The sequence below is a fragment of the Pseudonaja textilis genome, chromosome 4, assembly GCF_049901715.1.
Source record: "Pseudonaja textilis isolate UNSWEBS1 chromosome 4, rPseTex1.2, whole genome shotgun sequence".
NCBI lineage: Eukaryota > Metazoa > Chordata > Lepidosauria > Squamata > Elapidae > Pseudonaja > Pseudonaja textilis.
The window spans coordinates 56,178,070-56,250,158 of record NC_141993.1 but is presented as its reverse complement, the minus strand read 5'-3'; the positions used below and the strand labels follow the sequence as shown (position 1 = coordinate 56,250,158).

The following is a 72,089-nucleotide window of genomic DNA, read 5'->3' as shown; positions in this document are numbered from 1 at the left end:
TCTGTTTAGACATCAAAATCCCTCTTGTTTAGTTTCACTTGATTGAAATTATCACATGGGAAAAATGTGATAGTATTTTTTCTTTTTTCCTTGAAAGAAGCTCATGTCTAAATCTAGGCATTTCTTGGCAAAATGTCATGGCCAAATAAGCATACTTATAATTCCAGATAACTTGCCTGAAGCAATTCAGCACATATTTAATGCATTCATAAGAGTTGCCTTCCTAGCTATATTCATCATGGGAAGACTGCAATACGTTATTCAATATAATCTACTTTTTATTGGTATAAAATAAATCACACTTCTTTATATCTCCCTTGAAAATCAAAAGGTACACTTAATGGTGGGTTACTTTAATGAGATGGTGATGATTAACTTTTAATAGTGAAAAATGTTTTTGGAAGGCAGTGTACCCCACAGTTTTCAAGTACATGTTGCAGATATTTTACTCGGGTTAGCCAGTCAGACTTGCTTCTTCCAAGATATTAAGCTGCATTCTTGCTTTCTCAATGACCCATCATCATCTTTACATTAAGTAGTTGGTATTTAAAACCATGCAACTGGCTCACGTCTTTATGATTGTGCTTCTTACATCGTTTTTCAGTGAAAAGTCTTGGGATTCCCCACAAGCTTGGTGATACCTGCATCCCTTTTTATGCTTGAATGTACCATGTTGGCAAATATAATATACATAACCTGATCATGAATTTAATATAGGACGTGTCAACTTCTTTAAAATAGTTATACACAACCCTTTTGTTGTGATCTTAATGCTGGAGCAGTTTTCACAAATATAAACAATTAAAAAATATTCATAAAACTTAATGCTAGGAAAAAAGGTATTAATGGTTTAAAATTTCTCAGCATGGTATGTCACATGCCAGTTATAATGCAAATGACCATTTGAGGAATTTCTTAATCCAAGTCCCACCAACAGATCTCAAGACACAATCAGTAACCTTCCCTGCAAATCTTAAAGAAAAGGCAGGCAAAGAAACATCCTTTTAGACATATCCATCATGCCAGGGAATGTTGCTAAACATATCTCCCAGTAGCCAGTCATATTGACTGCACTGGATGAGGAAAATATTTAAATAAATTGTTGTGAAATAAAAAATATTTTATAAAATACAAAAATATTTAGCAATATTTAAGTGAGGCTAGTTGTATCCCTGTTTATCTTCCAGAAGTCCCTCAATCTCAGGCTGTGTCATCAGGTCTGGGGTATTCAAAAGAATAACAACATTGTAAGAATAACAACATTATTGTGGCTGACATTCTCTTTCTCTCCTGTGCTTTGCATATTTTTGTTATTTTAATGTTTTAATAATGAGTATTTATATTAATAATATGACATTTTGTATATTTATTGTTTTACTTAATTGTTGTGCACCACTAGGGTATTTTTGTGAGATGGATAGCAAATAAAATTTATAAATAATAAATAAAATACATGGAGAGTGCTAGCCTTAATTAAGAATTTTAAAGGAGTAATCACTACTTGCAACTTCGTTTACTGATATATCCATCTCTAACTGCAATGATACCAAAATGTACACAGCAGGATAGAAGTTCTGTCCTTTTTTATTTGCACTGCAACATGTATGCAAGCAGCTGTCAGCTCTGTCAGGTAAATCAGAAAGGAAACACAAGGAGAAAAACTTGACTTTATTGTAAGGGTACATTAATGGACTGTTTCAAGTCTCAAAGTACAAAATTCCTGCCATTAGATTTAACTGCTTGATTCATTAGGGCAAGTCCTCCCTGAAGTTCTTTCTCTGACTGTTAAGCCACTGGAGGCTCCCAACTCTCTTGTCTGATTGTTTAATCGGCCCCCTTCCCCACCCGCATCTTAGCCATGGATATCCTTGTACTGGAAGCCAATTCTAGCTATAAAGAGGTCTTACATGCTTTCCAGCATGAGGTTACTAACCAAATCCCCTTGTTGACACACCAGCTATTAACAGGTTCACCCAAGATTAACTAAAGCCCAGTTTACTCAAACAAAATGTTTCTGACTGTACATCTTATTAAATGCTGGATCAAAAATAAGGGCTGAGCTTCACACAATACCCTAGGCTAAAACATGATTAGCTGCTGTACTAACACAGTTATTCTAGATTAGTTTTCATAGATTTGACAAATGAAACTAAAAAGTATGTTGTGGTAATTCAATCTGGGTGTACTAACTTGTCTAGTTTTGGCCTTCCTAAAGATGGCTTGTTTAAAATACCAGCTAAAAGAAGTAAACAACCAAAACAAACAAAAGTAAAACAACCAACTGGGCATCAAAGAACAAAGTCTCAGTCCAATGGGTGATCTTTGCAGCGATTGTGCTGAGACACATTCTACAATATGAATTATTAACCAAACCAGCACAGAAAAATGTATATAAAGATGTAAAAGATGTACATTTATAATATAACAATCAAGTTCAAGACATGTCCCTATACCACTAGGTGTCAGTGTTTTCAAAGGTCCTGACTTAATAAAAATGACTTGAGAAAAGAATCCTGAATACAAATTGGGGGGGGGAAGGGGGGAGATTTTTGTGGCATTTTAATGACAAGCACATTTATTATTGCATAAGTTTTTCTTAATCATAGCCTGCTTCATCAGCGCATGGAGATTTTCAAGCAAATTCTCCATCTGTGCAGTCATCAACTGTTACATATTTCTCCCATTGGCAAGATTTTTGTTTTCAGAGGAAAGCTTCAGATATTTCCTTAGAAATAATTTTAAAAACTTATTCTTTCTTTAATTAACAAAATTCCTTTAATTAACAAACAGGCAATTTAACTTGTCTTTGAAAGAAGCTGCGGCAAGTAATATAAAGAAGCCATTTAAAAAGAAAATAAAAAAATTAATAATGTCATGCAGTTAAATGGTACCCTATTGATTCATTAACATTCAGATAATCTCATTTTAAAAGAATATAGTAGAATGGGAATAGGACAATTAATTTCTTCCATATGAATGAAAAGCCAATACTCATCTAGTTCTCCCATGTAGTCATAATTTTGTCCAGTGAATGCACATGGCTTCTCTATTGCCTCACGTGATTGGCATACCTCCATTTAAGATGAAAATGCTCTATTTTAAAAACTATGGCAATCCAATAAGTTTTCTTGTTGAAGTCCATTTATGATTAACATTATCATATGCATATGCTATTTTTTCCCCACATTTATGCTTTTCCTGTATACAGCTTTTGCATGGAAATACATACCCAGACATGTGTTTGTATAATCAACATGATAAACAACTGTGCAGATTCCTGATCAGTGATACAGTGAGATATCTGAACAACAAGAACACTCCACCATCATGCATTGAGAAAGTGCACAATGGATAAAATGTGCAAATGGCATCTTAATGTATTCATGTGGAAAAATAAATAAACTAGGGGAAAATATATGTATGGAGATATTAAATAATGAATGCTATGGTAAATTAATGATTTACATACAGTGGCCTTCTAGCATCCAAGTTTAAAAGGATAACCAATATCAGTAAGCGATTGATCTTTCTGGCTTGAATGTTATTGCTATCATTGGAGTTATTTTTCATTTGGTGTTTAATTAATGTACTAGTTGTATTGTTGCTGCAAACGAGCTAATATCCACTTCCACATGTGAATTCTATGCCAGTTTGAAAACAGCTCCAGATTTCTCTGTTCCCATGATGTCAGAAGAACGGAGAGCTGAGGTGATTTATTCCTGGCTCAGATGCAGTATAATTGAAACTGCTATGAAGCTAGTGTTTTGCTTAGTTTTTGAGATGTTATGTTTCCATTTCTTCATTGGAATTCTCCCCTTAATTTCTATTTTTTTTTTTAATTCTGCACTTATCAGGAAAACAAGTTCCAGTGGCTTAGCCAAGGGTTTTCTTTTCTGTACTGTCGAGTACAGGTTAATGAGCGTTTTATTGCTACATATCAGGTATGGCCGTGATGGTGATTTTCAGTCATAGCTTCCCTTCAAACAGCATCTGAGAATTTGGGTAATGAAAATCTTGGCAGTGAGAGATGTGTCATCTTTTGAGTAAGGTTAAAAAGAAGTAAATGGCAGTTATTTTTTCACACAATTTATACTGACAAGATACATACATTTCAGTAGGATAATTAGGGTCAAAGATGCACTAGCCAAATTCAAGGAAGATAAAACTCTTCATTAATTACTAAATGTAGCGAAGGTTTCATCCAGCTCCTAGTAAATCAATACATGACCTTTGATTAGGGATGGTCTAGTGGGAGGAGAGCTGTGGCAATATATCAAAGGAGTCTGGTAGCACCTTAAACATTTCATTAAAAACATCATGAAAGTCTACGCTTGTTAATAAATTGTGTTAATTGGAAAAGTAGCTACTCTACTCCTAAATGTACAATTGTTTTGTCCAAGGAGTTCAGTTGGTTTTGAAGTGTTAATGTTACCATATTTAATATTTATTTAATAATTTCCTCTTCTGTCACATTCAAAATTGCATTTAGCATTAGTTTTTGGAGAGGCTCTGGGGATTTCCCACAGTTTTCAGAAAATGCATACAACCCTGAAACTTGTTCACCTTAACAGGCTTCAGAACTGTTACATTGCAAATTAAAACTTGAACATTAATTAATCACAGTGTGGAGGGGGTTTTGTAGGATTTTAAAAACAATCTATGTCACATTATCTCTTCATCTTATATGGAAAATCAGTTTGGTTCAACTTTGCTTGTTTCATTTTTTGCGTATCTGTTCAACAATTCTTCTCTTTCCTAAACTCCCTCTGGCTGTTTAGTAGTTTGATTTGCTGATCCACGGGGTTCGCCCCCCCCCCCCGATATATTTGATCCTGGAAACAGGGAAAATTCCAGAATTCAGATAAAATGCCCTCAAGGCCTGGAACATAGGCAGAGCAGGGGGTGGAGAGAGCGGGAACAGTGCATTTTTGAAGGCAAGAATTCCAGCCGTTCTTTTTCTGTTTACATGTTGTAAATTCCCAATACTTTTCAGAGATTTCGGTTTAAAAACAACCACAATAATTAATTTCCAGCAGGATTCTACTGGGATCCTTCACCCCAACATAAACAGTACTCCTACATTTTCTCCAAAGGGAATCATAGCATTTCTGGGAGCAATATCATGCAGGAATGTGGCTTCTGGCATCAGGCTAAGTGCTGACATTCCAATCCCATGTCCAAGAATGTGGACAGAATGTTCATTCCCAAATCATGGCATATGAGGTCATCCATCTTCTATGCACAGTGATAGCAGATGTAAAGTGAGGTGATGATGGTTGCTGGAGAGAATTGGGGACAGGAAAATATGTGGGGGAGATGTTTGGTTTTCTTCACCTATGAATAAGCCCCAGTTTTCTGCTTTCTGCTATTATTCAAATTACTCTTCTGTAATTCGGGCTGTGAAATATTTTCCTAATCAAGTTGCATATTAATCGAGAAACATTGTCGCCTCGTATTTACACTTGTATGAAATATTGTGACAGGAGAAATCACAATGTGTTGGAACAAAAAGAGCACTGGAATTTCTTTAATATGGACATTTGGAGTGTATAAGCATGTCCCTACAAACTGTCTATTAGATATTCTGAAGAATTTTGATAGCCAATTGCAGATTTGATTCAATATGATTTTTAGATATTGTGTATCCTAATCAGGATTTCATTCAGTAATACAATCTAGGTCATTTGGAATGAAGGTCTTGAAAAGTTGGCATTGCCAACTTTCAACCTTGCATTAAATCCACCTTTTCCTGTCAATTACAAATCCCAACTCTCTAGCCTTTGTGTATCTCATAAGTAGTAGTTAATCATAATTATAGAGTCAAGTAATTATCCACCCATCAGACACACCCCTTGAAAAGTCAGGCACATTACTATTTATTTTTAAGTATTGTCATGCATAACATGGTTCGAACAGGATATTCCTGTTGACTTTTGTTGCAATTTTGTCTGACATTCCTGGATGCACACTTGTATTCTTGTTGCCTGTTCCTTCCTACATACTGCCCATTTTCCATTTGTGAAATCAATCCATAAGAATTACTTTGCTGAAGGAGACTAAGAGTCTATGTTCCAGTTTCTAGGAACCACCAGCTTTTGATACTCCGAAGCGCCATGCTATCCATCTAGTTGATGCAGCAAATGATCACTTGTTGCTCATCCTCCCCACACATATTTGAGGACTAAAAACAGCAGTGCCGATCTTCTAGCCTGCAGACTAGATAAAGCCTGTCAGATGTTGCTATGCAGCTCACTAAAGGCCCTCCCCTTCATTGAAGTCTCATCCAACATCTGATCAAATGCCAGTAAGATGTCTGAAGTATTTCTGACAGCAGCAAGATGCATGGTCCAGGTGGGGACATAAACACTACATGCTTTTAATTTTCTATGTAGCTTCATTGTGAACTTCTCAGAGACTGTATGGATAAATGGGTGGTGGCAGAGGTAACATAAATGGGACCATAAGCAACACAAAAAAGGATATGTAATTTTAAAAAAGCTGAAATACTACAAGCTCATTAAATCTTGTGATGTTTACATTTTCTCATCTGAGATCTCTTACAATATTCTGCTTAAGAGTACAATCTTATTTATTTAATTGTACTTCATGACGATCAGATGAAATTTTTTATGTAACTACATTGTGAACTTCATATAAAACACTGTTTCTTTTTGGGGCTCAAATTGCATGATTATATCCTGGCTCACTGTCTGAAAAGGCTGCTGAACCCCAGCCTGAAAGTATACACTTTGACTTGTTCTCTAGTTCATACCAAAAGGGGGAAGGGGGAAATTGTTGCCTATAGTATGCCGACTAGAAAGTTACTATAAGCTATATTAATTTGTGATGCATTGCATCAGAAACAATTTTCCATATGTACATATCTTTCCCAGGGTAACCCGCAGGAAGTTTAACTCAGTGTTTTTCAACCTTGGCAACTTTAAAATGTGTGGATTTCAACTCTCAGAATTCCCCAGCCAACATTCTTGGAGTTGAAGTCCACACATCTTAAAGCTGTCAGAGTTGAAAAAATACTGGCTTAATTGTTTGGGATAGAAAGCTTTGATCCCTCATCACTGTATATAAAATGAACATCATTAGCTTGGGATTTTAGTGTCTTTAACAGAATGATTAATATTAACACAAATGTTTCCTTTGCATGAATATGTTTTCCCACTTTGCAGTTCCAGCTGTTGGATTTTTTTTACTATGAATCACTATTTTAATGGCAAATGAAAAGAGATTTAATACATACATGTCAGGCTGAAACTACTTTTAATTCCAGTAAAAAGAAAGAGCCTCCACATTTAGTGCAATCAAGCTTTTCCCTGAAAATAGGCAGATTTTTGTCTTTCCCTGGCTCAGTTCCAGATGCAGATAACACACCTCATGCTTTTCACAGGTTCCTCATTCTTCTCATCTGATTTGATTTATGAGGCAAAGGTTAATATTTGATTAAGCTCCATAGTTATTTTTATTCTTTCTAACCCAATGGAATGTTGGATAGGTATTATGTAAAGCAGCTTGGACTCTGTTTATTTGCTATCTGTTTGCCAGCAGAACAATTCTGCAACAGCCAGAACACAGTGGGAGAAAATTTGACAAGGGACAGATTAAAGATTGAATTTTTAAAAATGGCCTGAATCTAGTTATAGACTGTGGGATGTTTAAAACTGAATCCACCCTACCCCCATTTGGAAATTCATAAACATGTTTATCTATTCTAAATCTTTTAGGAATTATTTTTCCCAACCCATATGTTCCCCAATTCTTATCAGTTTTTCACCTTTAAAACCTAGAGGTTTCCTTCCTTCCTTCCTTCCTTCCTTCCTCCCTCCCTCCCTCCCTCCCTCCCTTCCTTCCTTCCTTCCTTCCTCCCTCCCTCCCTCCCTCCCTCCCTTCCTCCCTTCCTTCCTTCCTTCCTTCCTTCCTCTTCTTTAAGGGTGGGAATAGAGAGCTGAAATCAAATGCCTTTCCCATTTATTTTATTTTCTCAGAATTTCCTCTCTTGGTTTCATTCCCCCCGCCCCCCGCCCCCCTTAGATTCAATATTTCTGACAACTGGAAAAAATAATGTTTTCATTTCCATGGTAATACAATTCTAAACTTTGGATAGTTTCTAAGAAATGTATCTGGGCCATTAAGTAATCAGTTGAGAAGCTATTGCAGTTTCAAAATTAATTAGTTTTGGTATCCATGCTAGTAATTTTTGCAATAGATTTTGCATAGTGAATACTGATATGGCTTCAAAACCATACCATATAATTTCAAAACATTGTGTTCAAGAACATGGTATCATTTCATATTTTGTGATATAAAAAAAAGGAGAGAGAAAAGGTTGCATGATACAGCAGTTATAATATGGGTGGATATATTTTTCAGTTATTCCACATTTTTACATAAGACAGTTTGTATTCACATTTCTGGTATCTAACCAATCTTACAGAATTTAAATATACCTTAATACATAGAGTTGAATCCTTCACAAAGAATAGTAATACAAGTTATAGCGATTCCATATGAATATGGTTGGAACAAATGACATATGGCTTCTATAGATTTTAAATATCTAAACAACCATACTGCTTCAAAAGTCTTTAAAAATCCAGGATCAAGCTCTCTTAAGGAGTAATTGCATAGTTCCTAAAATTCCAATCTTCAGTTGTCTTCATTTTCTTTCCTCCTATCTACTAAATATGTAACACAGTTGTTTTTGTTGTTGTTGATTGCACTTGGTCTCCCCACTTTTTGAATTTTAATGTGCACTCACAATATTTTTAATTGTTGTTCCATAGGCTTTTCTTTCTTCTTTTTTACAATTATCCTGTTGTTTCATGTTGTTTTACTAGTATGTTAGTACTTTGCTTTTATACTGTAATGTATTTATTTATCCAGTGTATTTTGGGACAGAAAAGGAAAAGATAGACATCTTAGCTTTATAATTTGAGGCCTACTTATGGAACACAACTGAGTACAGTCATCATCCAAATTAAGATGATAGAAATAGGACTTCCTTGCTGTGGTGTTCCATATGTGGAATTCTATCTTTAAGGAAGCCTGCTGATTTTGTTCCACTGGAAACTGTAGGAAATTAGTCAACACTGATCACATTTGCCAATTTCCTTGAAAGTTAGGAACTATTACATCTGGTTCTTATTGCTTTAATCTCATTCTCTTAACTTTTTAAAAGAAATGTTTTAATTTTATATGAGTTATAAAAATAGTGGTATGTGTTTGGAAAGAATATCATTGACTGATTGGGAAGTGTACACTTCCTTCCTTAATTTCCAGGATAAATTACAAATATAACCTTATTTTAATTTAAAAGCAAAATAGTAGAGATCCAAAAAATTTTGATGTGTTTTTTACATTTATATGATTACCTTAAGCGAGTACATTGATTAAATGAACAGAAATGTGTACAGCCTACAAAATCATGGTTTAAATGTCAATTTATAAAACAATTCTCTAATAAAAGCCTATTTTCTATTGTATAAAAAATGGTAGAGTATAACGTTCTTTTCTCTGTTACCATAATGAATCATAGGCCTGCATAATGAACTACTTAAGATCTTTTAAAGAAAACAAAATGTGATTCTATGGATTGTTTAGTAATTTTTTTTAAAAAAATCTTCCTCTAAAAATAAAAATATATTTGGTTTTTAGTTTTTATTTTAGATTTTAGTTTGTCATCTTTTAGCATATATTGAATGCTACTGAGCTGTCTATTATGATAAAAATTTAAAACTTGTTCATTCTGGCTTCAATTTTTCAGGTTAGAAAATATACCCTTTTGAATCTATCTATCATCTATCTATCTATCTATCTATCTATCTATCTATCTATCTATCTATCTATCTATCTATCTATCTATCTATCTATCTACACAATATTTTCTCTGGTTAATATTTTCTTCTTTCCATTTATTGATTCAGCTACATTAAATTTTATTTTATTGTTATTTAAAAATTTCTATTTTGCTTTTGTTGTACTTGTATATTCTTCTTCTGAATGGTAATAAATAAAATAAAAACTATTATTAAAAAGAAAATTTTTGCTGCTACACTTCATAATAATAGCTTATGTATAGTTTTTAGAATGAAGACATTCCTTGAAAGTAGTTCCAAAGTCTGTCTTCCATATGAAATCTTGTAAACCTTCCCACAATCAGTAATCAGTATTACTCTACTTTTCAGTTTGCAGTGTATGTTTAATTTGTTAAATCAGAGGTATTGGGTGTAGGTCTGGAAATCAGACCTCCTGCTGTGTGGCTATGTGAGAGATTTGACTACTTTTATGATTACTCAATTTTAAGGTCTTCTATGTCCTCAGTAGTATATTATAGCCGAGCCCTGGGATTTTAAAATATGCTGATCTCTGCTTCAGTTTAAACTCTTTGTGAAGTATTTCCTATACACAAAGCTCCTGTGTAGTTTCACCACCCAAGGGGAATAGCAGAGTACTGAGCTGCAGAATGTCTAATATATCATAGTTTGAATTATGATAGGAATAATTTTATAATGCTGATTATGCCACATTATGAGCCCTGCAATGTTAAAGTCAGTAGCTTGTTACTGAGCATTAGAAAACCAAGCTCAGTGAGCAATAATTCACTTTGTAATACTGAAAGAAGACTCAGCTCTCACATTCAGCATATTAAGATGTGAGTCCAGGCAACATTGTGGTTGTGTGAAATATTAATGATAGAGTCAAAAGCTGAATAGTAATATTGGAGAACAATATTCGTATAAGACACCTGTAGAGATATTTGCAGAGATATAAGGTCCATTGGATCTCCATCAACAGAGAAAAATGTGGGGTTATGCAAAGCCATACTGAACAATGACACATTACTGACATGTTTCCCTTATTAATGTACTTGAATTCTATTGGGCTTTGTTGATGTTACCAACTATGATTTATGGGATATATAGAATATGCCAATTGGGAAAAGCTGAAACCATTTTTTTTTCTTGAATAGACAAGTCCAGCTCATTTTGAACACTCATTTTTGTAAAAAATGTCTACAACATTCACTCAAATGCCAAAGGCAACCAGTTGCTGTTGTATTATCTGTCAATCAGCCTTGGCTTGGCACTTTTCCTTTGTCCCTTTTTGGCTACCCAACCTCTCCCCAATTTTTACTATATTTGGGAGGGAAGGAGTTTATGTCAACCTTCTCATCCATATACTATATGATTTTTCTTATGTTTTAACAGGAAATTAGTAAGAGATTTGTTCATAATGCAGGCATCCTAAGGAAACATACCAATCAACATATAGTTTACCTATTTGTGCTTGGTTAATACATGGTCTTTGTACAAACAGTTCCATCCAGTTGCCCTGGCTCTACCCCAAATGGGATTATAAGATCGTAAAAGTGTTCTTTTTTTAAAAAATACAGGGTCTTTGTGAAATAAAAACCTCAATTGATTTTCACTTTTTAAAAAAATCATCACCTTCAGGAACAGAGGTGATGGATAATGTGTGAGTTGTTGCATATAAGAAGCTTAGCTGCTTCTGAGCAAATTTTTGAAATGCCCCCTCTAAATGAATTTCATGGTCTGTGAAAATACCCAGGAGCAAGTTCACTTTCCTTCTGAACAAAGTAGGACAGCAAAAACGAGCACTGCATGTTGCTTAATGGACACCCAAGCATCCAAAGTATTCCAACTATTTTCCAGAGGTTAAACAAACAAGGATTAATCCAGACTATGTTTGAATTTGTAATTATTAAATGGAGGCAAGATAAAGAGTATCTGGAAAAAATTTTCTTTGGGACCAGCAACTGATTTTGCAGATAAAGGCAAAGGCTACTGAGACAGCAGTTTCTAGAATACCTAGAAGCATAACCAATGGGTGCTGAAGTTCCCATACATGACAGAGTCATCAGATTGAAAAAGGCTGTTCTAAAATCTTTTTGTCAAATAAAACTATTTTTAAAATTCTGTGAAACAATTTAAGGAATTTGAAAAAGAAAAACATTTACCTTGGAACCTTGTTGCTTCTGTGCTATCATTACTTACCGTCTTATTTAGTACATCTCATAATTCCTCTAGATATGTTAGGATTGCAAAACCTTCTTTTTTAAAGTTGCCACGAATACCCTAACTTGGCATTGCTTTGAGGCATTTGGGAGATTAGACATAACTGCTGGTACTGTACTAACAGTACAGCTGAGTAAATCTAACTAATCTCCTGCAAAGAAGAGATGCTGCTTTGCCCAGGGTTCATTTGTACCTGGAGTTGATTCTGCTCTGCTTATGCTTCTTTTGAAGAAGAAACCAAAGAACCTTGCAGAGCATTTTTGTAAGTTGACAGAAAACACTATTTGGCCTGTCTCAGTCGAGTGCAGGGGTGTCAAACTTGTGTGGTCACAGTGGTGTCATGTAATGTATCGGGACTTTTTCTCCCTTTGCTAAACTGGACGAGGACGGAGCCAGCACTTGACGCATCCGGCCCTGGTCTAGTGTCTTCCATGAATGACAGTTGACTAGTGATGAAGAAACTGCAATGCAGCTGAAGGGCAGTAAGTTGAGGAAAGATCCGGTTCCTATGGCTTTATCCCTTTTGATTCCACAACTGATTTAGACAATTGACCCAAGTGGAGATTTATGCCACTGAGATGACTCACTCCTGCTTCCTTAGCATAATAAATGCTATTCCATACACTTATAGTATTAATATAGCTATCTAATCACCTCCAATTAACAAAAGCTGGCTGGTACCTTCATTTTTTTTCATGAGAGAGATGTTGCTACATAATTTTTTAAAGATGTGAATCATTTCATTAATGAAATGTGCAATGCAAGGCATTACATGAAGCCTGTAATTATGTACCTTTCCCCCCATTGCTAATTTCCCATATGTTGGTTCCAAAGAAAAGTGGGATAGTTCCTGTAAATCTCTTGCAATAACTTGAATTAACTCTTCCATCCTGGTGGAGTCTTACATTTCCACTGATTTAGTATTTTAAAAACAAATGATTTAAACATTCAAGATCTTTTTCAGCTCATATTGAGCCTTGCAACATATTGTACATCATACATTTTTTAATTAAAGCATCTGACAATCAGTTACTTAATATCCCACAACTAATATCATTTTCTTTTCTTGGCAAATAGATATAAAGTCACAAGTCCAATAGCATTATTTTATAACCGCAGGAGTACAGGCTATCTGCACATATTTTAAAGGAGGAATGTTTGTCATTTCCCTGAAATTAGGGTAGCAGGACAAAATCATCTTCTCACTGGTCTCTCCACCTTGACAGGGTCTAATGACTTCCATCTGCAAGGGAAAAAAAAAATTGAAGGCCTGCTCTGGGTGGCTTGCATTACAGAGCTGCTCCAGGCAAAGAGAGGCTAATTTTCTGTATGTAGCAAATAGGATTGGCATCTTTTCTGCAATCCCCATTGCTATAGGCTTCACAGCTGCATTACAGACAGGAACACAAGAAGGCATTCCTTTCTCCTGGAAAGGCTGAATTGTTTGAATGTCTGCCTATCACGCAGCTAATAAAAAGGAGGGGGATAGGAATGAAAATCTAGAATTATTCATGGGAAAGGCATACACTGAGGTTTTTTTTAATGTTGTCTGCACATTATTCCTGGATTGTTCTTCCATTTTCTCCTTTTTTTTTCAAATGAAAACTTAGCCATGTGGACTTAAAGGATCAATGCTGGGAATGGTTTGTTTCGACTGTTTTGCTTTTGTTTTTAAATGGATAGTCCATTCCTTCTGTTGTTTGATCATCAAGGGGAACAAAAGTCCTTCACTTTGATAATGAACACAGGACAAAATGGTGCTGCTCGGATGCAAGTATGGTTTTCAACATCAAAACGGCACACAGAAGGTGCTAAACATTTTTCTCCTCTGAAATTTGTGCTCTTCTAAATGGCATGCATTTTAATTATTTGTTTGTTTATTTATAACTCACCTTTATTATTTTTACAAATAACTCAAGGCAATGAACATATCTAATCTTTCCTCCTATAGTTGGCCTGAGCAAGAGACTGACTAGTTCAAGGTCACTGACCTGACTTTCATAGTTAAGGCAGAACTTGCTTTCTGGCCTGATTCCTTAACCACTAGACTAAACTGTTCATTTATAGCAATAGCATTTCGATGATATACTGCTGCATAGGGCAAGCACTCTCTGAGTGGTTTATAAAGTCAGCATATTTCCCCCAGCATTCTGAAACCTCATTTTATTGTTCTTGGAAGGATGGAGGGCTGAGTCAACCTTGAGCCAGTCAGAATCAAACTGCAGGCAGTGGGCAGAGTTAGTCTGCAATACTGCCTTCAAACCAGTGTGCTACCATGTGTATGTGTGTATGTGTATAGTAAAAACTGAAATGTCATATTGGCATAAGTATTGCAACAACAAATGAAATTTAGCTCTGGTGCCTCCCATTTTTCTTGATCATTGCTGACATGTCTCTACACCTTGGCTGGAATTGACCTGTGGAAAATTAAATTGATTGGACATGATTTGGAAAGACATCCCTCTAGAAAAGGCCTCACAGCTGACAATGGATACTGTAGCAGAGCAAAAGCCATGAGGTCAGAGACGGAGTTATTGCAAGACACAGATCTGGGGAAGGCTACAATAAAATTATTGCTGCACTGAAGGTTCCTAAGAGCATGGTGGCCTCCATAATGCTCATATCGAAGAGGTTTGGCACAACCAGGATTCTTCCAAGACCTGGTTGCACAGTCAAACTTAGCAATTGGGGACAAAGAGCCTTAGTAAGAGAGGTGACCAAGAACCCAATGGTCATTCTGAACTCCAGAGATCCTGTGTGGAGATGGGACAGAGTTTCAGAAGGACAACCATCACGGCAGCTCTCCAATGATCTGGGCTTTATGGCAGAGTGGCTAGATGGAAGCCTCTCCTCAGTGCAAAACACACAAAAGCCTAATTGGAGTTTGCAAAAAAGCACCCAAAGGACTGTGGGGAACAAGGTTCTCTGCTCTGATGAAACTAAGATTGAACTTTCAATTCTAAACATTATATCTGGAGAAAACCAGTCACTGTTCATCATCTGCCCAAAATGAGGTTGCTACCATTTAAATTCTTCCCTTCACATACAGATTTTAAAAACTCCTGTCATTTTTTTTTCATATTATCTAAGACACAAATGGCTGCTATTTCAGGTTCACAGACTTGATTACATGTAGTTCATTAACTGCTAGCATCTGTACACATTTTCTGTGCCATCTAGTTATAATAAAGTGCTGCATTTGACTATGTCTATTTTCCCTCCTTTCAAATGGGTACAAGCATTTTGATATGAATACTTGGATGGAAATATCAAAATGTTGAATTTGTATTTTAGATGTAATTAAGACAAAAGAGATACACAAAAATGCTGTTGTCCATTATATTCTTAAGCCTCAAAAAGGCTACCAAGCAAACATAGATACAGTAGGTATAAACAAGTTCCCCTGTTGATGTATTCATTGTTAGAAAGCTCTGTAAAGCTCAGGAAAAGTATTTCAATACCATTTACCAGGGCCTATTAAGCACATATGTTCAGAGGTGGTTTGTACTTACTTGTTTTGTACATTGCTCAACCAGTTAGACCAGACGTGGCATCTTAGAAATGTTCATCAGCGTCTACTGCTGGCATACCAAGGTTAAATTGGGTGGAGAGAATCTCCAAAGAAAGAGTAGGTTTCCTAGTAAATTGAAGCTCGTCATACTGTCTCTAGAAAATGTGGCCAACAATTTTCCCCAATTGGAAAATATGAGTGCATTAACAATCTCACAAAGAGTCCAAGGACTTGGGATTTCATAACATGAGAAACTGAATAAAGTAACAAGCACATGTAAGCTAGCTAGATAGAAAAGCACTGAGATAAGGACACATTTACTTAGGTTGCTATTGTTCCATCCTTTTTAAAATCCTGACTGGGTTTTTGGCAATAGCTTGTAAAATATTTGATCTGGATTGAGACACTTCTACCACATATGACTGTAAAAGCAGTGAATTTTGACCTTTTTTTTTTTTTAAGTACAGAGGAATATTGGTATCTCAGAAAAAGAAAATTTGTAGTTTAAATTATCAGATAGGTTTTCAACTGACAATTTTGTAGCAGTCAGAGTAGCAATAGTTCTAAAAAGTTGCTGACTAGTATCAGTTGAACAAGCATTTCTGCATTTCTGCTTCTATAAAGCAGCAATGAACTATTGGAATTGACTTGCCTCAAACAGAAATGTGCTGAAATGGATAGGAACCTTCAAGGAGACATAATATAGAGAAGCATGTTTTGGAATGAAGCAGAAAAATGCATCCTGAGGTCAGTTTGAAAGGATGGGTGAGTGTTTAAATGGCATTTCTTCTACCTTTCGAAAACAGTTGCCTAACATATTAATATAACCTAATATAACCTGGAACACTCTACCCGACTCCATTGTTACAGTCTCAACCCCGCACAGCTTCAACCTCAAACTGTCTACCATGGACCTCACCCCATTCCTAGCAGGTCTTTAAAAGTAGGTGTGCATAAGTGCACCAGCATGCCTATTGTCCCTGTCTTACTGTCCCCATTTATCTGTATTCACTCCCTTGTTCTTGTTTATGTTCATACTTATATTTGTACATGTTTGACAAACAAATAGATAAAAACATAAAATAAAATATTCTGGTAATGAAGCAATGGGGAATGAATATAAACCGTAAGGAAACTCTTCTCATCAGCTAGTGCTCGAAGAAAATAGCAGGGCGAACCTTAACTCTGATTAAATTTGTGTCTGAAAAATAGGCAAAACATTACTGCATTTTAAAACTGGAGCAGCTTAAGATGACTTTGAACTGCCCCAGAGATGGGCTGGGGATGAGGCAAAAGCAACATCATGATGACATTATATGAAACAGTAGTTGCTTACTGGAGAGTGTTCCTGCTGCAGTTAGAGGGATGTGAGCCCTTAACATGTAAAAAGGGTCTCTGAAGCCTTATAGTTGTATGATTGCAAAGAGGAAAAATGCCTTCCGACCTATGAACACATTTTCTGGAATATTTATCTTGTGATCCTATAGTCCATCTGCAGTACAAAGATATTTTCAGCTATCCTACAGGTTAGGACAGTATGAAAAGAAACCAGGCAAACTTACACGAACTTTGTCTGCTTAGTCTAAGGTTTTGTGGGAGGGGTGGGAAAATATTCTTTTTGCCCTGAGTTGCATTTATTCATGGTAATTAGTTGGGGAGTTGTGTACTCAGATAGGGATACCACTTCCCACTCCCTACCTAGTAGGCTGTCAGGGGAAAGTCAATTACATTTTCCAGAGATCTTAAAAGATGGCTTGTAGAAGCTTTTGAAAATTCGGCTAAGAGCCACATGTAGCCCAAGAACTGTGGGTTTTGCCTGAAGTAAAGCCATATAGACATCCTTCAGTTTGCAACATGAAAATGTAGGGATTTTATTAGCCCACTGAAAGTAGCACACTATCCTGTAAGATCAGGAAAATATTGATAAAGTAAAACTGATATTTTACTTCAGAAGGGTTAAGATATGCCGATAAATCTCCCTCAGAGCTGGTTTAAATTACAAAAATCCTATATATGTTTGGTTAGGAAAGAATCATAGATTGGATGAGATTGTTGTGTCAACGACCCTAAACACTGCATGTACAGACAATGTTGGCTCACGCATGGGATGGTCTACATCAATGATTCTCCAACATTAAGATGTGTGGACTTCCATACAATTTAAAGTTGCCAATTTGGAGAAACACGGGTCCTCACATTTTATACAGGAACTTGTGTAGGAACCTTGCTATGTAATGCAGCCCAAATAGCAGGATAGTTAAAGTAACCACCCATGAATGTAGCAGAGAGGGGAGAGAGAGAAGCTTTTGGCTTTTCTCCATTTCCCTCAAAACTGAAGAGGTGGTGGGAAAGAAAAATTGAGGGAGTTGACTCAGAACTGCTCAACTCTTTTTTCTTTTTTCTTTGGCCTTTTCAAAATTCTGGGAAGAGGAAAAAATAGCCACAGTTATTCCAAGCATGTCAGGATAATAACAGGCTGTTTACTGTTTATATGCAAGGAATGTAAGGCAGGCTGTCCAGTGCGGGTAAGAGGGAGGGGAAATTTGGCAGGCTTTTTCAGACATTCAGGACCTTCTGCTTATTCAAGCAAAAGGAGAGGCCTGTATCCTGGCTTTGTTCTCCTTCAAACATATATAAAAGCATCACATATTTTCAGTGTAGGTCACTTACACCTTCATTCTGATTCAGCCCATAAGACTGAAAGGACATGATGACAAGTTGGGCAAGTATTGTTAAACTCTAGAAGAAAGAAGCCCTTGTATGAGATAATTATGACAGCACTGCTTTGGGGATTTGTCTTGCCTTCATTTGTCATCACTGACCTGGTGCCTCTTTCACCTCATTCCTACCTTGGCTCAGAGACTTCTTCTCCTTTACAATCTCCTGATGAGACATCAGGATATCATACCCAGCGGCTTCAGGAATCATTTGTCTTATACTTTACATGTTTGAAATTACACTTTTAAAATGTCTAATGTCTAAGATGGTCAATTTATGAACATGAGAAAAGAATTCATGTTTCCAACAAATTTCTTGAATGCACTTTCAATTTCACCCTGCCTTACCTTTGCTGTTAATACTCTATTATGTTTTCCAGATATTTGGGGTCCCTGGTTGGGATTACAATTTGACTACAGATAGTTCCTGACTTATAACCACAATTGAGCCCAACATTTATGTTTTCTAAGTGAAATGTTTGTTAAGTGAGTTTTGCCCCATTTTATGACCTTTCTTGCTACAGCCATTAAGTGAACCGCTGCAGTTGTTAATTTAGTAACATGGTTGTTAAGTGAATCTGGCTTCTCCTTTGACTCTGCTTGTTGGAAGGTCGCAAAAGGAATCACATGACCCTGGGATGCTGCAACTGTCATAAATATGACCCAGTTGCCAAAAATCTGAATTTTGATCATGTGACTACAAGGATGCTGCAATGTTGTAAGTATGAAAAATGGTCGTAAATCCCCTTTTTTACCACCATTGTAACTTTGAATGGTCACTGAATGAACTCTTTTAAGTTGAGGACTACCTGTATTTAAGAATCATATAAAACCAACATGTTAGCAATATGGTAGAGGTATTTGTATCTCTTTACTGCCATTTCATGATTGACTAGTGTTTTGCAACCCAGATCTTATTCCTTAACTATGCAAACTCAGCCACTGGTTTATGGCTTAATTATTATATAAACCCAATCAATTGTGGTTAATTCAAAGGACTATGGTTGAAGATGTTATGGTTTAGCCCAATATGTAAGCATAATCATTGTAGCTTCTTCAACATGCCTTGTTAAATCAACTACAGCTTAGCTTAATGTGTGAATCTGCATTAAAAATGGGTGTTTTTCTTTTCAGGAGAATTGATACAAAATCTGGATATGTGCAGATTGTATTTCTCAGTTCATAAGAACTGCTTCTTTAAATCGAAATAATGACAGGATGCCTTAGAATATTCTTGATGTCTCCCAACAGAAAATATTTTTTATTTATACTTGTAAAATTGTTATTGTATTAGAACATGGAGAACTAGTATAAGTATTGATATTCTTTTGGATTTATTTCATCATGTTCTGACAATTGAATGGAATTCAGTTTCTGGGAAGTCTGGACTATCATAGGCTGCAAGAACCCTTAATATTGATTATCACTCTATCTTAGAATATGAACAGAAGTCATCTTTCCTTTACCAGGATCTCTCTAAAATTCCAACATTAGTTAGGAGAAGAGAAAGCCTGGGAAGAAAAGTCATGAGAGCAGAGTGACCAGTTAACTGGCAAAGACAAGATAGCTGTCCATTTTATGTTGTAAAGTCAGCTTGATTGGCAGCTGAATCTAAATTCAGCAATGATGGCAAGGTATAGTTCTTGCAATTCCCAACAGGCAGCTGGTTAATTGTGGGAAGTGATGCACAGCAGGTAATGGAGCATAGCTATCTGCGTCTGCAGTGGCTCACCCACCAATGATGCTCAATGAGCAATATCAATCAGGCAGAGAGAATCATTTTTCCCCATCCTCCTTTGCATGACTGAGCAGTCCAATCATTATGAAAGTTTTTACTGTTGTTGGAATACCACATGGTCGTATCATGGAGGCTGGATGGCTTTCTATGACATTTGAAGTCAGAAGTAACACAGAAGTTCAGAGAACTTTTTTGCATTTCACAAATAGCTAAACAAAGAATAGTGAAAAACACATGTCAGTATCCTTATGGGAAACTTGTGCAAAAGGGGAGGGGGAAAGAAGAGGAAAGCATCAAGAGAGGAAATAATCCCCCCCCCCCCTGTAAATGTAGCTTTCACACTCCCTGATGTATGGAGAAATTTGTTGTTATGCAAACCTTTCCTGCATTCTGTTCATACCGCTGTCTCCCCATTCTTTGGGAGTTCAGATAATCAATCTGTATAATAGGCTGAACATTCCAAAGCTTATATAAGAGATAATGAAAGCAACAAGACTCTTATTCCAACAGGGAGGTGAAGGTCATTACATTTCTGCTTCTGCTTTACCTGCCAGCCCTCTCTTTTGCAGAATCAGATAATTGAAAGGGACACAGAGCAATTGGCATGTGTGGTGACCTCAAACTCTGAGAATTATGTTTTCCACTGGTGAGTTTTCATGGAAGTTGGAAGCAGTCACAAATTTCAGAAAATGCTCTGCAGCTTAAAAACTATTATAGGTGTATCCTTCTTTGTGGTACCAAAGTGTTAATATTACGTGAGTGTTTGTGTCTACTGAACTGTAAATTCTATTGATAATCTGGCCCACATGAGAGCTAGGTTATAATATAGTTAGGCCTAGCATTTCATCCGAACCTACAGCATGGATTAAACTGTAATAAGAGTAGTTTATAATCATATTTTGTATCTGATCTGCTCATTTAAACCCTATGTGCTGGTTAACTCTCTCTTCCTGCCTTTCTTTGTACAGAGAAACAGAAGGCTGGAACAGCCATAAAATGGAACATTCAGGTTGTTCTGGTACTTCCATCTCTATTGTCAGTATCCAAAAGGACGATAAACATGCATATACGTGTATATGGACACATACAGGTACACAAACTGGAGACCAAACTCTGGCTGGCAGCTACTTGCCATGTGATATGGTACACTCTGGATGGTTTACTCATAAATAGTATCTCAGATGACTTTGTATGTCATGTCAACATGCTAAGATGAATTACGAAATGAGCATGTGCATGAGGCACTTTGCATGAGGTTGCTTTGTAGCTTTTCAACATCCTCCACCAAAATCTTCAACTAGAGTTTTCTATTTTGAAAACATTGTGGACATTCTGCCACCATACGTCCAGGTATAAATGTACATTTAAATTAGATCTTAGATTCTTTCAATTATGATATGTCCTTCGATATAGAATTTATAAACTCTGCCTGGTATACCGATGGAAATTCTTTTTATTATGTATTGGTTACAAAGTACAGAGTGAGAAGACTGTAGGGTCTATAGCAGTGAAATTCACATTTGCTGAGAAATGAGTGATTCTTCCTTCCCAGTGTTGACTGATTAGCAAAAGGGAGGGATAATGCCTCCACATTATCTAGAACTATAACATGTTTTATACTGTATATTTTATTCATATACTGTAAATAATGATCCTCCTCTTATAGAATTAAGTGGTTGTTCTTTGCAGCATCATTATTTGGTGATGCGGCAACAGTCTACCCTATGCTATTCTATTGGATTTAGAGCCATTAATTGGGGCCTCGGTTATGCAAATAATTCAGTCAATCAATCAAGATTTGGGACTTAATAAATTCATATAAATGACCAAATTAATCTACTCAAACCAAGTGTTTTCCAACACTTCTGTTGAATTAGAGCTTCTGCCATTCCCAACCAGTATAGTATAGCTGGAAAAGAATTTATTTTGGAACCAAACAGATGACACTATGATAGGATTCCAGTAGGAGCACAGTTATGTTAATCCATGAAAGAAAAATACTTCTCCAAAGACATTTTTCTTTGGGAAGAAATTAACTGCTCTCTGGCTGTAGAAAACTGGTGTTCAAAAAAAAGGCGGGGGGAGAGTATTTGTGGATGTGCCCTTTGTCTCTTAGACAGCAGGAAACTTTGTGAATCATCTTGTTTTTAATCATATGCTAGACTGGTTCAATAAATCCTAATAGAATTCTCTGGCCTAGACTGAAGGAAGCACTGCAGACTCTTCTATTTTTGCTCACAAAAATGGAGCAATGAAAGAAGAGAAAGATAATAGTTCATGTCTACCACGTGGGACACAGTAAAAGAGTGATTTCTAAAAAGCAAGTTAGTTCATGTGAGATTGCACCAACTGCAATTTTATTTTGTATGAGTCAGAAGCATAAACATAGATAGAATTATTCAAAAAAGGTGTACGCATTAATATCATTTTTGTTTACAAAGTTTCAGAGGCAAAGCAAAAATCAGTATAACAGACTGCTAACCTAAGCACAAGGGAGAACAAAAACATCTTACTAAAATCCTGAAAAAGCAGAATGGATTCTACCTTGTACCAAAAAATACTACAATGAGAACATTTTTGTAATGTAACTGCTGCCTTCACTTACAGTTTTTTCTTGCTAGTTTTCCCCTACATTCAAATGCGTCTTTAAAATTGCCAAATTCATGAAGATAAATTTTAGTCAAAAACTATATAGAGCCTTGTAATTTCACTTACTTGGGCTTACTAGTTTTAAAGGCTCTGATATAGAAGGCTGTAACTGGCTATTGTGTGTATCCTTCTGATCCTGGTAAAGACTTCAAAAATCAGTTTAAAATGGACACAGAGAGGGGCAAATGGATATATTCCACACTGGAAGCTCTCAAATCAGAGGTGGTATTCAGCAGGTTGTGATCAGTTTTGGAGAACCAGTAGTGCAAATTTTGAGTAGTCCAGAGAACCGGCAAAATCTCTGACTGGAGATTTTACAGTATCCTTCCCCTGCCGCGCCCACCAAGCCATGCCCACAGAACCAGTAGTAAAAATTTTTGAATCCCACCACTGGTCTCCGTACTTTTCATATACCACAAGAACAGAAAAAATTCCTGCAGATCCCTTTGCATTGCTTTTATTAGGAGATGTTGTATAACTCTTTAAAATATAGAAACCAGCTCTCACTCTACTGCATCTTTTACCAAGGATGTTTTGCTGTCCTAGCAATCTAGCAATAGATTTTTTTTTTCCTTTTGGCATCTCAGAAAAAGTATTTCACAGTATATTCTATCTTATTTTTAAGAAAGAAAAAGGTGAATAGAAGGTGCTAGGGATTAATGTCTTCCATGCAAATCTATGGCTTTATCGTCCCTTTTCAGATACCACTATTCAAAATATCTCTTGATCTCTACAAGCCAGTATGTCTTACTTAGTTGGTGCTGCTGGTGCAGTGCATCTACTGAAAATAACCCACACTGTATGCACTTGGACCAATGGTATGGCCATTCTTGCCCCATCCTCTTCTTCTTCTAAGTCAGAGTTCCCCAAACTTTCCTACTTTGCAGTCTGGCTGTGGCAGGGGAGGTGATGGTTCCATGTGAATGGCTGGATTCCACAATTGGTTCTGAATTGGGGACCCTTGTTGAGGACCCCTGTTCTAAGTAATACATGTTAACTCTTTCTTACCTTCCTCCCTCCCTCCTTCCCTCCTTCCGTCCCCGACCCCCTCTCTCTTTTTCTTTCTTTCTAGTTTTAGATTGTGTGATTGGTGGTATAGGAAGTTCTCAATCCTCCTCTTTGGAACACCTACATGACTAGAGGCTACAATAGTATACGTTAAACATCACACAATTTTCCATGAAACCAAAAAGTGCCTCTGTTAAAGTCCCTCTTCTTTGGATTGTTTTTTTTTTTAGCAATTCAGTGGGGATCTTTATGTACTTTCCTACCAATGAAACTTTTTGTTTTCCTAGAACTTACATGTTGTCTATAACTTTCTATTTGCTTCAACACTGAGCTCAAGTCACAATTACCCTGGGTTGCAGAAAACATGAAATGTATTTCATAGGTTCATGAATACTCATACTAAAAAACATGCCCCCAATGGTCCAATTCAGTTTATTTACTTGTGCCATCACATCATAGCAACAGTATGAGGATTAGTCTCTCTCACCCTGCCTTTGGATCTCTCTACTTTTAAGGAAGAACCAACCATAAGAACCTCCGTTGTCGCCCTGACCTAACCATACAGCAACGTGCCCGCTCCCGTGTACTCCGCACTGAACTCAAAAAACGTCTAGACAATGGAGAGAAGGACCTGTACATTGACTACCATGCTGACTGTATCAAAAGTAAGTCACACATCCCGCAACTCAGCTTTAACCTTCAACCACAACCCTACCTCAACCAATCCACCATCATCCAAGACTAGGCACGCATGCCCCTAACTACCTCAATTCCAACTACTGCTGGCCTTAAATGTAAGCTACTCAATGCAAGAAGCCTTGTAAATAAAATACCTGAATTTTTCCTCCTACTAAATATGGCTAAATTCGACATTATATTTGTCTGTGAAACATGGCTCAACACATCTCTCCCTGACTCCATTACCACAGTAAGAGACTATCATGTTTACCGATCAGATCGTGAAATTCGTAGAGGAGGTGGTGTTGCTATCTTCTATAAAAAGTCCTTACATCTAAAAAATATCCAAGTTACCCAGGAGCTTGCTCTTCCTGAGACCATTATCTGTGAACTATCCTTAAATATCACAATTCGATTCTTACTATGTTACAGAGCACCTGATTATGACATCGAACATGTAAACAAGCTAAATACACTACTAACATGGGCAGCATCCTGCCCATACCCTTTTATCTTTCTTGGTGATTTCAATCTGCCTCATATTGACTGGACCCTAAATGAATGTACAACTGAAACCATACATGCAACCTTTTACAATGCTGTTACAAATCTGGGACTGGAACAACTAGTAACCAACAACACTAGACTAAACAACTGCCTCGATCTCATCTTCTGCAATAGTTTGAATTTAATTTACGGAATACAAACTAAAGAACCCTTTTCCAGCAGTGACCACAACATGATTGACTTTTGTCTCAACATACGTCTACACAAAAACCACCACAATGATGTGATCCCCAATTATAATTTCAAAAAAGGCAACTATGATCTTATAAACAACGATCTCTCATCCCTTGATTGGCAATCTCTATTCACTGGATGCAATACTGTTGAAGACCATTACAACATATTTTTACTTGAAGTCAAAAGAGTCATCAAACTATATGTACCAACAACAACTCCCAAAACAAAACAAAAAAACAGATTGCCCATAACAATAAGGAAACTTCAATCCAAAAAGAGATCACTCTGGCGGAAAAAACAAATCTGGTCACGTTGCCAATTTCAAAAGCCGATACAAAAATTTATGCCACCAAATAAAGACCGAATGCACCAATTATCACATTAAACAAGAGGAAAACCTTCTAAGCACCAATTCCACCAGTGCTTTTACAATTTTGTAAACAACAAACTAAAAGATTCAAGGTCCATCCCACCCCTGATAGGACCTAATGGTAAAGACTGCAACGACGACACCATTAAAGCCAACATCTTTAACACATTTTTTGGCTCAGTATTTGTAAACAGCAATGGATCATGCCCAGTATTCCCTAGCCGAACCACAGATAACTACAATGATCTAATACATATCGATTTTACAGAAGACAATGTTGAAAAAGCACTACGCAATCTAAAACCATCTCTATCTATTGGACCGGATGGAATATGTGCCTATTTCTTAAAAAAGCTATCCACTGCCATAGCCAAACCTCTAAGCATAATCTTTGAAAAATCTTTCAGGACCAGTTCCTTGCCTAACCTATGGTCACAAGCCACAGTCATCCCCATCTTCAAAAAGGGAGACCCTTGCCTAGTTGAAAATTACAGACCAATCTCCTTATGCTGCGTCACCTGTAAAGTCATGGAATCAATTATTAACCAATCCATCATCCTCCACTTAGAGACAAACAACCTACTCTCCAATAAACAATTTGGTTTCAGAAAAAACTATCCTGTAATCTGCAACTCTTACACTGCAAAAACATATGGACTACACAACTTGATCAGGGCAAAACAATAGATGCAATCTACATAGACTTCTGTAAAGCCTTTGATTCAGTGGTACATGACAAACTACTCCTAAAAATAAAATCCTATGGTATCTCTGGACAACTGCATAACTGGATAGAAGCATTCCTGTCAAACAGACAACAAATGGTCAAAATTGGGAACGTCCTATCAAATTCTGTACCTGTCAATAGTGGTGTCCCCCAAGGCAGTGTTCTAGGACCAACTCTCTTCATACTCTACATAAATGACCTCTGTGATCATATTAAGAGCAACTGTGTTCTTTTCGCTGATGATGTAAAAGCTGTTCAATACCACAGACAATACTGCTACCCTTCAAAAAGATCTTGACTGTGTATCAGAATGGTCAAACAAATGGCAACTTCAAATCTCAACAAATAAATGCTCTGTCTTACATATTGGCAAAAAAAATCCGAAAATAAAATACAAGCTGAATAATCAAGATCTTGTTGATGATCCAAGCTCTGTAAAGGACCTTGGAATACTCACCTCTAATGATCTAAGTGCTAGAGCCCACTGCAACTACATAGCCAAAAAGGCATTAAGAGTTGTTAACCTAATCTTACGTAGCTTTTTCTCTGGTAATATCACACTACTAACTAGAGCATACAAAACATTTGCTAGACCAATACTCGAATACAGCTCATCAGTCTGGAACCCACATTATGTATCTGATATTAGCACAATTGAGAAAGTCCAGAAATATTTCACAAGAAGAGTTCTCCACTCCTCTACTCGTTGTAGAATACCTTATGCCACCAGACTTGAAATTCTAGAACTAGAAAACCTTGAATTACTCCGTCTTCGGTCTGATTTAAGCATGGTATATAAAATCATACATTGCAATGTCCTACCTGTCAATGAATACTTCAGCTTCAGCCATAACAACATAAGAGCACACAACAGATACAAACTCAAGGTTAACCGCACCAAGCTTGATTGCAGGAAATACGACTTCAGCAACAGAGTGGTCAATGTCTGGAATACTCTACCCAACTCTATAGTTTCTTCGCCAAACCCCAAAAACTTTAACCTTAGACTGTCTACTATTGACCTCACCCCTTTCCTAAGAGGTCTGTAGGGGGCGTGCATAAGCGCACCAACGTGCCTACCGTCCCTGTCCTATTGTTTCTTTTATTTTTCTTTTATTTTTCTTATATGTACCCATTTCATGTATTCATAACTATGTATACACTTATACTTATTATCTTGTAAACAATTGACAAATAAATAAAATAAAATAAAATAAAATAAAATAAATAAATAAACATCCATTTCCTTTCAAGTCCCCTCCATGATATGATTTTTGATGTTCTGAAATAAGAACTATCTCTCAAGTCATTGGAATTCTTCAGCAGTTCTTGTGCACCTGTGCCAAGTAACTTGTTGCAGATAATTATTCAACATTAATGCTGCAACAGTGAGAACAGACAGGCTTATCCTATCGAAAAAACTAACTTTATCCTGCCCTATCAACTTTCTCTTACCTCTATAGTCAGGGCCCCATGATCATGAGTTCATTGTTTCTTTCAAATTGAGCAATGAGTAGGTTCCTCTCACAATAGATATTTTTTTCTTTAAGTGCAATAATATAACAATGACAGAAAAAAAGGGTTGTCTAGTTGTCTATATAAGAGTGTTGATGTTTCTCACAGCATATAATTCCAATTTCTATTTCTTCTAGTCTAACATTTCTCATGTTACATTCTTCATATAAATTAAATATAGTGAAAATAAACAACCTTGGTACATTTCTTTCTCAGTTTTGAACTGCTTAGCTACTCCATATTCTGATCTAATTTTTGTTTCCTAATAATCCTACAAGCTACAATAAACAAATGAATTGGCCTCGAACATCATTTTTTTAAAGGGCATTTCACATTTTATTGTGATCACTTCAGTTAAAAGCCTTTGATTAATGAATAAAACAAAAATGATGTCTTTTTGGAATTCCCTTGCCATTTCCTTTACTCATTGGATGTCTTTTTGATTCAGTAGGTACATCTGGCAAATGTAGAGTAGAAAAGGATAAGTAGCAATAGTGTTAAAGATAACAGCAACTAATTAGGTCCAACTAATACTTATATTTAGGCTGTAGAATTAAATGAAGGTGCAACTTGACCTCTGCCGCAGACCAATATTTAAGTCCCTGGGAAATTTCCTTCCTTCCTTCCTTCCTTCCTTCCTTCCTTCCTTCCTTCCTTCCTTCCTTCCTTCCTTCCTTCCTTCCTTCCTTCCTTCCTTCCTTCTTTCCTTCCTACCTACCTACCTTCCTACCTCCCTACCTCCCTTCACAATTTGGGTAATAATAGTAATAATATACAGTACTAACAAAACTAGAATACATATTAACATGCAATAATAAGTAAAATGTATCAATCACTAATGAGCAAACCTATGTACCGTAGAGATGAAATGATAAGGAATGTGATCTTCCAAATTAGTATTCTGTCAGAATCATTAACCTCATTCACACATCATGCCAAGCAAAAGCCACAAATCAGATACGACCAACTTTTCATTGACCAAGGGATACACTTAATACTTTTGGAACAACTGAGAGCTTGGAGAGTATGAGGTACTTTAAAATAACAACAACAACAACTCTTACAGGATTTGCTTATCAGTTAATTTCTATGAGTCTCTCACCTCCAGATAGCAGATAATTCTGCTGTGAGTTTTTAGCAATCATGGTTAGAGTAGCTTCCAGGAAAATAGAGTATTGGGTCTCCATTGTCCATTCTTCTGCTATTAGTGATAGTTTACAAATGACAATAGATGGGCCATACAGCATACTAAGCCAGAACTAAATCTAATTGTCTCTTAGCATAAGACTAGCCATTGTCTCTTTGGGATAACTGCAATTCCTTGTACTTGCTGAGGTTGTGTAATCAAATTTCTGCAATGGGAGATTGTGCTCCATAGCTAATACATTTCTGACTGTCTGGGTCATTATTTTTAACATGAGTTTATGCAGACCATTTCAGAGTGTGTCCCTGGATCACAGGGCACATCTGCCTCATTCTTGGAAATGGGGGGCAGATTTCTGAGCTTTCTGAAGGATGACAGCAGCACATAGTTTTAAATACATGCCTAGTTACTATAAGTGCCTCCATAAGTATGTACACAGAGACTGCTTTCTATTTTTTCCCAAGATCTTTGACACTCCTTGACTCAAGAGCATATTTACAGCCACTCCTAGTAGGAACATATCATTGCACATACCTTATTGATGGGGAACTGAAGGCCAGGGAGAAAAGGCATAGCTGGATAGGAGGAAGATTTCTTTACAGAGAAATTGACCCACTTTTATTTTTCTCCTGTGTATTCTCACAAAGAAATGAATCATAGGGCTGAAAGAGACAAATATCTCAGTTATGCTAGCTTAGAGAATATGAATTGTGAGCCAGCACATCCTCAGATCAAACCTCTGCTTGAATGTCAATTTAACAAACAACCTTAGGCAAACAGATCAAACAAACAACCAATCTCAGCACTGATAAGAATGAGGTAAAGAACAATTATCATGGTTATTTATATTCTGTCTTTTACCTAAGGTGATTTACAATCAACATCAATGATTAAAAATCAAGCAGAAAAAATGCTAATATTATTATTTAAAAACAAATATACAAAAATACAAGAACAGTACAATTGACAATAAAGATATGTGAGGAAAGACTCCCGCTGAAACAGCCTTTTAGAGTTGCTGGCCTCTGTCTTCTTCCTTTTTTCAGAGAGTTTTATCATTAGGCAATTGTGATAATAGCCACAGACTACAGAGTGCAGGATTTAGTCAAGCAGACTTCTGAAATAGTGTTCTTACTGTTTTTGCTTCCTCTTCTGGAGTCATTCCTTTGAGGCATTTGTTTTGGGAAAGGGATGAAAATCCAGTGGCAGCAAACTATTGTAATAATCTTTGAATTATAGCTGGAATCATGGGCTGAAGTGGATAACTTTTGTCAGCCAAGGGCCACCCTTAACACTTTTGAGGGGAAGCTGACATCCACAAAATGGTTGAAACCACTTCCTAATTATGTGCCGAGCTAAAAATTGAGAATAAATTTGTTTAATAAGATGTCTTGTTCAGGTCTTGCACTACAATTTTCATGTGTATTCCAACTCAACATGAAAAGAAACCACAATTCTTTCTGTTTAGCAAAGAGTGACCTGAAGATACCCTCCTTAGGGATCCCAGAAAGTGATTGTTGAATAGGCAGAAATTCGATTGGTGAAGTTGCGCTGTCATTCTATTATTGCTCTAGGCAGTAATTTATAGACTTCATCTAAACATGAATTTATCCCCTGAATTTCTATTTATCATGTGGCAGTGAAAATCACGTTAGATGGAAAGGAGGAAATAACTCTGTGATCTATCTTTTAGAGTTCTTGCAGTGATCTGTGTAAAAATTTCAGGAAACCCCCCCACATTTTTCTTCAATCTTCTTTTAAGTTATAATCATTCTTGATTGAATAAGGTTTTTCAATTGTCTTAATAAATATATGACTGATAATAAATAAATACTCTTGTAAGTTGGACAGATATATTGCATAACAAAGAATCATAACTATGCAACCAGTTATATCTTAGTTGTTGTCCTATTGGTACCAGATGCTTTGGCACAAATTTATCTATAATTATCCTTTCCTTGTGAGTGCCATCTTTTTGCTATGCCTTTTTGCTTTGTACTTCTAAAGTTTTGTTTCACAGCAGCAATATTACACACTCAGCTTGGGAACAGCTGCTTCTGAGATGTTCCTAACAAAGACTGATATGTATTAGGAACGGGAACTGAGAAAGGCACAAATATACTGTATATTTCATTGCACATCACTAGGAAATCTTGATTAAAAAAAAAAACCCCAACAACTGATGAACCCTTTGCTCTATTTCTTCTCAAGCTCTGTGCTGCTAGTTAAGAAGGCAGAAGTAATTTCACCATCTCCAGTAGTAGTCTAGTGAAACTTTCCCTGGTTATCAGCTCAAGCCATGAAGACAAAGATCAGTAGAGGAAACATATGGGAGAACAGGAAATGATTTCAAAGTGTGTTGTTAAAATTTTGAATATTGTGTGTTAATCTTTCAACAGCTCTCACAAATATACCATTATGTGACTGTGTCATACAAGTGAACAAAATTTAGATCCAATTCAAGACAATATAAAACAAACACACAGCAACAAATGAATGACTTGCATGGAGATAGGGTCTATTTGACAATGTTTTGTTGAATAAGATGCAACTAACTAGGTTTAATCCTTATGTAATGGTTTTGAAATGTCAATAGCTGGGTTAACATATTGGAATTAGCTAAAGCAAAACCAGCCTTATTTATAACTCCTTGTATCTCCACTGAGATCTGCAAATAACAGCTGAGTTATTTCCATGTAATCATATCTCGTATGTGATGCATTCTACATTCATACACATTTAGCTGTATTGAAAAAAGAAAAAAGATTCATCAAAACACACTGCATCTTTACAAATTAACTAAAACTAGACTTTCATATATGTTAATTATACAAACATATACAAAATATTTATTTTAAAAGCTCTACCTTGGTTCTTCTGACTAGTATAACTTTAGTTACTGAAAAGCAAAGGGTTCTTGCCTTGTCTTGTCTTCAAAAGCTAAAGAGTACCCTTTGGTTTTTAGTAACTATACCAGTAAGAAGAGCAAAATTAGAGCTTTTAATATAAATAAATATCACCATAATTAGTATTTGGAGGGATTTATTTATTTAGAGTATGGCAAATACATGGACTTATAGTGGTTCAAATGTTAATGTCCAGTCCACCAGTCCTTTTTTTTTTTTTGGGGGAGAGGCGGGGGGGCGGGTATAAGGCTACAGACTGAGAAGTTGAAATATATAATAGATAGGGCAAATCACTTTGATATTTGATATTGCCTAGTACACTAAGATAGGGACATTTCCATGAAGTCACCAGAAACTGAATTTGATTTAGTAGAGACATTTTATTAAATATGCCACTCACTCAAATCTTAATTATTGTTGCCATCCTATAGGCGTATATCTGAAACCATTCCAGATTGACTAAAGTGGATGCATTTGCATAGCATGCTTATTCATAGTTAATAATGGCTTATAGCTTTTACTGAGTTTTCAGGGATTGCATGGCCCACTGAACCAAAAATTTGCCATATAATTTGGGTCTCTATGGTTTGTAGTTCTGTGAGTCATGAATGCAAATTGAGCCAACAAGACATATTTGAGTCTATACGCCTAGAACTGTACTGACTTGCGTGAAAAACAGGGTATTTCAATTATTACAGAAACTGACTGCCAGATTTTTAACTGGCTTAGTCACAGGTGGAGTCATACTTCTTAACACCGGCTGCAAATTTGGTTCCCAGCTCAAGTTATGGTGTTTGCATTACATTTAAAATGCAGATGATCCAATGTTTGCTTGTGGTTTTGCCCCAATACATTCTTTTGTTTGAAAGAGTTGGAGGAAATTCTTTAAAAAGCGGCCATCAAATCTTTATTCCTTTTTATTGTCTCAACTGTTATTTTCAAGATGAGAAAATTAAGTATTTCATTCCCAAAACAACTTCAGCTTCTGGCTATTGATCTATTTTTAGGATGGACCCAAAAGTACTCCAGGTAAAGATTTATTATCTGTTTCTCTGTGGATTGGGCAGCTGAAACTCACTCAGCAGCAATGTTTAGTATTTTCACTATGAATGGATGCTGGAGTAAGAAAAACCCCTAACCTCTCACATTTACCAATAGCAGCCATTTCAAGGATGTAAGCTTTCCAGAAAATTGTAATAAGAAACAAATATTTTGGACAAAAGGACGCACCCTTCCCCATATAATGTTATTGTTATTTATTTTATTGTTTTATTCCTCTGCTATTGTTGTTCTTATGTATTTATCATTTTTTCTCATTTTATTGTAGTAAACCACCAGAGCAGTCTTACAATGAGACAGGTAGAAAATAAATTTTCAACAAATAATAAAATAACTTTTTATACCTTTGTCTTTGACCAATCCTGGTTCCTTTGTCCTGGAAGATCTGTAACTGTTTCAGAAATACAATCGTATTTTCTTTATTGTTGTACTTTTATATTGGAGAAATTCTGTGCCTATTGTGTTTCTGTAGCAACAGTTAACATATGGGTTTGCTAATTTCATATAAGAAAGGGGTATGGCACAAAGATGTTCGTAATTCACTCTTGGTCAATCAGATTAATCTTATTTATTGAGGAGGAGAAACCCAGCTTGATGTAGTGGTTAAGATAGGAAGCTAGAAACCAGGAGATTGTTCTAGCCTCTCCCGGAGCATGAAACTAACGGGGTGACCTTGGGCCAATCAGTTATTGTCAGCCCTAGGAAAGAAGCAGTGGCAAACTATTTCAGAAATTTTGCCAAGAAAACTGCAGGGACTAATTCAGGCAGTCACCAAGAGTCTGCATTGACTCAAAGCACACACGCGCGCGCGCGCACGCACACACACACACACACACACATTTCAGATGGGATTGGAGAGTAGAAGAAAATATAACTGACTTGTTCAGTGACCCTTTTTTTCAGAAAGCAGTCTGCTGCATATGCCCAAAATTAATTTTTCCCCTTAGACATAAGTTCCCACTAGGTTCCATAATGTAGGTGCTAATTAATTAAGCAAGTTATTAGCCTCCAAGGTGCTTTCTTCAGGGTGGACTTAAGACCATCATTTCATTTTTCCTCCTGTGTTTCAAATAGGTATTTAACCCATAGCTTTCTCTGCAATAAAACTCAGTTGTCATAATTTGCTAGCTGAGGAAGATACAGAAATATTGTCATGGAATATCTATTGCGGTGTTTTGGGGAGTCGAGGTCCACACATCTGAAAGCTACTGAGATTGAGAAACACTGATCTAGCAACCTTAAATAAATTCAAATATGCATGTCCAGGAATTTGCTCATGGCCTAGCTCAGCCTTTATATCCCACAGAACAGCTGAACTGAAGGAAGTGAAATCCATAAAAAAGGAGAAAGAATAATTCAGAAATCTATAGAGAAGCCAGATGGACATTGGCACTGGGAAAGAAACCCTCAGTTATGCACTTTATGTCTTGTGGAAATCAAAGAAGTTGATTCTCAGCCTGCTGAACTACAGATCACACATCACACTGGAGTGAACAGACAGTGCATGGTGGTATTTGTGATCTGTGATCTATATACCTGGAATGTGCCAGGTTAGAAAAGGCTGAATAATCTTACCTCCTCCATCAGTAAATGTTTTGCTTGTAATTATTTATGGTGCTCACTTGCTTGGAGGAATCTGATTACTCTTGGGGTTTGGGGGATCAACCTATGTTCACGTGGGAAAAAGAAAAATATATCAACTCTATTTTGCTCAGGTCTTAAAATAGTTTATCCACTATTTTTATTACTACAAATAAGGCTATGGTTCAGATCTCTGTTTATGTCAGAGGAGAAAAGTACACGAGGCTTATTTAAGCATTGCTTTCCTCTCTGTAATAACCTTGTTGTGTTGGCTTCTTACTCAAATTCTTCAGGTTAATCACACACTGGGGCAAAACACGTTGTTAATAGTTACAGATTAACCACCAAGGTCAGTGGCTACAGGAAACAAGCTGCTGTGGCAAAGCAGAAAATGTTAATGGACCTTGACAGGACATTTTGGAAGCATACCCTTCCCAGCAAAGGAATGTGACTGTGAAGTATGTATGCTTTGCTCAGGGCACCAGTGATTCCCATCTCTGCCAGCTTGGTGGAATCTGCCCCACCCACTTTTAGAGTTGCCATGTGCACACAAATCCTTCCCTTGTTAGATTCACTATATTTGTTTTAAAGCACCCAGGTAGAACCTAGGCCTTCCAGACACAACTTGAAAAAGCAACCTGTGCTCTGATTGGCCAAAGTGGATGCAGCAATCAGACAAAGGGAGATCAAAGCCTGACAGAATTCAGACAGTGGTTCCTACATGCCTGTTGCCACACATCCCTTTTCAAGGATGTCACAGGGTTTGTGACAGCTCCTGCTATGTTAACATACATACACGACCTTTTTAAAAAAAAAACATTTCTCTTTACATTATATTTTTCCCTAATTTTATTTTAGGAGGTATAGAGAATAACCAGCATGGCATAATTGTTTACACCAGAATAAGGGCAACCTGCTGGATTTGTATTTAATTGTATTTCTTGCTAGGTTTGTTATGCTAAAACATAGAAATCTAAGTAAATCTTTCTTTGATCAGTGTTACTTAAAATCATCAGGACATTGTTTTGACAAAAAAAACTACCCCACAAAGCAACAGTTAAAAATAGCTGTATTTCAGCTAGTCATTAATTCTTAGTTCACTAAAGTAACAAGTTATATTAACTCCAGTTATATTATTTTTCCAAATAAATCCTTTTAAAATTGTAAGCTTTATTAAAAATATTGAATATGGATGTTTTAAATAGTTGTACATTTCTTCCAGATCATTCTGTACCCTAGATATATGCTTCTGTGAGTACAAATATAAAGATATATGAAGACGCATGTATACTCTTAAAGCAGACACTAGTTAAAGCGTAGAAAAACTCGAAGAAATAGTGCAAGATTGGAAGATGTGGAGAGACCCATAGAATCACCAAAAGTCACACATGTCTGGATGGATATCATCATCATTATCATCATGTATAGCCAATTTCCTTTTTTTATTCTGTGTTTTTAGTTTTCAGTTTGTAGGTTTGTTTATTCATTGAAAATCATTATTATTAATGATTAAGTATTAGAGCAGAAAAGAAAATAGAATGTAAACCATATCAAATATAAATGTATATGAATTTACATTTTCAAACATTGATCGCTCTTGTTTCATGTTCTGGTAATTTTGGCTCATATATAGTGCTCAGTTACAATCTGGACTGTGTCTTTTTGGCTTAACAGTTTTTGTGGACTAATTGTGATATAGTCAATCAACGATGGTTATGCATACTATGGAGAAGTGCAAAATTTTAAAAAATCCACTTTGTCTGTTCAGTATTTCATGTTCCAAAGCAATCTGCCATAATAATAAAAAGATAATGAAATCATATTTCAGCAAATGCAGCATTGATGGTTTTCTAACCTATTATTTAGATATGCTGATTGCTTCAAAGATTTACTTGCTCCTCTGCAGCTTTTGTTTTAGAACATTTAGCATTGCAGCTGTTATTAATAATGAATACTTTATTGTGTAAAACTACAAGATAGAGCCTATGACAAGACTGATAATTAAGATTAGGTGAATCTGTTACATTATTATTTTATCTATGATGTCAAAAATAATGACTAGCTGAGCATGAAGTAAAGTCCAACAAATGTGGAAAAGAAAGTGGTTCTCCTCTATTACTTATAAAGTCTATCTTCTTAACTTAGCATCCTGCAGATGTGTTAGGCTAGCTAGCTGTGTTCAAAAATTCCCATCTGGCTGAGTGATATCTGGAGAGATGGAAATTAAGGAAGTATCCTTGTGTTGAAAAAAACTGAAAAAGACACAGCAGAACCAATACAGCAATAAGACCAATGTCCTTAGCACAGTTGTTAATTCTATCTCAGACATCTTGAAACTGGTTAATGCTGCATCATATAAGACAGTTCATAAAAGCTTACAGTGAGTCAATACACTGACAGTGATGAACATTTGGCAATCGCAGGACTCAATACTTAGAAAATGCACAGATAAATTGGTGGGAAAAGTCCAGTGATATGCTGGGATTGTCCATAGAGTCATTAAGACTCTTGCCCAATGAGATGATTAGGAGATGGCAGGAATATTCATTCCAGTAGTGTAACTCTAATCTGTTTGTTTAATGCTATGCTGCTTAAGTTGATGTTGACTCTTATCAGCCACATAGATTTTTCCCAATGGCTATCTAATTTATTCCATTTTTTTTCCCTAGCACAATCACAGAAAGTTCCCATACATCTTACAACATTCCAGCCTTGTGCACCTTTTGTTCTTTTTATGACGGTGCCGTATTTGGTTTTCCAAGTACACACTAAACCGCTTTATAGTTAATCCTTAACCAGCAAGGCAAAAGGATCCATCCATACAGCGAACAAGAGAAACAATCCTATGCTTGCCTTCAGAAGTTGTGGGAGCTTCATCCCTGGAAGCTTTCAAGAAGAGACTGGACTGCCACCTGCCAAAAATGGTGTAGGGTCTGCTTGGATGGGGAGATTGGACTAGATGACCTGCTAGGTCCCTTCCAACTCTGTTAATCTGTTAAAGTCTACTTCCCAGAGTAGGTAAGGGAGTGGATACTGAGAAATAAAGAGAAAATGTTTATGTGAAAAATGAAGTCTCCAGATGCCTGTAACATTAAAAAAAAGCCCTAAGGAAGCAAAATCCCAAAACAACGCACAGGTCTGAGCAAGCACAACAGCTATAGGAATTGACTGTTGAAAAATAATAATACGGTAAAGTAGAATTTGGGGTAAGGGGCATCTAACAGGTTTTCCAAACCTGAAGTTGTCCAGATGCTTTTCCATGACCCTTAATTTATAGACTTAATGGAAATGCACTGAGCACGTGTGAATGTCATTAGATTGTGAAGTTCTCTATCTTATTAGAGTCTCTGCAGGGAAACAGGATGCATTGACTGGCTGGCTCACTGCTGTAAAAACATTTGGGTAAAGTCCACTCTAGCTAGGAAATGCTAATGCCTTTCAACATTTTCTTGACTATTTTAACTTTGAGCAATCTTTAGTCATTCTTGCATTACAATGATATCTTATTCTGGTCTGTATTTCATTAAATGATACATTAAATGCCCTCTAATCAGAAGCATATTGTTATTTATTTTTCTTTTCTATTTTTTTTTAATTGGACTTTTTGTGGAGACTACTATTGACAGCTTCCTAGAGCTGAGAGAAAATGATTGGTTCTAAGGTGGAACCAGAACTGGTAGCCTCCCAGTTTCCAGCCTGGTGCCTTAATCATTACATCAAAGTAATGTAAAAAAAATGGGTTTTACATTTCTATCAATGATGAGGTCAGGGAATGTCACTAAGATACAGATATAATATATATAAAATATAAAGATATATTTTTAAAATATAAAGAAAAATATAAAGATATATTTTTAAAATATAAAGAAAAATATAAAGATATATTTTTAGAGGAGTAACCTCACTTAACATGGACTTCAATATTTTTTTAACCCATAGGATTGGAAGTACTGTTTCATCAGCTTTCCTCCAGGTATCTATAATCAGCATACTTCTTTTCTTCAAATATCTTCCCACCCCACCTCATTCCTGAAACATGCACAGACACAATATAACATTGTGAATGTTTAGAAAGGAAGTCATGTAAAAGCATATTAGAGAAAGGTAACCACTCTTATAGTATGTAAACTCTTATGTTGACTAATACCATATAGTATGTTAACAAGTGTTTCCTCCCAAGATTTTTCAGAATTTGGACTGAGTGGAGGAACTACAATATATTTTTTTCTGCCAGAAATTTGAAATTGTAGTTTAAAATAATGTTAATCTTATCAATTGTATTATAATCATAAACAACTGTTATAGCATCTTCAATTAATCCAATTTTCAAATACTAATATTAACATATAATATATGTACCACTTTGGGACATGATTACATTATTTTACATATTTTCTGCACAAATGAATAAAAGTGAAACAATTAAAAGAATGTAAAGGTTGTATGTTCCCCACATATACCGTTCAAGGGAAGAGTCCTTTTATTCATTCAGACATTCCCAAATCAAACCTATATTTTCTGTCAATAGAAATCCCTTATCCTTTTGGCACTATTTCAATCTGCTTTAATAAAAGTTGTGACAGCTCTTTCTCTAATACTTTCCCTAGTAATAACTACAGCCACCCTCGTTTTCTCATTTAGGACATAAGAAGAAAAAGGAGCAGGAGGAAGAGGAGTCATCATCCTGTTAGATCAGATGAAAAACATAGTCAAGCCCAGGTTCCAATTACCCTTAAATATCTCAAGACAATCCAAGCAGCTCACCCTTTTGCTTAATTTTGATTCCAGAACCTGTTTTGCTGCTGGATATGGTTCCCTGCAGTATTTCATCCATTATAGCTGTTTTTGTTATTTTTGTCATTTTTTTTTCTTTTGCAACCAATGCATTTTTATGGTTTAACATTTTTATTGAGTTATAAAATATTATAAGATACAAAATACAAAAGTAACTAGGAAAACAGTGGGGAGGAAGAGGAGGAAGAGATGTGAGGAAGGATAAGAAAAAAAGAAGAAGAAGCATTGACTTCTGACTCTCTCTGTTGTTGTAGGGTATTAACATAAAAAATTGTATGCATAAAAAATGGAAGGACGCTTCAATTCCTACCATGGATGAATGGTTGCAGAAGTTGTTGGAGTTGGCTGAAATGGCAAAATTAACTACTTTGGTTAAAGAAAAGAACATAAGTACTTTTGTTTCCACATGGAGACTGCTTCTGAACTTCGTGCTTGAAGTGGAAAAGAATGAAACTTTGATTGGGTTTTACAGAGTAGATTGATAGATTTACAGAAATGGCTTGTTCATACTATTATGAAAAAGCAAAAAGTTGTTATTTGATGTCATTTAGCTGTTAAAAGTGTTGTCATCGGTGAGGTTTTCTATAATTTCTCCAACTACTGTGACCTTTATTGCAAGATACTATAGCAAATCAATCGTTTCATTAATGCACTATATAAAAGACTTATATTGTTTTTCACTCTGCTGGAGAGAATTAAGACTGCATTTTGTTTTGTTTGCAGTAATCCATTAATGTGCATACCTTTATAATTTATCTTTTCTTTTTAACCTAAAAAAAATGAATGGGTGTTGTTCCAAACACACATTCTTTAAGATGCCCTGTTAAAAGCCTTTCCTGGAACAAAGCATGGCTATATATAGCTTCACACATCAAATGACAGCATAAATAAGGGTTATGAAGGAAATGCACATTTTGTATATCAAACTATCCCAACATAGGTTGATAATGTTGACAACTGATGTTCCACACAACTAGAAGACAAAGAATTTGGGGTGCTGCATCCTAATATTATTTACCCCCCTTTTAAAAATTTTCTGTCACCCAATTAAAATTGTACAATACTGGTTATTTTGTCTATTTCACCTGTTCTTAAAGGTTTTTCAATATTTCTGTATAAATATGATCTAAAACATGATCCAAAGTCTAAAACCATGTAATAGAGCCTTATTAAATAAATGAGTAAAAATATACTTGTTTATTTATTGAGGAAAATGATATAAAATACGTATGATGTAATATCATATTTAGGCAGAAATATTGAACATTCAAAAGGCTTTACAAAGCACTAATGTATTTTTAGGCAGGACTATCTGTGCTAATGAATGACAGGTATTTTTCTAGTGCTGTGTTGAAAACTTCCACTGAACTAAAATTGTATAACCAATATGATTGTAATGTTTCACTGATCTTTAAAATGAAAAGGTGATTTTTCTGTCTCAGATGTAAGTAAAATTTATATTTCTGGCATTTGAGTTAATTGTTCTCATTACATTTCCTAAAATGACCTCAAGATTACTTAGGACTCATGATTACATTAAGACTTGGAGTGAAGAAACCTTTGTCAAAATGTATGTACTGTATGGCTCACATCCCTATCATGGCAAGATTTCCATAAGAAGTGTAGGCAGCAGCAACAAAAAATAATCCAGAACTATCGTTTTAAAATTTTCATATAGCTTTTGGATGTCTGAGATGGTATTAGTGACATTAGGCTGACTGAAGTTCTAGAGTGTCAAAAGTTATGCCGAGTCTGCATTAGGCCATCTAGAATTCCAGCTAATGCCACCACTAGGACTCTCTCTAGTATTTTGGTTTCTTTTCCAATGATGCAGTAGAAATTTTAAATGTAAAGTGTGCAGATGTACAACGTGCATCGTCTGTTAATACTAAGGATGAGTTGTTCAGAATGTCAAAAACCTCTTAACTCCTGGAGTTTGCACAAAAATCACCTATCTTCTTTTTTAAAGGTTTGCCAATGTGCTGTAAGAAATAGTATTTTATTATAAATCTCATTTAACTAAGATTGTTCAGGAAGCAAGAACAGCTATCCACTGTAGAGTTTCTGTTTGTCGAGTAAATGGGAAAATATCCCCCTCTTCTCACAGAGCACGTAGTTCCTAATGGAAGGTATGGATGAGGCTTTGAAGACTTATAAAGTAGCCTTGCTACACAAGGTGGGTATAAATATACTGGGACATTGTTACAGGTAGTCCGTGACTTATAACAATTGAGCCTAGAACTTTGTAAGTTGTTGAGATTACTAAATGGGACACATGTAACCTAATGTTTATGACTGTTTTTACAATGGTCGCTAGGCTATCATGGTGGTTAAGCAAACCGTGTGATCAAATCCAGGATATCCAATGCGAGGTTTCTGTTGGGGGAAAAAAAGCCAAAAAATTACAAATTGTGGTCATGATTGGAGACACTGCAATCAGTGAGCCAGTTGCTGAAATGAAATCATTTTGACCATGGAAAGTGTTTGTTGTCAACCCTGAAGCTGACCTGGCTGTGCCATTTTGGGGCTTCAGTGCTGCCACAACTGGAGCTGTGGGAAAGGGAGTGGGGACGTAGAGATGGCTGGGGTGTTGAAACCAAAATAAAATACACTGCTCAAAAAAATAAAGGAAACACTTAAACAACACAATGTAACTCCAAGTCACTCACACTTCTGTGAAATCAAACTGTCCACTTAGGTAGCAACACTGATTGACAATCAATTTCACATGCTGTTGTGCAAATGGAATAGACAACAGGTGGAAAGCATAGGCAATTAGCAAGACATCCCCAATAAAGGAGTGGTTCTGCAGGTGGTGACCACAGACCACTTCTCAGTTCCTATGCTTTCTGGATGATGGTTTGGTCACTTTTGAATGCTGGCGGTGCTTTCACTCTATTGGTAGCATGAGACGGAGTCTACAACCCACACAAGTGGCTCAGGTAGTGCAGCTCATCCAGGATGGCACATCAATGCAAGCTGTGGCAAGAAGGTTTGCTGTGTCTGTCAGCATAGTGTCCAGAGCATGGAGGTGCTACCAGGAGACAGGCCAGTACATCAGGAGACGTGGAGGAGGCCGTAGGAGGGCAACAACCCAGCATCAGGACCGCTACCTCTGCGTTTGTGCAAGGAGAGACAGGAGGAGCACTGCCAGAGCCCTACAAAATGACCTCCAGCAGGCCACAAATGTGCATGTGGCTGCTCAAATGGTCAGAAACAGACTCCATGAGGGTGGTATGAGGACCCGACGTCCACAGGTGTGGGTTGTGCTTACAGCCCAACATTGTACAGGACATTTGGCATTTTCCAGAGAACACCAAGATTGGCAAATTCACCACTGGCGCCCTGTGCTCTTCACAGATGAAAGCAGGTTCACACTGAGCACATGTGACAGACGTGATAGGGTCTGGAGATGCCATGGAGAACATTCTGCTGCCTGCAACATCCTCCAGCATGACCAGTTTGGCAGTGGGTCAGTAATGGTGTGGGGTGGCATTTATTTAGAGGACCACACAGCCCTCCATGTGCTCACCAGAGGTAGCATGACTGCCATTAGGTACTGAGATGAGATCATCAGACCCCTTGTGAGACCATATGCTGGTGCTGTTGGCCCTGGGTTCCTCCTAATGCAAGACAATGCTAGACATCATGTGGCTGGAGTGTGTCAGCAGTTCCTGTAAGACGAAGGCATTGATGCTATGGACTGGCCCACCCATTCCCCAGACCTGAGGGTCCAATTGAGCACATCTGGGACATCATGTCTCACTCAATCCACCAACGCCACGTTGCACCACAGACTTTCCAGGAGTTGGGGGATGCTTTAGTCCAGGTGTGGGAGGAGATCCTACAGGAGGCCATCCGCCACCTCATCAGGAGCATGCCCAGGCGTTGTAGGGAGGTCATACAGGCACGTGGAGGCCACACACACTACTGAGCCTCATTTTGACTTGTTTTAGGGACATTACATCAAAGTTGGATGAGCCTGTAGTGTTTTTTTCCACTTTAATTTTGAGTGTAACTCCAAATCCAGACCTCCATGGGTTGCTAAATTTGATTTCCATTGCTAATTTTTGTGTGAGTTTGTTGTCAGCACATTCAACTATGAAATTAACAAAGTATTTAATAAGAATATTTCATTCATTCAGATCTAGGATGTCTTATTTTTGTGTTCCCTTTATTTTTTTGAGCAGTGTACTTTCTCTTGGGAACCAAGGACATTCACACCAGGTTTCTAGGAGGAGACTGGAGTCATCTAGCAACTGGACTGTGTCCTGATTGGACCATGTGACTGATTGTTGTGAGAAAATGAAAGAACATTACTTTTAATTAGGTCAAAACCACGGGAACAGTTAGAGTTGGTTTTCACCAGATGGTACCAATATGATATGTCTAATAAATCTATTCTTTGAGGAATCTACCTGCCTCAGAGTTTTGATTGCTATGGGTGTATTACTTGGAACCCTGACACTTGTATGCAGCAGTAACTTGTACTACTTATGAGGATGGATCGTAAACTTTCAGTACACAGCAAATTTGAATGTAGTTGTGTGGCCGATTATTCAGTGAAGACTGCCTGTATTAGCTTGCCAGTAGGCAAGAAAGAGCAAATATCAGATGGGAAAGTGTTGCACTTTGGAGACAATAACCACACAATTTATTAAATCTGTATGTCCAAGTGTCTCAACATGGGTAGTTTCAAGACCCTCCCCAATTGCTTTTGGGTGCTGTAGCATCCTTACATCCTCCAGTCATAAGCATGCATCACATAGTAAAAAAACCATAACCTCAATTTTATTAAACAATATTTTTATTAAAATATTGTTATACCAAGTGGAATGCTACAGCAATCTCGGTATAGGGCGGCATAAGAAACAGTCAGGTTTACATTTAAATACTTAAGATAACTTAAAATGCACCAAAAACACAACAAAAAAACCCCTCACTGTCTGGCAGGAAAAAAAAGTTCACAGCACAAAAATATTTTAAAAGGAATACCAAATATTAATATGAAATATATTAAGCTGTGCTTCTCTCTCATAACTTTTTGTTTGCTGTTTTTCACTTTGTAAACAACACACAATAGCCACACACCATTTTTTACACATTTATGGAGGGATGTTTTTTCCTTTTTTTTCAATGCAGTTGTCCAGCAAATGCATATGTTTAACTAGGAAGCAGAGGTGGGGATGAAAATGTGTGATGGCAAAATCAAACAAAAGATTTGGAGTAAGTAATGTACTCATCTCAAAGTTGGCTACTGACAGAAGCTAGCTGTCAGAAGCCAGGAGAGAGCAAAGGAAGCTGAAAGCAGATTCTGGAGTGGTTCCAAAGAAAAGAAAAGGATGTGCCTTTAACAGATATTTTCTCGATTCTTTTGAAAAACACAAATATAGGACACAATGTTGTGCACCCCCATGTTCAAACACACATCATTCCCACAAATGCCCTTTAATTAATTATAAAATTACCACTGTCAGCCACTTCAAAACAACACCAATTTAACCCAAATTTCTGCACTCATACTTTGCCTTTTCTCTCAATGCGGTTTTCATTCACTTTTCCACTTTTTTTACAAATAGAATAACATCCATTCTTATTAATAAGAAATCCGGTTGTAATCTTGCTTTAGACCCAGATGGAATTCTCCATCAAAGCCCTTCATCTCCCATACAGCTGTGCTGATCTACACCACCCAGAGATGTATCCAGCTTAGATGAGGATAATTTGGCCATGGCAAGATAGAAGTAGAAACAACTGGTTCCTGGCTGCCGCTCAAACAAAGAGAAGGGAAATTCCAGTCTAACACATCATGGGAAATAGCTTCAAAGGCAAGGGAATCTGAAGGATTGCGAAGGCGGATATTTAACTCTCGACAAAGAGGATATGAAATGGAAGAAAAAGAGGGGGAAAAGCAAACGTTGAAGAAATGTCACAACAAAACAAAGGGGGAATATAGTTCTGTGATATGAAGCAGATCCACTGCAAATATTAGAACAGAACAGAAAGATCCCCCAAAGAGGAACTGTGGCTTATAAAAGATATTTACAAGATAGCGGCATCATTTTTGTGATCACCCTTCCCCTCAAGATCTAGGATAGGTCATGTGCTATTTTCCAGATGATCACTTGGACGTGCCAATATTTGCAGCAGTTCTTCTGCTTCTGAACTGAACAGCGGACAGAAATGGGGGGGCGGGGGGGAGAGTATGGCAAATTGATTCTAGCCACACCAGCACCAGACACTCTTGTTTATGATAGTTTATGTTTCAGGTCCAGGCATCTGCCAGAAGCCTTGTGTATTACGTATATTACTTCTTCCAGTGCCAAACTTCAACATGCCACCACCTCTAGGACCTTACCCAGGCAGCAAAAAAAATCCCACTTGACTTCCCAATTTGTATTCCCATCTCTTGGGAAAAACCAGCAGCAAGGGAAAAAGTGGAACAGCTGCCTTGATGTAAGCATTAACCTCAACTCCTAGTGCCCCAGTTGTTGTTCAGCGTACTGCAGAACAATTTTCCTAGGAGGCACTATCCAAACTCGGGTATCGTTATCTCCCACTGTTGGAGATACTCATCCTCAAATCAACTATCTGGTTGCTGATCTCTTCCAGCTCTTCTTGTAAAGAGTGCTACTTTCCATAGAGCATCCTAATTGGTGAAGGGCTACTCAGGCTTTGTGTGCTTGGTCCACTACTGTCTCCTGAGAAGGCAGAAATCCACTAAGGCAGAAAAGAGCACCTAGGTCTAGTCCATAGAGGAGCTCCTGCTCCTCAGATGAGAATCTCCACCATGTCTGATAGGTCAAGAATTTTAGCAGCTGGCAACATCTCTGCAAAGAAAAACAGGCTATGTTACTACAGGTGTTTGGGGGAAATACAAAGCTGCAAACTACATTTGGCTTAGGTGCCAGATAAACCACTTGTAACTCTTGTGTTTGTCATAGCAAAACTTTTCATTGTGATGCCACAATCTAAACTTATATCAGTCTTACAGAGAAGATTTGATAAGTAGATTTTGTACCCGTAACAATCCCAATGGCTGAAGTTATAAACTGCATTAAACTATGTTGCTTAACTAAGCCACAATTCATGACATGAAAATCAATGTCATTACACTAATCAAAACCTGAATTGGTTGAAAGATGGGTGGCTAGATAAGTGTTTTAATTAAAAAATATAAAAGCAAAAATATTAATGTTCTGCCTAACATAGTGCATAAAGCAAACATATAGTAGAGACATCAAAACTTGATTAAAAACTCCTGTAGCCCTTCATCACTGATAAAACATACAGAACATTAACCAATTCCCAAGACTACGTTATTTATTAGGGGCATAGGTTGGAGAAGGCTGTTCTTTGTATAAATTCTGAACATAACTCTATGCACATAAGAAACTCTTCTTAGGATCATGGCCTTGGTTTAAGCTAAGTTTCAGGCCCTGGTAATCACTATCAGCAATTATTTTGATTGTACCACTTGCCTTGAGCTAACCTGGAGTTTTTTCATTTTGTCTCTCAGCTCCATTTTGAAATTTATCAACACCATTGAAATAAGGTGACAAAATTGTGAACTCATGGCAATGTTACTTGATTTATTTTTTAACAAAAACAAATTTCAAAATGAGTGTTTGAAACCTGCAAAGCTCAATATACCTTTTTTTGCACCATTGTTCTTATTCTCCTAATAAATCCAAAACTATTGAAGATTTTCAGCTTTTTTCCTAGATGCCTTCACATGACCCATCAGGCCTTTTTCAGGCCATGGAGGCTACACTGTGATTCAGAAAAGAAAAAGCCAACTCCGCCTGAATATTACTTCCCACCTGTTTTAAACAGTGGGTAAACAGAGACGTTTGGTATTTACTGTTGAATATGACAGCGAATACAGAGAATTTAAACATCCATACAGATTTAATGTCTGTCTCTTGCTCCTCCTGTATCAGCCCCACCTACTCTTCCAGGATAGCCTACCCTGCATTGCATGAAACTCATAATTAATCACTATGGGAAGAATCTTAGTCCCGGTATTTGGCCTGCTACAGCAGCACTGTGTTCACCTCTTAATTATGCGAACACTGACAGGTATCTCTGGCAGAGAAGGCAGGTCACTGGGTCTATGATGAATATAGCTACTAGGAAGTCTAAGAGAGAAGGTCAGGCTCTGTCGGTTCATTCATCAACTAGTCCTTACCTAGGGAACTTGCTGCACCACTGTTTTTTTCAACATGGAACTTGGGCTCGTCACATGGAGTGTTCATGGGAAGCCCTTCAGTCTGTGTACTTCCATCTTTGCTGCCATGTTTGGTGTGGAAGGGGATACAACTTGATGGAACAGTAGCTTCTGCTGAAGCCTTGAGTGCTGAAGAACCAAAATAATAATAATTTAGATCAGTATAATCAAATTAATATTGTTAGGGTTCACATATTGCTAATTATGGGTTGCCTATTTTCTGAACAGAATAACTGATAATCTTGTCATAAACCATGCAAGCTATATCCACAGAAACCATTTAAGGTTATGTATAATGTATGAACCCAGTCATCAAGAAATCAGTAATATTTACGGATAGCCTTTAATTATCAAAAGAAAATTGTATTCTTTTATATTTTTGACTATTTATTCCTAACACGAACATCTACAATAATTAGAAAGATGTCCTGCTAATATCATACATATTTATTCAGTCTCTCATTGTAGTCTACATGGTTGGAAATTCCACAGTAGGGCTTCTTAATGACCAAGAGAAGGCAAAGAATTGTAGATAACCACTTCACGCTTCTAATTAGTAGCCAATAGTCTCAGAGAATTAATTTGCACTCCTGATCTTCCACAACACAATCTGGAAGGCCAGGAATGTGACATTTGTGAGGAACCTTCCTAAAACCAATTAGTCATCCTATACTGTTTTATACTGGATCTGAAAATCATAGCTTGCACTAACTGTTGGTCGGACAGCATGTTATATTTTTGTTGTCTCATACAGCTTTATTTCCCTGATCTTGTCAACTATAGATTTGGAAAATCTGAAGTGAGCCAAAATCCCTTGGTAAAAGCATAAGGACATGGGAACAGAAAAAAATATATGCAAATATTGTAAATATAAAATCACCACATTGTCTAAAAGGCCTAAATAGAACCAAAGGACAAGAAGGATTGAACATGCAATCTAAGTACATGTAACTATAGAATCCTACCCTTGTTATCTGGATTGTTCTGGTAATCACTTTCACTGACAGAGTTTCCTGGCCAACATTGCACGCCAGAAGCTGCGAACACTGATGGCACTGATTTTGCAGGTCGTAGGGACCCTTGATGAGCCTTATTGGGGTCCTTCCGAGAGCGCTGTTGCAGGACCTTGATGACAGCATCCTTTTCAAGGATTTGAGCATGAAGTTCTTTTAACCTGCGAAAGAAAACGAACAATAAGGAAGGAAAACCACCAGCACACATTACAATTTTGCAGGAAGCATCCATCAGAATGTTAAAAGTCTAGCAGTTGAACAAAGCCTTCCTTCTAAGCATCCCATAACGTGTACCCTCTTGCTACCTTTTGCAGAAAAGAAGCTGGTATTAATCTGTTCTCTTTGGCATGTTTTGAATGCTGTCTGGTAAGGAAGCCATTTTTAAGAAACAGTGCAGGGTTAAAAAGATAATCGTCTTTCATTCTGCTGGGGCTAAGCCAATAGAGAAGTAACCCTATCAGAATATCCTCTAACAAGACCAACCTGTTTTCCATCTCCTGATGTTTGTGGTTTGCTAGCAAGAGGTCTTCGTCAAAGCTACTGTCGGGAGAATGGCGTGGGGAGTGGTTGATAATGGTGGTGTCCCGCTGTGCAGCAGCTGTGGCAGCAGCATCCATAGCAAACTGTCGCATAGTACACTCCTCCAGGTACTTTTGTTCCCATTTGGTCATATCAGCCTCCAGGGCCAGGATTTTTTCTTCCCTTTCTCTCAGCTGTTCAGACAGTATGTGGGCATTCAACTCAGGAGATCCTCCACCTGGGGTTCCCATCTGCCTCTGGAGTAGCAAAGCAAAAGAGAGCAAGAGCCTCATTTAATATTGTTTTTGGTGCAAAAGCAGTTCATTCCAGCATTTAACATAATAGACCCAGAGCAAGATGAGGCATATCTTTCTGGCATCTTCCTTGTCTCCATTAAAGCCTACCAGTAAAAATCAGGCTTAAAGAATTTGGAAGTCTAGACTCAGCTATTTGTTTGGCCTACAAGATTCTAATGGTGTTTCTACACAGCTAATTACTTCTGCCTTAATTCAAAGCTTTTCTTTAGGGAAGTAAAATTAACTAGAATCAACAACAAATCTGCTAGATTCTAAATAACTTTCTGCTCCACTTTGGCATAGGGATATAGAGCTAGAATGGTAGTAATTTGGGAATTCCAGATTAAAAGAAATATGCAAGAATTAAGCATATTCTTTGCTGCAGGGAGTTTTTCTCCAAGAGATTCAACATATACTCTGTATTTCCCATCACAGTTTGAAGGGACTCAACCTTTTCCCCATTGGCTCACATTTGGATCATCTGAATCTAGTAAAAAACTGCATATCTGAAAGATGTCTTAATTTTTTAAAAAAATATATACAGATTTGGTTGTTGCACCATTGTTTTCCTTTACTTTCCTGCTCAAATAGGACTTGTTCTTTATAGTGTGCATGACTTCCTTTTATAAAATCTTAACGTTTTATGATTAACACCTCAATAAATGCTAATTAAAAAAAATCAACTGATAAACAAATTGCTAACTATTACCAAAGAAATTATTCAACTTCCAGTGATAGAATGCTGTAATAGCCCTGGTATACTGGTATCCACAAATACTTAGTCATTACATTATTTAATTAGTTGTGTAAAAAGACAGAAGAGGAAGTATATCTTCCATAATGTTGTTTAGATTTGTTCCACAAACATTCTTCTATTATTGGGCTTAAGGTAACACTAACTGGAGTGTTCTAGAGATACATTCTTCCTAAGTTAATGGACAGTAAAATTGTTGGGTCTTTAGTAAGGAGATCAAATAGGACAAAAAAACATTGGTTTGTGGTTGATCCAACTTTCAAAACTGCTTCCAAACTTATTCTTTATCTTCTTTTTGGCCATTATTTCTTGGTTCTTCTCTTACCTGCTGAGCCCGCAGAATTTTCAGTTCCTGCTCCAAGCGGGTCCGGAGACGCAGTTCCAGTTGCTCGCGCTTTTCGCACGCAGCTTGGAGCTGGGCCAGGGCCTGTTGCAACCGTTCTACTTTCTCCACATATGCTCGCTTCTTCTGCAGCTCATCTTCCATTTTAGCAGTGCGCGCCTGAGCACTGCTCAGAGCCTGCTCCAACAGTTCAGCCCGCCGACGTTGGTCTTCATTAGTGCCATGTAGACGTGCAATTTCTCGCTGTAACTTTTCCCTTTCTTGCTGATATTCGTAGTCTGAGACAAAACAAAGAAGAGGTTTGGCATAAACCACAGCTATGTACTCTTTGTAGTCAAGGGAAAACCACATTTCTAACAGAGTAACTTTAAAGGTAATTTTTAACTATAACATACTAATCCCAAATCCTAAGATTTTAGAAGAGAAATGGGTATCACCTTCATTTTCAATAATCAGTTGACTTTGGGAATAATTCCATGAAAGGGTTATGTTAGGGCTCACACCCAGGAAACTGCCAGACTCAAGAGGAAAAAACAGACACTGTTGTGCCATAGTATTTGGTCTTACACAATGTTCCTATTATTTCTTAACTCATGCTTCAATGCCACTGTTTTCCATGATGTGATTATGGCTGAAGCACAAGGTAAGATGTAGAATTTATGGGAAGTTGTAAACCATTGTGCTATAGAAGAAGTACAAGAAATCTGTACCATTCCAGATAATATTGGATTACGATTTGTATCATGTTAAATCATTGGTCACGCTGGCTAACAATAACAGGTATTGGAATATGGCCATATACAAAAGCCACAGATTCTCTGTCATTGTTGAGAGATTCTATGTATGCCCTACAAATCTAGTAAGCTATGTCATTTCCTTCCTCTTACCCTACCCTACACCAAAGGTTAGGGAAACATCACTATCACTAGCAGTTTCATTCATGATTCTACAGAGGGCACCAAACTGCCTTCCCTCCATACACAGTAAGACTCTGGCATTATTTGTAAGTTCTCCTTACCTTCAAGAGACCAAAATGCCAAACTGCCACAATAATTACATGTGGAAGCTAAAATGATTAGGACATGATCCATACTCTACTACTCTTTCATGATTTGCTGAAGCTTGATTAAGAGGTAAAACCATTCTAATGAAGTAGACAGAAGACTCATAACCCTTTCCATAATAAAGTGGGGATTCTAATTCTCACTAAGGGGATGGTTGCCTTAGTGAAAATCAGGGGTTTTCTGAGTAATTATGCAAAGGATTACTGTTTCCCGTTGTTGTATTTACAAAGCCAGGATGAGAGATACTTTTTGCAAGGAAGCAGGACTAATTTTCTGGAAGGAAAGAGATGGTTTCTTGAACTGGATGGGCAAAAGTTGAGTGTAAGTACATTCCCTGCCAACCTCCACCCCCATCATCAGGCCAATTCTCATCCTTTGACAACAATCCCTCTTTTCAAAAATCCAGAACAGCAGCAAGAAACATCTTGGACCTAGGACTTTAAGGAGAGGGAGTATAGCTTGAGTGCTGGAACAGCCAGAACAGCCGCTGGAATGCAAAGAATCCAGGTCACACTGATGGTTGCTGTGATTAATGGCTCTAGTTTAAGTGCCAAGAATAACTTAGCCTCCTCAGGGGAATGGCAAAAAGCTTCCAAAGGAGGATCTGCCTCCTTTTCAATCTTAAAGGGACCACGGACTTATCTTCTTTCCAGTTTGTTAGAGGGCACAGCTACAAAGAATACGACACGGGTCCTATTGAATACTGGTATACAAATGAAAAAAAAAAAGAGATATGCAGTGGTAGATGGACATAAGGGCATGCGGGGAATAGAAATACAGTTGACATAGCAAAAGGTTTTCAAGAGGCTTACTTTGAGCAACAAGTTTTGCCATTGTCCCTTGGTTTCCTTCTTGGTTTTCATGTGCTCGGTTGGCCAATTGTTTGTTTGCTGACTCTAATCGTTCTATATCAAATTGAAAGGGAAAAAAGATCAAGATTAGAACATATTTCAATGATCAAATATTCATGGATTTCTAGAAAGGCAGAGTTAGTTATTTATCACTTGTCAAAGGTGCTATTGTGTTTCACACTGTTAGAGGGCACAGCTGCTAATAATGGCACAAATATTGCTTTAGAAATAAATGCTTTATTTCTTAAAAGCTTAAATAAGAACAATGTTTCTCTGGATTTCAAGGCTTATTAGAGGCTTGGAATCCAGAGAGTCTAAGATTCTGTCACATTCTGTTTTCTTAGTTTATTTTATTTTGCTTAATAGTAAGATTTACAGTCTGGAAAATAACTAGATAACTTTTTGGAACCTTCTAAGCTAAATGATTCAGTTCAAAAGTGATTTTGAAAAACTGTCCACAAGCCAGGTGGATGAAGGTGTACAGTCCCACTCAGCTCGTGACTTTTGATTCTGATTACCATTAACCATTGTGCCAGTGGGCACTTATGGTCAACTCTTTACCTCCAATTCATAATCAAAATCTTACCGCTAAAAGGAAGAGAAACTGCCTGCAGCAGCAGATACCCAAATCTGAGTCTCATTGGTTACTGAGACAATGGCTGTAGCAGTCTGGAGATGAATACATCCTAGGCCGGATTGCGTTTAAATGGTATAGAGTGGTTGTAAAGAATCTGAGATCAGAAATTTCAAACACAACAAACATCTTTCTGACTCACATCATCACCCAAATTTAGAATTTGGCCTTTCCAAGTTGTCTTACCTTTGAGATCCCGATTGAAGTCCTGCAACCTCCTCATTTCCCCATCCTTTTTGTTTCTCATAGTCTTTTCCAAAGCTTCTCGCTTTAAGGATGCTTTCATTAGATTTTCATAATCTTCTGAAATTTGTTGAATTTCGCTTTCCAACTATCAAAAACCAGAACGTTTGGGTTAAAACATATCGACTTAATAAAATCCATAAATGACAGGTATTCCTCAATTTACAACAGTTTATTTAATGAACGTTCAAAGTTACAATAGCACTGAAAACAAGTGAATTTTCATTTCTCACACTTATGACCATTGCAGCATCCCCAAGATAACACAATCAAATTTTTGATGCTTTGCAACTGATGACGGTAGAGTGTCCTGTGGTCCTGTGACCCCTTTTTGCAACCTTCTGACAAGTAAAGTCAAAGGGGAAGCCAGATTCACTTAACAACTGGGTTACTAACTTAACAAGCGCAGTGATTCACTTAACAACTGTGTCAAGAAAGGTTGTGAAATGGGGCAAAATTCACTGAACAAATGTTACACTTAGCAATGGAAATTTTGGGCTCAATTGTGGTCGTAAGTCGAGGACTACCTGCATAGTAATGAATTTTCTCCAACAACTGAACTTCAAAATTGTACTGGAATACAACTTAACAAACTTTTCTTAATATTCCAAAGTCACAATCTAAACATGAAATTGAATGTAGTAATCTTTAGTTCCAGAACCAAATAGTACGAGTTAGAAAAGTCAGTCTCTCACAAGACATAACTGAAGTGGAAACTGTGTAATGGTGAGAAGTTTCTTGATGTTATCACTCTCTCAAGCTATTGTTTTCATATTTAAGTTCTAAACAGTTTATTTGGGGGTCAGTCATCATTTCCAACATTTTCTATTACTAGACCAAATATAGGCTGTGCCAATACTAAACTATTACTATGATGTTTATTAAAATAGTATTAAATACTATTAAAAATAGTATTTTATATATGTCATGTTTTTATTATATGTAGTGTGTATATACACAATATATTGTACAATGAACACGAGGTTATGAGGAAATGTATCAAACTGTCACAAAAAAATTCAGTGAGAAAACACATTAGTATTTAAAGCAATTTAAAAGCTTTAAGGCAGATTAAAACAATCATACAAAGATGAATTCAGCATCACTGCCACCTCCTTCAAGATAATTTAAAATAAAAGTCAGTATGTTATTCTGGTTTCTCAAAGTCCAATATATTATTGCTTTTTTTTTTACACCATTTGCTACCTATCCAATATATTCCTGAGCCTGTTTGGAATTGGGTTTGACACCTGTTTGATAACCAGCAACCTCATTCATTACAAAAACTATAAACAAGCAATGGTTGTTGCATCTTTCCCCTTATACAAGGAAGTTGATATGAACTGGGCCGAAATGATACTAAAGTTGGGAAGCAGTAAACAGAATTAGTAAAATTAGAACATTAGATGTTTACAATTTGTGACCTAAATCATACTGCACTGTTCTATTAGAATACTTTAAGAGGTGTGTTGCTGTGTTTTTTTCCCCCTCTTCTTTTTTTCTTTCACACTTCTGTCCTATTCTTCCTTAGTTCCAACTGATATGCAGTTTCACGTTCCATTGTTACCACTTTACTTTGCAGCCCTGGCACATGCCAGGCCATCCCCAAATAACTCAATGGCTTCAAGAAGAGTATTCTCACCCTTGGCTGATGCTGGGCTGCCACAGCCTCTCTTGTGTGTTTCTGCACAAAAGCTCCTGTGTCTTGCCTACCAAGGGAGCCCAGGAGGCAGGGCCAGATAACTGGAGAGCACAACTGTTAGCAGAGGAGGTGAATAGACTCTTTTCTCTCCCTCCACTCAACAACTGCCTCAGCTTAAGATCAGTTGGATCCTGTTAGCTTGTGCTCCACAGCTGTTTAAAGGGAGGGAGAGTAATTGAAAAGTATTAGAGGAGATGGTTTTCAGGACAGCTGTTTCTGGGAAACCAAAGGCAGAAAGGAGACATCTGGGGAAATTTTGCTGAAAACAAATTTCTATGAAGCACCGTGATGAGCCCTTTGCTCTTCCAGTGAACAGCATGATTGTTCCAAACACAATAGCTGGATTCACAGGTAACTCCAAGCCCAAACCTATCACAGAGTAATAGAACAGAGCCAAAGTAAGCAATCTTTTCAGTTTCCCTAGGCCTCCCAAAGGGGTCTTACATGATAGTTGTAGTATGTGAGAAAGAACAAGAGACTGCATGAAAGTTTGAGGCAAGAATTTGGAAGATCTCAGCTCTATTTAATTGTAAGGAAACAGTGGTACTTGGTGGGGGGTTAGTGGCTGTCTTGTTGATCCATACTTTTGTGCTCTCAGTTAAGGCTTATCTGAGTTACCATGCCAGAACTTTGCTTTGCTTAGCAGAATGAGTGAACCCAGTTATTGGGGTTTGAAAAGCATGATTTATGACTAAGTGAACTGTGAACAAAGTTACAGTGGCTTCTTCAATAAATTATGGAAACTGTAGTAGCATAGTGTAAGTGTGAATTGCTACTTCAAAATGAATTTGATATATGATTAAAAAATATCAGGCAGATAATTATTAAAGCTATCATATTTGATGATTTCAAGTAGCAAAAAAAGCTGCATTCTCTCTCTTTATTTTACGGCCCTCACTACTGGAATGGATAATTCTACAATTCATAACTTGGGTACTTGTTTGGGATACACACATGAACTTTCACCACTGACCTTGCATGCCTTCATTGAAGTAAATGATATACTGGGGTTAGAAAGATCAATTATTGGTCCTGATAATATACTGTTCTCTATATGCCATTTCTGGTTTCTAAACTCCAAAAGGACTGCTTTGTGTACTTTTGTGGAACATACAATTATAACTGTGGCATAATACAAACTTATAATGATCAAGTCTATTTAAGTGTGGAAAAGTAACACCAATAAAAGTTTAAAAATGGAAGCTGACATAATATAAAGAAGTGTATCATTTCTATCATTTTCTTTATTTCCAAATAGGCATTCTGCAACAAAAGCCTCATAAAGATTCTTGGAAGATAAAAATGGTAGGTGGCTATTTCCAAACCCAGTACTTTGTAATTATGCCAATCTGCTCAGAATATAAAAATTCAAAATCAAATGGTGATGGTAATGAACATGCTGCTGCATCACATAACAATTATTGTGAAATATTCTGCAATATGCTCTCAAAATTCCAAGCATTGCCTATTAACCTGAAAAGACCTGCTTTGGCCCATCAACCAAGTTTCCATACAGTTGGATAACATAAAACCGGATTCTCCACTCTTGCTGCCAAGGTAGATGAGAGATAGACAACAAATACCCTTTTCTTACACTGAATAAGGATTTAAAGTTTAGAAAGTTTAATTGTGACTTTGTCCTTGATTGCAGAAGTTTAATCTTCCATGACAAAATGTGTAGTTGCATATATTTTGATTAGATAGGTTGTCTAAAGTATAGCTATGCTTGGTCTTTACCTTTTGAATCCGGTTGGCCTTTTCATTGTAACTCTCCAGTTCCCTCCGCAACAACTCATTTTCTCTTTGAAACATCTCATTCTCTCTTAACAACTTCTTATTCTCCATCAACACTTCTATTTGGGACAAGTGGTTACTAGTAGAAGCAGCCTGAGTTGCCATCAAAGCTGACACCCCAGCCGAAGTAAGTGATTCCAGATGGTTATGGCATAGAGCAGCCTGTTGTGGCATGAAAGCTTGGGACATCGGAGTTTGCATCATCCTAAAAATTTAAAAGATGAAGAATTAATGATAAGTACTTCCTAGAACGAAGGCCCCAGCCCTGTATGTAGCAAAGCTCTGTATCTGACTCAGTCATATGAATAACTTAAATACCCTGGGCTTTTAAAAAATTCTACACTTCTAATGTTTATTAGCTGAATTCTGTTTCACTAACTAAACCAGGATAGTTTTAGAACATAGAAGATTGGGTTAAGATTTTCACATCTGCTGCAATAGTCCAGACAACCACTACATGGTAATTAGGCTATTTCTTTGCTACCCTCTTGTGTCATCCACATTCTTCCAGTCCAGATATGGTAGCCTAGAGTGGGTAAACTATTCAAGACTGCTTTAACTTCCAGTTATCCACTAATAAGATTGGAAGTGCAGCATTTTTTATTATTATTTGCATAAAGGCTCCTGATTTTTGAGAAAAACACAAATCTGGTTTCATAAAGCATGGCACACTGATGCTATCCAGTTTATTGTTTGCACTTTGATCTTTAATTCAGTGTCTGAGTTCAACACTGCTATGGCCTGCTTTCATTTACTCCAATCTTTTTTAAAAAACCCCACCTCTGATTAGTCATATATTATGCTAAGCTACAAGCTCACATTTACAAGCCACAATGAGATTTTTACATTGCATTAAACCAAAACCCATACGAAGCATATGTTTTGGTGTGTTCTATGAACTCTTTCCCCATTTGTTTTCTATTAATTTCTACAACTCTATAGTAAACGTTCATAAATATTTAATCAAAATTAATGGCTACCATGATCCCACCTGACTAACTCCAAGGTCCATTTAATTCTGGAATGTTCAAATGCCTAAACAAAAACAAGTCAGTTTTAGAGTTTTCTCTCTTCCTTCTCTTATGATTAAACTGTTATGCAGGTAAGCAGCAGGATGAAATTTGTAGAATTCAGCCAGGATGCCCTTCTTGTGCACAAAATGGAAAGTATTTCCTGAGAAGACATAGCCTCATCTGACTAAGGCTCCTTTGATGCAGAGTTATTCAGACATTCTTGCAAAGTGATTTTAGAGCAAAATAATATATACACCTTCCTTTTAGCATACAACTGTCCCCCACCTTCTTTTGTTCCCCAGGAAAAAGCCAATTTCCTGCCTCCAGCATTATCTCTTCCTGCCAGTATACCTAGAGGTTGCCTCCAGCCAGAAACTATGGGTCAGTTCCCCTTTCATTCTCAGTAAGTCACAATGGTGGCAGGCAGTTGTGAAAGTACTTATAAATGTCATTCAAAACCAGCTGTAAAACTATGATATTCTAAGCAAAAAGAAATGTTCTTTATGGGCCAAAAGCAAGCAGTGTCCAAGATTGTCTCTTAGCATTCTCAGTCATTGGTTGCTGGCACAATTCATAAAATTTAGGAAGAGCATGCCAAAGAGATGGGATATTCAGATAAGCTTGCATTCCTAAGTACAAAGTTACACAAGAGGTACAACTCTGATTCTTCTTCTACCATTTTTGTAAGAGTAACTGTATGATGAAATTGAATCCTGAACTGTCCTCTCCCGAAACAGACTCAAATGGCCCTTGTATTTCTTTACAAAGCTTGGAAGAATGTCTGCTATAACTCCTGTACATTTTTTTCCATGCTATCTGAACTATTTGCTTCTTTATCTTTGGATAACAATGAATGCCAATTCTTTCTCGCATTGTTCATGGAAGTTGTGTGCCAAATCTGCCCTAAAATTTAGCAAAATCTCTTTACAAAGCCAAAAGAAACAAACACAAATCAAAGGCAAATCTCCTCCCACAAGGAAAAGGTAAAATTGAGAGAGGAGGAAGAGCTAAAATTGAAACAGGCTACAAGAGTTTAACTCCATACATCTCCACTTAGGATAATAACCATCCACATCCAATTTAACTTCCTAGTGGGTGGGTGCTTTCTGATGGAAAGGACTAGATTTAAGCACTGGCAGAATTCAAATGAATAACTAACCAGAACACAATCCTTTGAAAGTATTCTATGAAATTCCAACTTTCAACATAAGCAAAGTAACATAAAACCAACCCAAAGAGTTACCTGATTTCAGGATGTTGAAATCTTGGACCTTCTCTGTAGTGCTGCCTGGGGTCAGAAAGGTAACTTTCTGGTGCCTCCTGTGAAGGGATTACATAAGGATACTCTGGAGGAGGACCACGGGACTCTGATGTCTCTGAGGACTTTCCTCTAGAGAGACAAAGTTGGTGGTGCCTGGAAAGTTGAGGGTAGCTGTGAGAGGAACTCATGTGGTTCTGTGCTTGAGTGTCATTCCTTTCCAGGGACACCTGCAGGAGCTGCTCACTGAGGGACCGTACATGACCATGTTTCAGCTCTTTCAATGACTCATCCCGCGGTATGCTGTTAATGTCAGAAGCACAGGTTCTGCGCTGTCCTCCTTCTATAGGTGCTCCAGACAAGGTGGCCCTAACATGTTGTAATGGTTGTGTGGCATAATACTGAGACTGAGCTTTGGCCTCCTCATAGGTGGGAAGCTCTTCTCCTTTATGCTGAGGCTGGTAGAACCGGTATAGGTTATTCTCCAGGTAGAGGTGGTCAGCATGGTGCTCCTGGCCCTGGGGTTCTTGTCGTGTTGATTGCTGAACCATTTGGCTCTCGTCCTGTGTGAGACTCTCAAGGGAGGATTGGGGGCTCCCACTGCTTCCTCCCCCTCGTAAGGCCTGCTGCTGTATCGCTAGGAGTGTACGATTCTCAGTGAGATTGCCATGCCTCAGCTGCTCTTGGATCAGGCGGTGAAGGACAGTTCCAGAGGAATCCTCAGCTGTCCTCATTCTCAGCTAACGGGTTCTTCCCTAGTGCTTTCTGAATGCACCAAAACAGCAAATAAACAAAATTTGTTTCTGGGAACTAACAGCTAATGTCCATCCAAATGAACCTGAAAAGGGAGAGGAAAAAAAGTCATGAGGTCGCACAATGTAATAAACTCATTGAACAAAACCACTACATTCCAATTCTGTATCTTTTTGAATAGTCTTTTGCAATGTGGTGCCTTCCAGACATCCTTGATGATAATTCCCGTCACTCCCTGCCAATATGGCCAACACTCTACATAGCTGATTGGATTTGTAGCACAGCAAAAGTAGAAGGGCCAGACTGGAGGAAGCATTCTGTAGAATAATTGCTTTAGAGATGGAGACCCAGTTTAGAAGTTTCCCAAAGGCCTTCTATCTTACGGCCACAAGAATATAATGAGAAAATATATCTATCAACAGGTCTTTATTTCTCAGGTTTTGTTCAATTCATTCATTTAGATTTGCTGTTAGCCAGTCCAAAGGCTTAGATTGAAAATAAAGTGTGCATTTAAGTGGAGTCTACTTCCAGGGATTCTCATAAATTCTCCACATAAGGACTGCTTCCTGTGCTTTTGATTCAGAAGCACATCTTTCTCATTTTGTGGAGGTGTGAAGCAAAAATTAACAGGATTTCACAGCACATGTGAAAATGCTCTTTTAACATCTTGTTTTTCCTTGCAACATTTTTGCAACAATCATATGAAATAGGTTCTGGGTGATTAGGCCAATAAATACCATCAGGAACTGAAGCCCACTTCCTCAACCTTCACCATATCCAATATTTTGCCCAATAAATCAGTTGCACTAAATCAGAAACAATGCTTAACTATTAAAAAAAAATTGGAGCTTGTTGATATTCACTGCAACTACATTATGATAGCCTTACTTTAAGTACAAAATATTATCTAGGTGGGAATCTGGATAGCCTAATTAAAATAAGATACAACTCAAGTAGAAAACTTCTTGGCTAGCCACTAAACCTTCCTCAGTTCAGAAGGGCTCCTTAATCTCATTCCAGTAAGGAGCTAATATCCTGTTCTTTCCATACACTTTTATTCTAATCCAAGATGAAAAGCAAAACAAAAACTGTGTAAGATCTGATTAAATGTTCATATCCTTAAAATAAAAGATGTCAAAAATAAGACAATATTGATGTTGCACAGCAGCCAAAGTTGATTTCTACAAGAGATCCACAGCTGAAAATTAACCCTAATCTCTGATTTGGAACTCTGCTCTAGCCCAAAGGCACTCTCTTTAGCCTATAGATTTTATACTCTGTACTCTGCATATTCTATACTGATGCTAAAGAACATACAAAAGGCAAAATAGGTAACTAAACTATTTGGAAATAATGTGCTATTCTGAGGAACCAAATAGGAGTCAATGAATTGGAGTGAGGCTATGTGGAACTCTTTATTTTATTAAAACTAATGATGCTGCAGAACTTATTTAAAAAATCATTTCTGAAAGAAATAGACTGTCTGATCAGCACTACTGCATTTCTTTTGCCGATTTATTAATCATTACTCTTCAGAAAAGTGGTTCAATGTAGGCTGTTCTGAAACAACAAAAATATTTCTGCAAAGCTTCCCAGAAAAAAAAAAAGAACTTGACACCAGTTCTCTTAAAGCAAACACATTCCTGAGAAATATTTGAAGCAAGCCAGGGAGAAAAGTTAAATGCTCCACGAATCTTCATAAGAAAGGAAAGTTCCGATTCATCACCCTGCAAATAGGCTGATCCAAAGAACAGACGCGCTAACTTCGGTCTTGGGTTGCAATCCTAAATCGCACTTCGCTGCTCCCTCCTCAAAAGCTTCCTATTAACCCGTAACTGAATCCTCTGCCAATTTCCCTAGAAATGGCTAAAAGCAGAGACTGGAGGTAATGGCGAAGGTTTGGCTTCTCCCTCTCCTCCCTCTCAGTCCAAACGCAACGGAGAGAGAGAGAGAGAGAGAGCGCTCGCAGCGCACTCAGCAGATTGCCATCTGCGCCGTCTTTCGAGTTTCCCTGCCCGCTCTTTGTTTTCCAAATAGTTCTGCGCTGACATCATAGGGGTTTGGATTGCAATTAACATTCCTGCTAAGTGAGAACGAGAAGCATCGGGCAGCGGCAGGCAAGACAAAGCCAAGGCTACCGCTCGCGGGGTATAACTCTCCCAGCACCTGCATTACCAGCAAACCGCTTCCCCCCCTCCCAACCCCGTCGCACAGAACAGCAGCTTATCCTGCTACGCTTCACCACGAACAAAGATTTCGAAACGTTTGCGGGCAAGCATTGCCATTTTTGCAAGCCCACTGGGACAACTGCGCGCAGGGAACGGAGGGCCATTTAATAAAAGTTGCAGGGAAAGCGAAGGGGGAAAGTGGGTTACACCGATAAAGATGCCCAAGCAACGTTTTTTTTTTTTTTAAAGGGCTGATTGATAAAGGGGAAAAAAAAAGGAATAACTAGCGCACTGGCTCCCGGTTCTGCTCCGGCCACTAATACCAGAAGGAGCAAAACGGCCATAATTCCTAAAAGGGGTGCCCGATCTGGAAGGGGCACCTCAGGGAGAAAAGGGTCCCTGCTTGTAGCCGCTCTCCCTTCAAGCCGCGAGACATATGTCGCGGGCGTCTCTTTTTCCCTCCCGACCGAACCTCCAAGCAGCGTGAAACTTACCCAACCATAGCAGCTGGAGTGGCCCGGTGACTCTGCCGCACGGTTTGGCGGTCTGTTTTCTGGCTGCGGAGCACCGAAGAAGAAAAGGTGCGTTCGAGCCCGGCCAGCGCCTCCGCTCGTGCTGCTGTCCCGGGCAACTGAGGGAATGTAAGCTGTCTCTGCGTGCGCGTGAGTGCGTGTGAGCGCGCGCGCGTGTGGGTGTGTGTGTGTACGTGCGTGCATGGAAGCCTGGCTTCCTCGCCCAGAAGCGCCTGCCTGTGTCCGCCCCTGCTGGAAGGAAGGCGACTGCGCGCATCGCCTGCCTCCTCCAGCTGCAAGTCGAGCCGAGGAGAAAGGGGCTGGGCCGCGCAAGAGGCTGATGCTATGTCAAGAATGCAAGAGTTTTCAGGTTCCCCACTGGGATCAAAGTACGCAGTTCGCTTTTAAAGGGCATTGCCGTTGCGGCTCTGCAGTTGTATTCGGAGCCAGAGCCCGGAAGAGGGCGAGCTCCAGCTTCTCCCCAACTCTCACCATATAGTACGCGGCCGGTGCAGACTAAATTCAGCAGCTCGACTTAAGGCTGCCTCGGTCTACATGGCTTCCATTTGTAGAGGCGCTTTGCTGGGCCGCAGTAACTCGGCAGTGCAAGAGCTGCTGCTTTGAAGGGCACAGAAAGGCTTTGGTTACAATGAAAAAAAGAGGCAAGAATGGACCCTATGGACTTAAGGAGGGTGGCATATCATCAGCTTTCCCATAAAGAAGAGCTGCTGCATGAGGTTGTTAAAAGAAGGACTCAGCTATTTTCCTTCCTATGTCCTGAAATGAGATGCATCTGTTTGGAATTTATACTTAATCTTTCTGCAAAAGATCAGGGCTCCAGGCAAGTGCTTCCCGCATCTCAGCCATCCTTTTCCCCATATAAACTATGTGTGCAGGGACTTTCCAGGAAAAGACCCAGGCTCATTCAAGAGAATGAGCAGGAAAATTCTCCAGTGAAACAAAGGTGATTTCCTAGAAATTGAAATAAGAGAAATGATACACAGTGTAACTTAAATTTCTTCCTCCACCCAAAGGCTAGTGAAGCCACAATGTAAAAGCACCTACCGCTGCCAAAGTAGTTTCACAGTCAGTTTGACAATCCTGAATTTCTCACTGTATACTAGTGTAGTTATAGAGTTGGTATTTGAGAGGTATTTGAGACTGACACATTAATGAATCCAGGTAGCTTGTTGCCTTTTGAAGATTGCTTGGCAAGCCTTGTCTTAATCCCGAGTGCATTGGTCATAATCCCAAAGGAGAAGGAAGCCGTATGGCAAGATCTTCAGTAATGAAGATCTTAGCAAAAAATATTTGGGATCACTGGCAGTTCAGGAATCAAATGGGAATAGCTTGACTATTCAGCACCTTCTGACTCTGAAGACATGCAAAATATTTGGCAACTCCACTGACATGCAGTACAGACATGTGATGCCATTATTAAAATGATTTCTGTATAGTTAAAAGAGAATTCAGGACATGGGAAAATAAAATATGCAGGGTTCCAATCTTATAAACTTTGTATTGTTAAGTATAAGTTACTGGGTTGCTAGATAGTTAGCAAGAAACCTCCATTCCACTGCCCTATGATAAATTAAAACTATTTTTCAGTTAAAACTGAGAGGTTGTGTATTCTGAGCTCACAGTCACAACCATGACTCTTCTCTCTAACATTTTTCATATCTACCATTGTTTTTTCTAACATCTTCATCATGTCTCTCATTTGCAACAGAAAATAAAAATACAGAAAGCAGAAAATATTCTGGGATCTACAAATAAAGCTTCAGGTGATTTGAAATCAACAAAATTCCCCAATGCCCAATTGATTAAGAATAGCTAGTGTGAATATCTGTTATGATGGGACTTTGTAACTGCAGGCGGCACCTCACGTTTCTGAGCCATTAAGGGGCTCTGAATCACCTTTTGTGTTTGACTCCCAACTAATCGGCTGTAGGGTTCTAAGAAAAAAACACACAGCCCATTAATCTAAAGGATACTTTTCCCTATTCTATTGTTGTGCTGATGATTTTCCACTCAAAGGATGCAATCCTTCCCTCTCTTGGTTAAGTCACACACAACACACACACACCCCTTTCCAGTGCTCCTTCTGTTTCTGCCAATTCAGTGAAGCCCAGTTACTCCTGGTTGGTTTAAAGCTGGACCATCAGTACTCATTCTTCGGGATAATGCAACAGGTGCTAAACGTCTTGGATCCTGGCATGGAACAGTCTGATCCAATTGCTTTTATGCCAGTGAGACATGCACCTGCAAATGCTTCCTTCTGCAATCGTAATTTTGGGAGTATATCAGGGATTCTCAATCTGGGGGCCATGAGCATCTCTATATTAACCATTGAACAAAATAAGCAAGGGTTTAGGGCACCAAGGGAAGGAGACATCACAAAGTTTTCCCCTTGGTTCTTGTGTTCTTAACTGTTATACCACCACAATCTACTGGATTTTTTTTTCATAGCTGTTCTTCTGTGTTTGACTTTGATCTTCATTGTTTAAAATGTTTCATTTGGCAGGTTGAATGACTAGAATTTAAAAGTTTAATAACCAGACATTACATTTATTTTGCTTCTGCAAGGGGCGCTACTGTTGGGTTGGGTTGTGCTTAGTGCATCAGTTGGCCTTTATCCAGCCCTGACCATAACCTGTAGAGAGGTCATAAGCATTTTAGAGGGGGTGTCAAAAATCTTCTTCCAGCTTGGTGAGGCCTGTTTAGCTTGGGCAGAATGCACTTCGGACTTCTTCTGGGGCTTCCATCTATAACAGAAGAACAGTCAAAACCCATATGGAGCTTCACTTCCATTAATTTGCCACTGTTGAGTTTGAGAACTGCTGGGGTTCTCAACTGCTTCATATTAAATAATTTTTTTGTTTGTTTAGTTATTCAAGATAAACAAAACATATCCAGAGTAAAGAAAAATAAAACATCCGTAAATAAATAATAATCTTCCATCATAAGCAGCTACTAATAAAAATCCAGACAGTAGCTATTCACTGCATATAAATTTTTTGAAAGAGTTCCATTGACAGCATCTTCTGAATGATTAAAAGCACAAGATTTATTTTTGACCAATGAAATTATTAGTTTTATTTATGGGGGAAGGTCATACAAATTCATTTTAAGAGACAGGTACCCCATTATTTTGAGGACACCTGTTTTTCACTAGGGATGCATCTATTGAAAGACGGCAATGGACGGAGGCAGTTAATAACTTGCTTTCTTAAATTTGTCTGCACATCAGTATTTTGCCTTTGGCTCTATTTCCAAACACAGAAGGCTGACAGTTGCACTTAAGTGGAAGTTAACATCACTGAATACTAATTCTTTCACACTCCTCCCCAATCCTCCAGACAGAAAGCCAGCGGCTCTGTGTCATGGTATCTGCTATTCCATGGCAAAAAGAGTTTCTGGATTTAAATAATACGTTATGCCCAAAATTAAACACATCACACTATAATGTAGTGATTGGTTCCATAACATTGGAGCAGGCTTATCAGAAGGACCATCTCTCCCTGATTATATCTGCCTATCCCTTTCAGGAGTGACAGAAGGCATGCTGAGGCTTCCATCTGATGGAAATTACATTTGGCAGGTCCCAGGAGAAGGCCTTATTTGCCATGTCACACTTGCTTTGGGGAATCTTATCCTGCTTCAATTAGCTCCATCCCTCTCAATATTCTGCAAGTCCCGCAACACCTGGTTATGTCAGGCCTGAAAGTCCCAGGGAATAGATATTTTGTGATAGCTTTGTTCCTGTAATTAATACCATCCTCTCTTGTTTTGTATCTCTTTTTTGAGGTTGTTTTTTAAAATTGTGATTTCATGTATTTGGGTTTTTTAATTAAGTACTATATGCTGCCCAGAGTCTCTCTCATGTGAGATGCACAGCTATACAAATGAAATAAGTAAATAAACAAACCAACAAGCAAACCTACTGCCCATTAGACACCAATGTGCAGATGGAAGTTTCCCTTGATTTGGAATGCTAATCCCAAACTTTTTTTGTTTTATTTTTAAGAAATAGTTATAACTAAAAGGGAAAATTTTAAATGTTTATTACCCAAGGATGTTTCTAGGTCCTGCATATTTACTTATTAAATATATTTGTTGCCCATCTCACTTTCCTTCAACTCTAGGAAGCTTACAATAAGACAATATTATAAAAGATTAGAACAGTAAGAAGTAAATACATTAAAATTAACAAAGATAGTGGAAACATGCAAGTTAGTCTTAAGAATAAACATGCTAGAGGGACTGCAACCCAATGTTTTGATCAGGAATGACTCCACTTACCCAGAAAACCGATATTAAAAAAAAAATGAAATAATAGAAAACATCTTCAGGTGGTATAGAGCTGCCTGTCTAATTTGCCTTCTGATATTTGCCTTTTGGCAACTATTTTCTGAGAGTGTTCATATTATGCTCTATTAATATTCTGAAAATTCCACTTGACTCAAAAGACCCGTCTATAATTCATTGTGAAAACCTATCTAATTGTGGCTTATTTAATGTACTGTGATGAAGCAATTCATAGTTTAGTCTGATGTGTGAACCTAGTAAATTCTCATAATTCTTTTTTTCCCTTCCTTCAACTTATATAGTTTCAATCAGTCAAGCAGATCTCATTTTATGAATTGTAATTTGTAAAATATTTTTTACTCTCCATTCTGCTCCATATCATGCTGCTCAAAATATTGACAGTTACCTTGCAACGTTGATAACGTGATTCCCCAAACAACACATAGAACAATACTACAAACATTAATGCTGAGCAAAGCCTTATCCTTACTTGAAAAACAAACGGATTGAGAATTTTTTTTTTTCAAAACAAGGCTTGAGTTTTTCAAGTGATGGAGATCAGATGAAGGGGAATGCCTATTAAGTTATAATTTTGGGGCGGGGGAGACTGAGAATACCTTTTTTGGAAATTGTGGTTGGTTATGTGGCTTTAGGGACAGAAAGGAGCATTGTTGCAAATTGTGCTCATGGAATTGCGCAAGGATGCCTGAAGCAAGTGTCAGCAGCTTGTGGCTGAGAGGGGGCAGTTACTGGCAGGGGATCAGCCTGCTGCCTGCCAGCTGCCTATGGAAATAAATCTGCTTTAATCAAAGCTGGGAGAGGATCTGTTGTCTTCAGTGCCAAACAAGCCTAATTAAAAAAGAAAGAGCCCGCTTTTGCCATCTGCTCTTCCCATCGCATGCCTCACAATGCGGCGTCTCTCCCCCCCTCCTGTTGGCTCCCAATTGACAGGTGATGCCTGTTTGGAACTCACAAAGAAAGCATCATATCCTTTGACTTGCAGGTACATTCCAAAGGGAGGGCTGGTAATTCCTTCTATCTTTCCAGGGCCTTTGGATGACGTCTCCAAATTATTTCCTGCTGTACCCAAAGGGTGTATAATGAACTGGTGACTGAGGATTTGGATGAAGACTACTTTTCTAAGGATATAAGGCTGAGGCTTTATTTGAGTAAAGCTGGGGATAATTGTATTAATTAACCTTTAAATTTAGTAGCAGGAAGTACCTGAGGCAGTTTTTCTCAACTTGGTAACTTCCAGAATATCCCAGACATATTGGGAATGTCAATTCCAAAATTCCCAGCTCTGGGATATTAAATAAATCCCAAGATGCAAAACCATAAAAGTCATATATGTTCCAGTTCAGTGTTTTCCAACTTGGACAACTTCAGTTAGCTAGAGAATTCTGGAAGTTGAAGTCCACACATCTTAAATTTCCTAAAGTTGAAAAACATTGCTATAGGCAGGCAAAGGCTGTTCCTCATTAACTGCTTGGTAAGCAGATTCAGGAATTCCCACAATATTGAAGGAATCATATTCCAATCAGCAAAGAAGAAAGAATATAAATATTTATAAAAATGTGTTGTTTTTATCATAGCTTCATTGTTGCATTTATATGTGCTGTATTTTTGCACATATAAAATATGGTAGATATGAATAGTTGGGTGCAATGAAGTAAGTCAGTCAACAAATATAAGAAAAATCACAAGGACTAGGTGCAACAACTGAAAATGAAAGTGTATTTATGGCATACAAAGATGACTAACAGATGAATCCATATGCTTATTCAAGGCAGGGAATGTTAAAAAGAAGGACTAATTAACATAGAGATACAAGAAACAAATAATGGGTTGAATTAGTTGTATTTCATGTGGATTCATTCATTTTAATAGGCCTGATCTAAGTATGAAAAAGTCTGGATCTAACTCCAACAGTATATCCCCAACCTAATCCTAATTGTTGAAAAATGGCATGTTTTTTATTTTGCATAACATCTGGAAAATGCTTAAGCATGATATTTGGCAGATTTAAATAGGGATAGAAGTGAACAATTTGGAAGCAAAAACAAAATGTATCTTTCACTCTTCTAATCTGATATATGAAGGGAAGTTTATATATCCTAAGCATATTTATATCTATAAGTGTTTTTTTTTATTTTTGAAATGATTAGAATCTATATTTAAACAAATTCTCAGGGTACTATATAAAATGTTTCAAGTGATATAAATACAATAAAATGAAAATCAAATATATAAAAGAGCATAGTGAGAGTAGAAAAGAGAAGTACAGGATTCTGGTATAATACTGGCATAATAACTGTTAAGGCCAAAGAAGTAGCTCAAGATAAAATCAAAGTATTTTCAAGAAATCACATTCCAAATACAGCATAATATTTAGGTATTCAATAGTTTGATTCAAAGACATTAAAAATAATTACCTGTAACCAGGAACTGTATAAAAAGGTTTTAGCATGGTCATGGAAAGCTTATCATATGGGTATCAGAAGATAGCCACCTTCTGTTTAGGAAGGGCATTCTAAAGAGGATGGATTACAACCTTGGCAATTTTAAGATACTGTATGTGAACTTTAACTCCCAGAATTCTCTGGGTAGTCTTGAGAAAAAAGAACAATATAAGCAATGATTATAAAAGTCATACAGATACCCAAGAAGGGAGGGAGGAGGGATGCATTTTGGGACAAAGTTAATTGTATATGTACCAACTGGTTATTTGATTTTGTGAAGGCTGACAAGAGGTCAAGTAGTAAAATATGAAAAATGGAAACAGAAAGTGTGTAAATGGATTAAACTTTGAATCCATCTAAAAGAAATCCAGTTTTGAAAGTATTAATTTTATTGTGCATTTTAAAAGTAGAATTACTACCTGCCCATCAGTCATTAGAAGTTAATGTTTCCAAGTGTCAGAAAAATATAAACATGTGAAGAATGTTGTGACACCAGTTTCTTTAGACTTCATGTAACCTGAACATATTTAATGAGTTAGTGATTTGAGGTTTTTTTCTTGCACAGTACTGTGGCAAGGAATACGTTTGTGTGTGTGTGTGTGTGTGTGTGTGTACATGCACACATACATGAGAGAAAGAGGGAAGAAAGAGGGATGAGAGAAAATGTAAGGAAAGAAATTGAGAAAGATCCTACTGTATATCCATAGAACAGTGGCACTGTTTAAATTTTGTTTATCAATAGGTTAGCATTTTGAATTTTTTCAGTGCAACACTGTCTGGCTTTTACCACTGTTTTGAGATAGAGAAACTGTGGTCCCTTGGGAGAAAATTCCTGTGATTCATGTTCAAGATTCTGTTAAGGTTCGGTTTATATCCATTCATTATACTATGAGGCCTATTGTATGGTCTAGGTCCGTGATGGCGAAGTGTCATCACACAGAGCCATTTCACTGGGCACACCAGCTGTCACCCATTGTTCTTCTGGGTTCCTGCACATACATGCACGCTGGCCAGCTGGTCTTCATATGCACGGAAGCACTAGAAACTGGAAGAGCAACTCCTGGAGTGCATGCATGCGCCAGCCAGCTGGTCTTATGTGCACATGTGCATTAGAAACTGGAAGACCAGGTGGCCAGCATGCATGCATGTGCCACTGGAAGCTGAGCTTCCAGTTTTCAGTGCTTCTGCATGCACACGTCAAGGAGCTGCCCTTCCGATTTCCGGTTCACAGGCACTCCCATTTCAGCACTTAGTGCCAAAAAGGTTAGCTTTACTCACTCCTGGAGTTCACCCAAGTTCATGTTTGTTGCATCAATATCACTATTTAACCATCTCATCTTCTACCATCCCTTTCTCTTTTTGCCTTCAGTTTTTTCCAACATAAGGGTCTTTTCTAATGAGTACTCTCTTCTCATTAAGTGACCAAAGTATTTGAGCTTCAGCTTCAGTATCTGTCTCAAGGATGCTTCTTCAAAAGACAACTAGACTCTTTTTTTCCCTGAGGAGAAAAAAAGTTTCACTTTTCACCCAAGAAGCTTCATCACTCTGCAGTCAGCATGATGCCATTGTACATGCTATGCAGAAGGAAATGGGAAAAGAAGTACTGTGTACTCAATGAGCACAGAATATTGACCAATTGAAGAACCAGGGACAAAAATTGGAAAAGACATAATGGGATGGTACATTCCATAAAAAGGGATCTGCAAAGGTGTTATTGCAAGTGCTGAAAACAATGCACACAAATGACATCAAGAATAATAACTCTATATCTTGCCATCCCTTGTTATCTTCCTCAGGTAATAACTGCATGTTGTTTTGTAGGACTAAGTCTGCAGACACGTCATGCAGAACCCTGGGATGCATACTTGCAGCACTTTGCCAAAGTTCTTAATTGAGTGCTTTATCTTAATTGTCCTACTTTTTTCAAGCATTTATAATATCTCACAATTATGGTCTTATTTCATGGACCATCTAAAGCAGGGGTGTCCAACCTTGGCAACTTTAAGACTTGTGGACTTCAACTCCTGAATTCCTCAGCCAGCTTTGCTGGCAGAAGTCTGGAGATTAAAGTCTGCAACTGGACCCTGATCTAAAGCATATGAAATATTATGCACTTTCTGAGGAAACTATAATTAGTTGACAATCTGCTAGGCTTTCCTTGGCTGACAAACCAAAATTTCAAGAACATAAATGCTCTTTTAAGTAGGTTTTATTATAGAAAAGCTTTGAAGCCATTATGAAAGAATTCCAGTGACTGCCATATGTTAAATGCAAGCTCTGTTTCCAGTGAAATCAGTGTTCAGATTATTGTACCTCTTGTTCTCACCAGTGCAATACAAAAGATAAGGAATCACTCTCTTCTGGGTGAAATACACAGGTTCCATATTTTTTCTTTTTAATGTACTAATGAAATTATCTGTTCTTTGTTTGTTTCCTTTATATTTTAGACTACATTATTCTATTCATTATAAGCCCCTGTAATTTTCCTTACACAGGCACAAATATTCCTACAAGGACCATCATTACTTATTGTGTGACGGCCTAGCTTCAAATTCACAATTGGTCAGCTTGGATGAGAGCATCTATCTTTAGATTAAGGGCGCTACCATGGCTTTCTTCGTGGCTGCAGTATACCAACATGATTACTTAAAACATTGTTTTCTTAGCTGTTGTCAAAAACGTATTTCATTCAGACATAGGAGTATCTTTTCCCACAATCCTACTTCAAGCATCTAATGAAGAGAAATTTAGTTTATGAAACTTTATGCCTAACAAATTTCTTAAAGAGGTTTTTTTTTTGCCTGCTACTGAGTTTTAGTGCCATCCATCCATATTGACATGAAATCAACTATCTTCCACTTATTATATCATCTCTGTCATCTCTATTTACAATCGTGGTCATTTGATTCAGCCAGTTTGGTATAATTTTTAAGGCACCAGAGTAGAAATCAGGAAACTGTGAGTTCTAGTCCTGGATTAGGTAT

General features: G+C 37.5%; 1 protein-coding gene across 1 annotated transcript; it reads right to left on the bottom strand.

Annotated features, from left to right (window-relative positions):
- Window positions 1–43,977: 43,977 nt before the first annotated feature.
- Window positions 43,978–62,606, bottom strand: AMOTL2 (angiomotin like 2). The gene is made up of 10 exons (XM_026701402.2): window positions 62,318–62,606; window positions 58,888–59,740; window positions 56,575–56,836; window positions 53,079–53,223; window positions 52,220–52,312; window positions 50,326–50,621; window positions 48,915–49,207; window positions 48,384–48,592; window positions 47,380–47,547; window positions 43,978–46,018 (listed from the first exon to the last, which is right to left on the bottom strand). The coding sequence occupies exons 2-10, from the start codon at window positions 59,634–59,636 to the stop codon at window positions 45,960–45,962; spliced, it is 2,274 nt and encodes a 757-aa protein (XP_026557187.2). The 5' UTR covers window positions 59,637–59,740; window positions 62,318–62,606; the 3' UTR covers window positions 43,978–45,959.
- Window positions 62,607–72,089: the final 9,483 nt, after the last annotated feature.

Excerpts from the sequence above, each read along its gene's own strand:
- AMOTL2 (XM_026701402.2), bottom strand. The coding sequence starts at position 59,636 with ATGAGGACAGCTGAGGATTCCTCTGGAACTGTCCTTCACCGCCTGATC. Across the intron at positions 56,837-58,887 it reads TTTCAACATCCTGAAATCAG|GATGATGCAAACTCCGATGT; the intron begins GTAACTCTTTGG and ends TTAAATTTTTAG. Across the intron at positions 50,622-52,219 it reads GGCAAAACTTGTTGCTCAAA|ACTACGAATATCAGCAAGAA; the intron begins GTAAGCCTCTTG and ends GTTTTGTCTCAG.